The 72,089-nt window shown below is 43.5% G+C and overlaps 1 long non-coding RNA gene across 1 annotated transcript; it reads right to left on the bottom strand.

The window, feature by feature from the left end:
- Positions 1-40,564: 40,564 nt before the first annotated feature.
- On the bottom strand, positions 40,565-48,630 carry LOC121039971 (uncharacterized). The gene is made up of 3 exons (XR_005795067.1): positions 48,484-48,630; positions 41,928-41,991; positions 40,565-41,806 (listed from the first exon to the last, which is right to left on the bottom strand). It is a non-coding gene; the product is annotated as an uncharacterized LOC121039971 (long non-coding RNA).
- Between the last annotated feature and the right edge of the window lie 23,459 nt (positions 48,631-72,089).

Raw genomic sequence — 72,089 nt, 5'->3', positions numbered from 1 at the left:
GTTCTTCAAAAAGCTCGGTGCAGAATTACCATATGGCTCAGCAATTCCATTTCTGGATATATGCTCAAAAGGATTGAAAGCAGGGACTCAAACAGATATTTGTGCATCGGTGTTCATAGGAGCAATATTCCCCATAGCCAAAAATGTGGAAACAACACAAGTGTCCATGGACTGGGGAGTGAAAAAGCAAAATGTGATAGATACATATGATAGAATATTATTGAGCCTTAAAAAGTAAAGAAATTCTGAGACATGTTACAACATGGATAAACCTTGAGGACCTCGTGCTACGTTAAGCAAGGCAGTCACAAAAGGACAGTGACTGAACAATCCTGCTTATAAGAGATGCCTAGGGTAGTCGTGGAGACAGGAAGTAGGAGAGTGGTTGCCAGGGGCTGGGGGCTTGGGGCGGGAGCAGGGGGTGGGGGGGGAAGAGGAGTTAATGTTTAAAGGATACAGAGTCTCGGTTGTGCGAAATGAAGGGTTCTGCAGATGGATGGTGGTGATGGATTCACAACAATGCGAATGTACCTAATGCCACTAAACGGTACACTTCACAATTCCACCCAAATGCTGCCCTTCTTCCCCCAATCTTGGACTCATTCTAGTTTTCCCTTTTGTTTGGTGAGACACTCGCCATTCTTCTGGGATGTGGCCACTTCGTAGCTATAAGCCGATAAGTCTGACTTTGTCAGGCTACAGGTGGGTCTCTGGTGAACTTTGGCTGATGGGGCTGAGAAAGGATTCACTCCCCGCTGCCTGGCAAACCTGATCTTATTATAATGAAATTTAGGGAATACTGGCACGTGAGGACCTTGGAGGATATTTCAGGTTTATTCACTGAGACAAAGGGAAAACTTAATTCAGGCCCCAGTTGAGGACTCGTTTATTCTCCCCTCCCCATGTCCATCAGCCATGTCCATCAGCTCCAGGCAGAGGCTGGCCAGCAATGTGTTCAATATCTTTTCAAGAACAGAAGAGCCCACCCTGGTCCCTGGGCTCTCTCCATCCACCTGACTGCAGGTCCATCTGAGGGAAGCACTGTTCATCCTTGACATTCTGAAATGGTGACCCTCACTCAGTGCTGCTGGCTTCCTGACCCTGATCCCAGCTGGGCAGCAGCTTCTGACCCCCACCATTCTGAAATCGTATTCTGCTTCTGGTCCGCAGAGCGATCGATCTTGTTTTTTTCATATTGACTATGCCCATTTGGTGATCTCCCATTGCTGTTGGTTTTGATCAGGGGTTGAGAGAGAGAGAGACAGGGAGTACGGCAAATCATGAAGAGACTGTCATCTTGACGAGAAGTTCTGGTTGAAAAACTTTAACAACACTGAGCTCTAAAAAGAGTAAGGAGCCTCTCAGCAATAGAATTTAAAGTGAAAATACTGCTAAGCCATCAAATAGGTGCAAAACCATCTAACAGTGTTCTGATTTTCTTAAGTGAAGACTGCTTTGGTTTCTTTGGGAAAATATCAATCCTCAAATTCTTTCCATTCTCCTTGCTGCCTCTGGTTTGCTGATTTCCCAACCATTTATATAGGTCACCCAATATAGCGCTGCCACAACCAGGTAAGTATATACAGGTCTTGTATAATAACCTAATCCTGGCAAGTGATGGGATGATCAATTTGAGGAATAGTGACTTTGGCCTGGAGGACAGTAAATAGTGTAATTTTTGTGTTTTTTAAATGATTTTTTTAAAGTTTATTCATTTATTTTAAGAGAGAGAGAGTGAGAGCACATGAGCAGGGAGGGGCAGAGAGAGAGAGAGAGAGAATCTCAGCATTGTCAGTGCAGAACCTGACCGGGGCTCGAATTCACAAACAGCGAGATCATGACCTGAGCCAAGATCAAGAGTTGGATGCTTACCTGACTGAGCCACCCAACACTCCTAATTTTTTGGATTTGACAGTAGGGACTTTCAAGTAAAATCACCAGCAACCAATAACATGATTCACAATTGCACATGGGGTCTTAAAGAGCTCTTCCAATGCTCAGCTTCGATTCTGGTCTATCGGTCAGCTGTGCATTTGATGGAAAACAAACAAGCTCCATTGTTCTTAGAGCTTATCTAGGCAAAATGGTGACGTTAGCAGGGTGACTTCATGTTGCTTTCCCTTTTGCTTACAGGGAATACACTTTTGTAATTCATGTTTCTGACCTCGGGTATCTCTCCTACGTCTTATTCTTGTAGCCCCTTGGAAACAAACTGAGGCACAGTATAGGGGAAAGGCACTAGGTGGGGAATCAAATGCCTTGGACTTTAGTTCCAGTTCTGCCAACAGTTAGCTTTGTGACCTTGGATACTTTGGGTCTCAATTTAACTCGTCTGATAAATTTCAGGAAAGGGAGTAGTTGTACTACTAAGATCTCTTTTGTCTACATGTTTAATAGTTTTAGAATGTATCATTCCCACTAGTAGGTTAGCTGAAGAATCTTTTTCTCTCAGAGATTTAATACAGAAATCTTGGAAACATCTCCAAACATCTCCAAATCCTTAAGTTTTTAACAACGATAATTTCAGGCACCATGGCAGGTTGACGGAGAAATATTTTTCTGTGGGAATCTTTTAAGACGGACTTAAATCGCACAAAAGAGTTGACTTACTTATTGGAAAGTCTGGAGTGGGGAAAGAAAAGGAAACAGGATTCTTAATTTGCTGGCTTAATTACTTTCACCAGTTTGAATGCCGACTGGGTTTCAAGCATTGATGTGATGGCTCTGTGATCCTTTTCTCTTTGAAAGAAGCACATTCTGTGTAACTCCCCGTTTCCCCCCATTTTCCTCTTGTGTTTATTCATGACGTTCACGATATACGTTGCTTGTGGTTAAATTTATGTCGCTAAATAATACTGTTGTAAATTAGGTATCACATTCCCTGTTCTTGTTTAGATCTCATCAGTGGAGCTCTATTAACTCTGAGATATTTTCGGTCACAGATAAATTGCTCTGTTCAATATGCATTTCAATAATTTTCTCATCTAGACGTGTGGTTGGTAATGGGCATAATAATTCAGGAAGGGGTGAGTTGAGGGGAGGGAATATCCTGAAAGGCTTGTATCTTTAGCAACATCCCCAAAGACTCACTATTTTCCACTGTGCAGTATCTTCATGTATTTGAATAAATAAGAGTTAATTATCTTTATAAACCAGTGTTGGAGATGGTGTCAGCTCTTTTCCTCTCTTTGTACATTCTGCTGTCAGTTTGAATTCAAATTGGTTTGGTAAGGAGTTTTGCCCCAGGGGTCCATTTTAGTAGCAGCATTTCTGATTTGTCATAATTTACTGGAATGCATGAACTATTATATTAAAACTGTGATTTCAAAGGCCAACTCTTAGAAGGAAGACATTGATTGTTGGTTATGTGGCTCGGTTTCTGCTTGTGGCCTCTCAAGCCTTCATTCTTCTATTAAGTCTTTCCTGGCAACTTCCTTTGTGTGTGTATATTTATATTTATATTTAATTTCTACCTTTATAAAAATTAGAGTATCTTGAGGGAGAGACTTAGTTTAGTTAAAGCACCCAGTCCAGTGATGGACAATTAGTAGGTGTATGGTATATGAAATAGACTTCTCTATCTAAATCCAGAAACATAGTACTTGTCTAAAGAATAACACACACACACACACACACACACACACACACACACAGCTGAGAAGTGGTTTATTGATTGGTTGCTTTGTTTTCAAAATGCCAAACAAATGGTCTGAATGATTTTTTACCATTACTGAATTTATATATGTGTATGTGGGGATAGGGAGGTAGGCATTTAATCAACTACCCTGACAGGTTGTTTTTGCCTTCCGAAAACAGTTTTAAATAAGTAAATAAAAAAACCTGGATCCATTAACTGATATGAAATTGCTTTAACTGCATGCACTGCACTGCATAAAATATGATATGTATGTGTGTATTCACGTCCACACAATATTGAAATTATAAAAGGGAAAAGAACTTGGCCATTGCTTTTTAAGGTGCTTCTTTCTCTTTTGAAAAAGAATAAAATAGTAAGGCATGTTATGAAAAGTAAACAGTAAAGCGTAAGACAACCAAAGAACTCCCTTTCCTCAACCCCCTGGAACTACTCTCCAGAAAAAAATAAGTATTAACTCTTTCTTATATAGCCTTTCAGAGATGTTTAATGGAAACGCACATATACACACACATGCACATTCTATAGACTGTTTATTGCTTGAATGTTGACTGTAATGAACGTCTTTTCATATCGGCAAATGTACTTCTATATTTTTAATTTTGAACTATTTTTTAATAAATTTTTAAAAATTTTTGTTAATGTTTATTTGTTTTTGAGAGAGAGAGAGAGAGCGAGCAGGGGAGGGTCAGAGAGAGAGGGAGACACAGAATCCGAAGCAGGCTCCAGGCTCGGAGCTGTCAGCACAGAGCTTGACACGGAGCTCAAACCTATGAACTATGAGATCATGACCTGAGCCAAAGTCAGATGCTTAACTGACTGAGCCACCCAGGCACCCCTCATTTTAAACTATTTTTTGAAGTGTATTTATTTATTTTGAGAAAGAAAGTGTGTGAAGTGGGGTGGGGGGATGCAGAGAGAGATAGAGAATTGTAAGCTGTCAGCCCTGACACGGGACTTGAACCTGCGAGGCTCAACCTCATGAACAGAGACATCGTGACCTGAGCCGAAACCAACAGTTGGACATTTAACTGACTGAGCCACCCAGGAGCCCGTATCTTCTTTGTATTTTGGCTACAATTTCCTTGAATTAATGTATCAGATTTAAGCAGTGTCATATTAATTTATATCTAATACTTGCTATTATAAACAAAAAGCAAGTGGGGGCGCTTGGGTGGCTCTGTGGGTTAAGCGTCTGACTCTTGATTTCAGCTCAGGTCGTGTTCTCACATGTCAGCCCTGCGTCTGGCTCCATGCTGGTCTTGGAGCCTGCTTAAGATTCTCTCTCCATCTCGCCTTGTCCCTCCCCTGCTAGTGCACATGCATGCTGTCACTCTCTCTCAAAAATACATAAATAAATGAAAACCAAACAAAACTGTGAATGCACATCCTATTACATATAATCTTGGCACACTTGTGTAAGGTATATTTATCTTAAATTCTGGTAGATATTGTTAAAAGAGAATGCCAATAGGGGCGCCTGGGTGGCTCAGTTGGGTAGGCATCTGACTTCGGCTCGAGTCTGAGCCCCGCGTTGGGCTCTGTGCTGACAGCTCAGAGTTTGGAGCCTGCTTCAAATTGTGTCTCCCTTTTTCTCTGCCCCTCCCCTGCTGGCACTCCATCTCTCAGTCTCTCTTTCAAAAGTAAGTTAACATTAAAAAAGAGAGAGAATACCAGTAGACTTCCACCAATAGTATGTGAAAGTGCCTGTTTGCTTGTACCCTTACCAACACTGAATTTTATCAAGATTCAAAATTTTTGCCACTCTGATATGTGGAATTTGCTGTCTCTACTGTTTTGAGTTGTCTTTCTTATGAACAACGTTGAATGCATTTTTATATTTATTGGCCATTTGTATTTCTTTGATCTATGAGCTTTCTGTTCATACTTTTTGTCCATTTTAATTGTTCTCTCTCTTATGGATTTGTAAGAGTTTCTGTGTATAATAAGGAAATTAGTCCACCGTCATATCCATGTGTTCATTATTCTAAAAATATTTATTGAGTGGCTCTGATGTTACAGGCACTGGAGATCATGCATGAACAAAATAGATACAATCCTTGCTCTCGTCCAGCTTACATTTGTCGGAAAGAGACAAAAAATAAACAAGATAAATAAGCTAAATAGATAGTATGGAGGCTAAGTGAGGAGATGTGGTGAGAGCTTACGGTCTCCTGTGATTGTTTCTATTCTCTCAGCGAGAGTGGAAACAGCATCATTCACTGAAACGGAGGGTCAGGGGGTGATGGAGGTTTGAGGAGGGGGACAAGGACGAAATAGTTGCACGTGACGGAGAGAGAGGAATGGCCTAGGGACGTGAAGAATGATTGCCCGGAAACACCGGGACCCACCTGACATGATTTGTCTTGAGCGTCAGGACACCTGTCACCACCTTTGGGTGTTGCTGTTGCCATTGTTGTTGGAGTCAAGTTCAGTTGCACAGCCACACAAAGGGAGTTAGTGGAAAAAGGAATCTTGCCAGATCTATTTTTACTAGAGCCCTATAGCAAAATACCACAGATCGGTGGCTGAAATGACAATTATTTTCTCACAGTTCTAGGGGTTGGAAGTTCAAGACAAAGGTGCCAGCAGGTTGGTTTTTCTCGAGACCTCTGTCTTTGACTTGCAGATGGCCACCTTCTCCCAGTGTCCCTACATGGCCTTTCCTCTGTGCACGTGCATCCCTGGTATCTCGTCCACTTCTTTTAAGGACACCGATCCTATTGCTTTAGGTCCAGGCCCTTCCGACTTCTTTAACCTTAATTACCACCTCAATGACCCCATCTCCAAACATAGACACACTGGGATTAGGGCTTTAACTTGTGAATGGGGGGGGGGGCACAACTCAGTCCCCAATACCAGATGAATTTGAAGAAATCAGAGGGGACAGGTGAGTTGAAGACAGATGCAAAGGAATGATTATCATGATGGAACATGGAATTTAAGGTAAGTAAGAAGGGAATTAAAAACTCTAGGTGTAAAAGACAGTAAGTTTAATGTTCCTCCTTAGCTGTGTGGTAAAAGTCAAAAAAATGTCGGAGGTGGGACACTGGAGAGAGCCAGCTAGAAATAAAGGCACAGGTGGCAAAAGAGCAGAATGCCTGATATTGGGGTGTAGAGGGGTTGCAATTATTGGTAATGAGATGTTTGACCATGGGAGAGTCAGTGGCTGCAATAAGTTGAAGGACAAGATCATTGGAGGAAAAGAGGTGAAAGAACCCAGAAGTCAAAACCGCCAGGATGTTACAGGGATCACCTCTGCCTATGTTGAAATCACAAATAGTTATGACAAGAGTAGCATTAAAGAGAATGAAAGGAGCAAAACGGCACCTCAAAAGTCTTTGAAAATGGAGGGAGGTGGTCTGGGCCAATGGATGATTGTAACAGAGAGTGACAGTCTCAGGACATGAGTTCTCAAGTTGAGTAGAGAGAACCAATGGCCCAGTCATGGCAATCAGAAGCAGGAGGACACCCACCTGATTTCCAGGTCTAGAGATTAAGAAGGGGCAGAAAGAAAACAGATGCCCCTGGACAGGGCTGTGAGGAAGTGCTGTGCTCAGGGTCAGCCAGGTTGCAGTTGGAGCAGGAGGTTGATGGAAATATTCAGAGAAGAAGCGAAACCTATAGGAGACCTGAGTTTGACCGACAGCATGGCAGGAGAGTTTTAGGAATCAGGGGTGGATGAGGCGTAGGGCCAGAAATGGGATATATGGGCCACATGGGAGTGTGGGTCTAGATAATGAGGGACATCTGGGCTTCTTGAGGTGATCCAGATTATTAGGGATAAAGATCATAAGGAAGTCAATGCTGATGATCCCCAAGAGGTTAATGGGGCGAAGCTCTGAGAGTGGGGGCAAGGAGAAGTGGGGGGCTGAAACTGGGAGAAAAGGGAGCTTTGTTATGAGCATATAGAGTTGTAGAGCAACTCTTAACTCCTGTGGATGGAGGTGTGGAGGCCAGGAGAATGGTGGTCATGCATGTTATCAATGGTTTCTACTCAGATTGATTTTGATTTTATTAATATATATGTATATTATATATATTTACCAAAGTTTTTATATGGTCAAATTTATTGACATTTTTTTTTCTCTATTCCTCTTAATAATATTATATGCCTAGGAATGTCTTTCCTATTTCAAAATCATAACTTTTTTTTAGAAAAACATTTAAAAAATGTTTTGTGTTAGTATTTGTTCATTTTCCATTTGGAGTCTGTTTTGCATTAGTGAATATGTAGCAATCCAGAGTTTTGTTTTTTCTATATGGCCACCTCACTGTTCCAATGCCACTCATCAAAGAGTCCATCATTTTTCTCTGTTTTGAAATATCCTCGGTTGCCCTTTGAATGTTTACTTATTATATATTCACACCTTTTCCCTGTCAGCTCCTAACCAAGCCTTGAGCTAAAATGATCCTTTCACAGCCTTTTTAAAGCTTCTGTGCCCTTGGTCTTTAGCCTCTTGGCTTGAAACAAAAAGCTGAAAACAAATGTCTTCTACCTTTAAAATCCAGATGTATCCTTGATCATTAAGCATCTTGGAGAATGTGATTGCACCTGGGCCTGGGACATTCATGCTAATTCTGTGATCTGTGTTTTGGGGGAAAGGTTTGAAATAGCTCCTGAAGAAAACCCCTCTTAGTCAGTATTCTCTTTCCTAATGACTTGATTTTGACCAACAGACTTTTCCTAGAAGAATATTAGAATCAGAGCCATGGGAAAATGGAATCCGGTATTCACAGTCCATTTACAGAATGGCAACCCCAATAACTGTATTTTTTTAAATGTTTAATGTTTATTTATTTTTGAGAGAGAGAGATACAGAGTGTGAGCAGGCAAGGGAGAGAGAGGGAGACACAGAATCTGAAGCAGGATCCAGGCTCCAAGCTGCAGCCCAGAACCCGGTGTGGGGCTCAAACTCATGAACCGCAAGATCACGACCTGAGCCAAAGTTGGACGCTTAACAGACTGAGCCACCCAGGCGCCCCTCGCTGTTTGTATTTCGAAGTCATATTGGAGGTATTTTTGTAGTAAACCAGGGGGCATCGACAGCAAGGAACATTACCTTGTTGCAAGCTCACAAACTACCCTTAGCTTTTGCTTGTTTCTTATATTTAGTGCCCTCTCACTTCTTCAATCCTTCACTACTGCCTTAAACTTGTAAGGTGTTTAATTCTAAAGAAGAGGATAGAACACTAAACAGCGATCCCTGGAGAAATGAGTGACGGGCCCGCATCACTGACACCTGCTATCCATCCTGTCGGATGGAAGTCCTACTCTCATCCCCTTCCCCCACCCTTGTTCATCCTGTGTGCTCTGGGGAGTCACTGTGGTCTTCCTGCCTCCAGCTCTCTCCCTTCTAATCCGTGGTCCAGATGGCCTCCCCAGTTCTCTTTCCAATATGCAAATGAGCGCATGTGGCTCTCCTGCTGAGAGAGTTCTCGTGACTCTCCACTGCCCTAGAGTGAAGCAGTGAAGCCCAAACCCTGGAGCCTGGCGTGACAGCTTCTTCACACTCTGACTCCAACCTACAGCTGTGGCTGCATCTCCTGCTGTGCCCCTCCTCCAGCCCACAGTTGATCTCTATCTGGCTACATGTTGTCACATCTCAAGTCTTGTTTACAGAGTTGGCCATGCCAACGATACCATCTTCCCAAACTAGGGAGATATGGCAGATCCTGTAAGGCTTAGCTCAAATGCCAGCATCTCTGGAGAGTCCTCTCTACTCCCTTAGACAGAATCCATCATTTTCTCATGAGTATTCCTACGGAACTTAGTTTATATCATTATGAAAACAGCGGTCATTGTTTTTTAGAGGGTTGACTTTGACACTGGCTCTGGCCTCAGACCGGGATGCTGCGTCGGTAGAAACGTGTTGAGCCAGCAATGCTGTCCTCTGTTGAGCACATGCGTCATCTCATTTTGTCTTCCAAACAATCCTGCGAGGCAGGCATTTTTATAGTCTTCGTTTCAGATAAGAAGTGGAGCCTTAAAATGATTAAGTAATTAGCTTGCACACAGATTGTATATTCTACGCCTGGGACTCACTCCCTTTGTGGGACTCCAAAGCCTGTGAATGAATGAAAGAGCTGTGTGCCACCTGGTGACTCCTTACAGAGAAATTTCCTTGTGTGGGAGGTCCATGTGGCACCGAGAGCTTCTTACAGTGTGTGTGACCTTGGGCAAGTTACCGAATACGTCTGAGTCTTTGGGTTTACATCTGTAAAACTAAGATAATGAACTGCTTAACTACCTCACAGGGCTTTTGAGAGGATTCAGTGAAATAATGTATGCAAAAGACATAAAGGCTGGCCGAATAAGTTAGTAATAGATACTTTGTCTTTCCTTTTCCCTCATCACCTATTCCATGAAGACAACAGATTGTCCTCAGAGGCCTATCTGTCCTCCCTGACCAGAGAGGAAACCAAGCAGGAGCTGTGGAGATAAACGTCCAATGGAATGACAGGTTTAGGCAGAATTAGCTATAGCTTGTACCAGTTCCATGAGGATCTCAGATAAATAATGCTCTTAAATATACCGTAGCATTGCTTTTATCGCCTATATCCATTTTGGGGGAGGAATAGCCTCATCGAGTGCCAGAGAAGGGAAGAAGCAACCAGAAATTATCTCTTGTTTGTCCTTAAGGGACTATTATTTCTTGCCACAAGATCTCAAGGCTTGTACACTGGCTTTCAAATTCAAGAGAAAAACAACCCCTTAGAGATTCTTTTCTTTTGCTTTTTGGCCCTGCCAGCACCATTATCAAATGACTTTCACATTCTGTGCTCTGGTGATTAGACGGTGGCTCTCATGGCTGGTGAGAAGATATGAGAGAAAGGTGTCTCAGCCCTAGAACTTTGTGTCTTTATCCCATTCAACTTTCAGATATCAAGTATATGTTTAACACCTAAGACATGTGGGGAACGAGGGCATTAGGGTGAGGACGGTCCTTGGATCATGCGAGGCTTGTCCAGCGGCAGAGGCAAACAGGTATCACATGACCGCTAACTTGGGTGGTTGGTGATTTGAGATGGGTAAGCACAGAGTGTGAGGGGGGCTACAAGAAAAAGATTCCTAGCCTGTCTGGGAATCAGTGAATGGGTGGGTGATGGTCTGGAGCCACCCAGAGAAAGTATCCTGGGATCAAAGTCTTGGAAGGTGACTAGAAGTTAGCCAGACAAAGAAGGAACAAACGGTCTTTTTTAACCTGAGGCAAACCTGCTATTGGAGTCTTTCCTGAGTACTTAATCCTGTTACAAGTTCCACAGGCAAAGTTATAAGTTTGCATGCTAGCTTGGTGACACATACTACAGAAATGAAGAACTATGGAGATTTTTGGACAATTTTCCTAACATTCTACAGCTAGTCAATGGAGAGGTTGGGATTTGAATCCGGGTCAGACTTTGAAATGTTTGATCTTTCTGTTACACTAAGCTAATTCTACAGAGTTCCTAACAATATCTGCATTCACCACAGGACAGTCATGTTGCTCACCAAGACATCATAGAATCTTAAAACTGAACTGAGATATAATTTATATATAAATGTTTTGAGGACTTATTTAAAAAAAATTTTTTTTTAACATTTATTCATTTTTGAGATACATAGAGAGACAGAGCACGAACGGGGGAGGAGCAGAGAGAGAGGGAGACACAGAATCTGAAACAGGCTCCAGGCTCTGAGCTGTCAGCACAGAGCCCGGTCCAGGGCTCGAACTCACTGACGGCCAGATCATGACCTGAGCTGAAGTCGGGCGCTTAACCGACTGAACCACTCAGGTGCCCCTTGAGAACTTATTTTAGAAGAACAAGAAAGGAATCTTTCTGTGTATGATTTGAGGTTGCAGCGATATAAATGGCATCAATGAAAATACAGTTATTTTGGCAAAAAAGTGTTACAGGGTGGCTGCGTAGCTCAGTCAGTTGAATGTCGGACTCTTGATTTCAGCTCAGGTCATGATCTCACCATGCATGAGTTTGAGCCCTGAATCAGGCTCTGCATTACCTGTTGATAAGGTGATGTCACCTTCACTTTATACATGAGGAAACTGTGGTCATGTAGCTCGCTCAAAGTCTTAGCTGAGGGCAGTGGAGAAATTATCACGAGGACACAACGCTTTCAGAAGCAAAAGGCAACTTATGTGCCAGGCACTCGCTTGGAATGTTCACCCAATTTCTATTTAATTCCTATCATAGCCCTGGAATGTAGGTGTGTCCCTAACTTTTGGAAATGAGAAAACGGGCTGAGAGGCGGGTATGACCAAGTGAAGCCCACAGTGTGGCTGGGTTCGAACATGAGCCCAGTTTTCTGAAGCCATGCATCTGTCCGCACGTTTCTGCGAGCCATGTCTGTTTTCCAGCTGTATCCCGACATTTAGCATCGTGCCGGTCACATTGTGACGGCTCTTTCGTGCCCCCTTCTGTGGAACAGCTAAGCGATAATGGAACGTGTACTTGGGTGACTAAGCAAGAACGGCAACAGGGACACAGAAGATAGTCGGTGGAAGTTGCCCCACTGCTAAGGAGGAAGCCAAGGCCAGGGGAGTGAAATTCTACCAAATAAAAGCTCACTGGGGAAAAAGAAATAGCAAAAGTATTGCTGCAAATAGAACTTGAATTCTTCCCTTAGAGTCCATGAGCGTGGCATTCTGAGTGCTTCTCTGGACCTCCAGCTGCCTTGGTTATGGAAGCACTCTGACCTTTCGCTCACCCTGAACGTCCTTAAACCAAACACCCTTGCCCTTTGCCTGACTCCGTAGGAAACGCAAGATCTCTCCAAATAACATTTAGGCTAGAGCCCAAATACGAGATTACCTCTCCTTATTTATTTTTTAAGATGCCATTTGTCACAAACGACTCTCCGCTAATGAGTAACATTGGCTTTGATTGAATTGGCTTCTCAGTTTTGCAGCAACATGGATTCAGTAGCTATTCTGCACAGTAGAGGACATTATTAACTTCCCACTCGATGGCGGAGAAAACCTGATGTCACATGAAGTTCTCCTGAGTTCCAGTCGTGGGTTCCAGCGCTGCGGCTATCACCAATTACTGCACGAGCCGAGCCGCTGAGCATCTTACCCTGGACGACTATAAATTTAAGACATTCTTTGGATCTGTTTATAGCCCATCTGTGTCCTTAGGGGGTGTTTGGGAATGCGTGGGAGTGTATGGGGTCATCAAAATGATTGAGGGGTTGCCACTGGCATTTAGCACTTAGAGACCAGGGATGATAAATGCCATGCAACGTGGAGGTCCGTCTCCCACGACAACAACACATATTCTGACCAAGATTGGAACTGTCTCTCCACTGAGAAACAATGATTGAACTCCTCCCCAGTTTTCGTGTTCTCTAATTTTAAGACAGTGACCGAGAAGCAAATTACAGTTGTGTTAACTCTGACGAAGTCAATGAGCAAGAACTTGAATGTAGGCCAGCTACCGGCAAAACACCTCCTAAGAAGCAAAAACAACAAAACGATGGGAGGATTAAATACTAGCAATGCACACGGGCCAAGTTACTAAAATAACTTTCCTTATCCTAACACAGTTTCTATTAATTATCGTAGATAGTTTGTAAGGCAGTAGCTTGCATGCCACATGGGACATTAATTCTGCTAATGAACTCAGGGGCTGTGTGTTTTTCCTAGCTTCTTACCATAACCTCAGCTTCATACCACTTTGGATCCTATGAGAAAGGGCCCAAGATTTGGTAAACTTGGCATTATACCACTGAGCTGCTTTTATAACAGAAGAGCTATATGCTCCAGACTTCCTGCTGCCTAATTATTTCATTTTGCCATTACAGCTAATTGTCAGTAAGGATAATGGAAATGACTCTGAGACATTTTAGTAATTCGAATCATCGTGAGCCTCTGGGTAGAATGATGCCAGCACTATGGCTGCTCAGGATGCATCTCACTTGTAGCCCTCTGTGCCTTGTGAGATTATAGGGTTCCAAAGCTTTGTAAAACAATAAAATCCACTTTAAAATATGGGTATAGATACAAATATTGTTTTGGACCAAAGCGAAGTTTTGAAGTATTTCTTCCATTTCATTCAGTTCAGGAATAGGTAAATCAATCTGCTCTTCCCACATTTGGGAGGGGGGCTAGGAGTGCCCGTGGGGTTTTTGTTTCTCACCTACTTTTTTTTTTTAATTAAAAATGTTTTTTATTTATTTGGAGGGAGGGAGAGAGAGAGAGAGAGCAAGTGGGGGAGGGGCAGAGAGCAAGCATCCCAAACAGGCTCCATGCTGTCAGCACAGAGCCCAAGGCGGGGCTCCAACCCACAAACCATGAGATCACGACTTGAGCTAAAACCAAGAGTCAGACACTTAACCGGCTGAGCCCCCCAGGTGCCCCTCTTGCCCACTTCTTAAGGCAGCCTGGCCTCATTTCCTCATTTTCTCTGAGCTTGCATAACCATTACGTCATCACATAATGTTTGATCCACACGTGGCCAGCTCTATTACCACAACCGAGCCTCGATTTTGTTTGAAGCAGCCGTGGTCCTGCCTCAGGTAATGGACTGTGACTTATCATGATCAGTCAAGACAAGCCTGGCCCCCAATTTCCCAGCTGTTTTTGCAGAGGAGAGTCGCCATGTTAACTAGTTCTGGTGATGAGATCTTGACTTAGAGGGAACTCCTTTGTAGGGCTTTCTAGGAAAACTCATTTTCTTTTTAAAAAAAAAATTTTGTTTTCAATGTTCATTTATTTGTGAGAGACAGAAAGTGACAGAGTGTGAGTAGGGAAGGGGCAGAGAGAGAGGGAGACACAGACCAGGCTCTGAGCTGACAGCACAGAGCCTGATGTGGGCCTCGAACTCACTAACTGTGAGATCATGATCTGAGCAGAAGTTGGACACTCAACCGACTGAGCCACCCAGGCGCCCCAGAAAGCTCTTTGTCTGAGAAAACAAAACCTGATGCCTGGAAATACAGCAGCCATCTTGTGACCAGGAGATGGAGCACAATCTAAACCGCTTGATTCTCTGATGGCATCTTCAAGTGTCTGTCTAGACCTGTTTGCTCAACTTATGGCTTCTTGGAATGTTAAAAAAAAAAAAATCAACCTCTATTTGCTTAAATAATTGTAGCTATTTACCATCAAATATAAACCTGACTGATATATCATGTTTTATGCTAAACTGAAGGTATAGCTCTGGGGGGTGGGTCTTGGAAATTTTGGTATGAGAATATTGCTGGCAGCAGTAAAGTGTTGTGAACTTAATATTAATATATAGTTTTTAATTTTTTATTTTTGAGAGAGAGAGAGGGTGGGGGAGGGGCAGAGAGAGAGAGAGAGAGAGAGAAACAAAGGATCCAAAGTGGGTTCTGCATTGACAGCAGAGAGCCCAATTCGGGGCTCAAGCTCACAAACTGTGAGATCATGACCCGAGTTGAAGTCAGATGCTCAACTGGCTGAGCTTCAGGCGCCCCAACATTAATATGTTTTAATGTTTTTAATGTTTATTTATTTGGGGAGGGGGAGGGGCAGAGAGAGAGGGAGACACAGAATCCAAAGCTGGTTCCAGGCTCTGAGCTGTCCACACAGAGCCCAACATGGGGCTGAACCCACCATGAGATCATGACTTGAGCCCAAGTTGGACCCTTAACCGATTGAGCCATCCAGGTGCCCCAATATTTTAAAGCTATTATATGTGAAATATCCCTTCCTTCTCCAGCTGGTGGAGATTTGGGCGAAATGAGCATGTTTGGATAAAGCAGGTCCTGCCATTGCCCAGATGTGCTTCAAGAAGTCAAGGTGTCATATGAGAAGGGTGTAAAAATGTCAGGACTGGACATCCCCAAAGTATCACTTCCATAAGAAAATGATAGAACTGGGAGAAGAAAAGAAAACAAATGGATTAAATTGAATTGAATTGAACATATGGGACTATAGTTGTGATTTGAGTTGTATGTATGTCCTATTATTCAAGTGGTTGAAGAGGATATAATGGTGCTTCCCAAAGGAAATAATTCACATTTTTATTATTGGGTTTTAAAGTATACTGGAAAAAACAATGGGCCTCAGTCAACATTTCTGAATCCTGTTTATACTCCACAATTTTACTCAGTCTCCCTCGAGTGCCAGTTTCTCAACTATAAAATGGGGGTAATAACTCATGTCTTGTCTACACAGAATTGCCATAGAAATCAAGTAAGATGAAATGTATAAAATCCCATTTTATACTCTATTTGCTATGCAAATGGAAGAGGCCGTCAACATCATCATAACCATATCGTTCCGAGTTTTACACAACAGACATGATCATTATTGTCATCCTAGCAGTTTGGCTGTGAAGACAAATCTTGGGTTTATTTCCACTTTAGTAGCATCTTCTAGAGGGGGTGACTCCCACAGGCTAGATGTTGACACCCACACTGACACCCAGTGTTTGTGCACTGTGTTGCATTAAAAAGCAACAACCCTTTACTATTCTGAGAACTCTGAGCAGTTCTGAATAGTGAAGAACCAAAGGAATGATGAGATCCTTCTTTTGGAACTGGAACAGGAGAACAACAGAGATAGATGGCATAATGATAGGGGAGAAGAAATACACGGAGAAAAGGCCGTGGTCGGAAGCCACGGGGCAGTCAGAGCTGTGAGTAACCAGAAGCTGATTAGAGAGGAGAACAGAGAGATACCATGGCAGCAGCTGGCAGTGCAGCAGTAAAGGAGAGACAGGAACCAGGTCCTGTGAATGACACAGTAAAGCAGAGATCTCTGGGGGGATGACAAGGCAAGTCGTCCCATCACTGGCCCAAGAGTTGTCGCATTTATGCTGAGTTTGTCAGATTAGAGCAGAGAGCCACTGCAGTGTGTGGAACGTGTTGGGGTCCCTGCAGTTGGAAAGAGACTAAATGGGCAGCATGAAAAGATTCCTTTTCTTGTATTTCTTGTATTTCTTCTCGGGTATCATCTGGTGTAACTGAAACCCACCTCTTTCCAATCAGCCTGAAAAGAGTGAATATAGTCTCCATTTATACATTCGCATGTGCTCGTATTTTACTTATTAGTATTTTATTTTATTTTTTTTCTAAAGTTTATTTATTTTGAGAGAGAGAGAGACAGCGTGAGTGGGGGAGGGGCAGAGAGAGAGGGCGAGAGATAGAACCCCAAGCAGGCTCTGCACAGTCGGCACAAAGCCTGATGTGGGGCTTGAACCTATGAAACTGTGAGATCATGACCTGAGACAAAATCAAGAGTCTTAACTGACTGACCCACCCAGGTGTCCCTACTTATTAGTATTTTAAATAAGAGTAGCCACTTGTCCTGTTTGGTAATTTCCCCCTCACATATATTAGAAATATCTTCCCTTACTAATAAATATATTTCTACAATTTTTAATGGTAGATCCAATGTACACAGAAAACCTCCCCTTCTTCCCTAATACACAGAGAAATGACAGATAAAATGATAAAAGGATCTTAAGACCACACAGGGGTGCTTAAAAATAGGAAAGAAAATCATTGCCAACAGAAATCAAAGGAACCCAAGGCATTCAGGGAAAGGAGCCTAAGGACACAAAGGACACTTTGTGGTCCACTGGGAGCTGCGGATATATACCGCATAGAGAGGGAGGCTGGGATGCTGTGTGACGTTAGAGGCTGAGAGCATGCTTCATAGTAGATAGAGGCTGGAAATAGCCTGGAGTCACAGCTGGAAATGGACCCACTGTCAGGTACCAGGAGAGGAAACAGATTCTCTCAAGATGGGGATCCGATCCACGTGACTTCGGGTCTAGGGCTTGGAAATACACCATCTGTGTGGGGAGGGCCCGGAGTCCAGTCAGCTGCCTAAGCACCGCTGAGCACCACACCCTCTATAGGGCGGAAGGGAGTCAATCCTGAAACTGAGAAGTTCTAACAGCAACTGAAAATAAAGAGCAAGGAGGGCGTGCAAGGAACTTCCTATCGGAGACAAGAGGTATTACAAAACCACAGCAAATCAAACAGTGTGGTGTGAGAGTAAAAAGAGCAAATAGATCAATGATCGAGAATAAAGAACTCAGAAGCACATCTGCGCACACCGTGGAAACTAGATTTATGATAGAGACGACTTTACAAATCAGTGGGGGAAAGGATCTATTGTTTAATAAATAGCATAGGGATAATTGGTTTGCAAAACAAGCAAAAAATTATCCGAACCTCACAACAGACATATATAAACACACAATTCCAGATAGAATAAAGCTTTAAAGAAGAGAAAAATTGGAAAAAAATATATTACAAAATTATTGTAATATAATCACGTATGTTACACATAATGTATTACATATAATTACATCTATTGTAATATTATAGGCAAAAATATTTTTGTAAAAAATCGTATAGGGAATAAATAATACAGAGAGTAATATTAAAAGCATAAGCTCTGAAAAAAGGTTTTAAAACTTGACTGCATCCATATTTTAGAAATGTTTTGATATTAAAGATACCGTAACAAAGTGAAAAGGCAAGACATGGTTTAGAAGAAAATATTCACAGATGGATAAAATATTAGCGTCTGGAGAAGCCCGACCCAACAGAAAGCTAAGCCAAGCCACGCGCGCTTTTCTACTGAGGTAAAAGAACGTGTAACATGAGATCTACTCTCTTACCAAACTTTTAAATGTGTACGACAGTATTGTTAACAATGTGTACCTTTCTGTACAGCAGATCTCTAGAACTTTCTCATCTGTGTGACTGAAACTCTACACCCATTAATTGGGAATTCCTTACTTCTCCTCCTCCCAGGCCTGGGCAACCTTCATTCAACTCCCTGCTTCCATGAATTTGACTACTTTAGATACCGTGTATAATGGGATCATGTAGTATTTTTCCTCCTGTGCCTGGTTTATTTCCCTTAGCATAATGTCCTCACAGTTCATCCGTGTTGTACCATATGACAGGCTCCTTGCATGCCAGCGTTCTAAGAGGCTTAAAAATGCTTAATTGTATTTATAAACCACATTTTACTTATCCATATGTCAGTTGGTGGACATTTACTTATTTCCACTTCTTGACCATTATAAATAATGCTGCAGTGAGGACAGGAATGCAAATATCTTCCAAGATCCTGTTTTCAGTTCTTTTGGATAAATACGTAGAAGGGGAGTTGCTGGATCAAATGGTAATTCTTTTTTTTTTTTTTTTTGAGAGGAAACTCTATGTTGGTTCCTCCAAGGTGGCTGTACCAATTTATATTCCCAGCAACAATGTATGCATAAGCATTCCAATAACCCCACATCGTCTCCAACACTTGTTATTCTCTGTTTTGTTTTGTTTTGTTTTTATAATGGCCATCCTAATAGGTGTGAGGTGATAGTCTCATTGTGGTTTTGATGTATATTTCCCTGATGATGAGTGATGTTGAGCATCTTTTCATATTACCTGTTGGCCATCTGGATGTCTTCTTAGGAGAAATGTCTAATCAGTCTTTGCCCATTTTTAAATCAGGTTATCTGTTTTTTGTTGTTGTTTCCTATTTCTACCAAAAAAAAAAATGTCATTGGGGTTTGATGTAGATTGATCCTGTAGATCGCTTTAGGAAGTATGGACATTTTAGCAATATTACATCTTCTGAACAATGACACAGGATGTCTTTCCATTTCTTTCTATCTTTAATTTCTTTCAGTAATGTGCAGTTTTATAAGTCTTTCGCCTCCTTGGTTAAGTTTATCCTAGGTATTTCATTCTTTATTTGATGCTGTTGTAAATGAGATCGTTTTCTTATTTTACTTCTTGGATTGCTCACTGTTAGTAGAAACACGACAGATTTCTGTATGTTGGTTTGGTATTCTGCAACTTTGCTGAATTTGTTGACTGGTTCTACTCGCTTTTTTTGCGGAATCTTTAGGGTTTTCTATATATAAGACTATGTCATCTGCAGAGATGTCTTCCCTTCAGACTTGGATGACTTTTCTCTTTTTACCTCGTTGCTCTTGTAGGACTTGTAGTAATGAATTGAATAGAAGAGATGAGAATGGGCATCCTTGCTTTGTTTCTGATCTTAGAGGAAAATCTTTCAGTTTTCCCCACTGAACATGGTACTTATGAGGCTTACATATATTGTTTTTATTATGTTAAAGTAATTTCCTTCTGTTTCTATTTTGTTGAGTGTTTTTTTAAAATCATGACAAGGTATTGATTTTTTCCAAATACTTCTGCATCTATTGAATTGATCATGTAATTGTTTTTAATGTTTATTTTGAGAGAGAGAGCGTGAGCAGTGGAGGGGCAGAAAGAGAGAGGGGGAGAGAGAATCCCAAGCAGGCTCCACGCAGTCAGCACAGAGCCCGACGCAGGGCTCAATCTCACAAACCATGAGATCTTGACCTGAGGCAAAAACAAGAGTTGGACACTTAGCTGACTGAGCCACCCAGGTGCCTGATCATGTAATTTTTTATCCTTTGTTCTGTCAGTGTGGTATTATCTCATTAATTGGTTGGATTGCAGATGTCGACCAATCCTTGCATCCCAGGGATAAATCCCACTTGGTCATAGTATATGATGAATGCGCTATTGAATTAGACTTGCTAGTATTTTCTTGAGAATTTTTGCATCAATATTCATCAGGGATATTGGTCTGTAAATTTCTTTTTTTTTGTAATGTCTTTGTCTGGCTTTGGTATCAGAGTAATGCAGGACTTATAACATGAGTTTGAAAGTATTTCTTCATCTTTAAATTTTGGGGAGTATTTGAGAAGGATTGACATTATTAAAAAAAAATGTTTGGTAGAATTCTCCAGAGAAGCCATCTCAGCACTGGTGTTTCTTTGTCAGGAAGTTATTGATTACTAATTCAATCTTCTTACTCATTATAGGTCTGTTCAGACTTCATATTTCTTCATAATTCGGTTTTGGTGGGTTGTATGTTCTAGAAATTTACCCATTTCTTCTAGGTTCTCCAGTTCACTGGTGCATAATGGTTTTAATAGTCTCTTATAATCATTTTTATTTCTGAGGCATCAATTGTAATATCTTCTCTTTCATTTCTGATTTTATTTATTTGAGACTTTTGTTTTTTTTCTTAGTCTACCTAAAGATTTGTCAATTTTGTTGATTTTTTTTAAAAAAAAACAACTTTTAGTTTTATTTTTTTCTGTTGTTTCCTAGTCCCTATTTTGTTTATATCTGTTCTAACACTAATTATTTCTTTTCTTCAACTAATTTGGGCCTAGTTTGTTCTTATTGTTCTAGTTTCTTGAGGTATAAAGTTAGGTTGTTTATTTGAGAAACTTCTTTTTTAATTCAGACATTTACCACTATAAACTTCCCTTTTAGTATGGCTTTTTGCTACATCCAACAAGTTTTGGTATTTTCATTTTCATTGGTCTCAAAATACTTTGAAATTTGCATTTTCCTTCTTCTTTCACTCAAAAGTACTTTTAAATTTGCATTTTCCTTTCTTCTTTCACTCATTGGTGTTCAAGAATGTGTTGTTTAATTTCCATACTTTTGTGAATTTTCTGATTTTTCTTCTGTTTTTGATTTCTAGTGTTATTCAGTTGTGATCAGAGAAGATAACTTAGTATGATTTCAATCTTCTTAAATTTGTTCAGACTTGCTTATGATCTAGTATGTAATCTATCTTGAGGAATGTTCCTCGCATGCTTAAGAATGTGTATTGTGTTACTGTTGTGTGGACGTTCTGCGTGTTAAATCCATTGAGTCTATAGTGTTATTCAAGTTCTGTTTCCTCATTGATCTTCTGAATGGAGAGTCTATCCATTATTGTAGGTGGGGGTGTTGAAATCTTCTACTTTGTTACTGTCTATTTCTCCCTTCAGTTCTGTCACTGTTTGCTTCTTATATTTGGGTGTTCTGATGTTGGGTGCATATACATTTATAAGTATCTTTCTGGTGAATTGACTCTTTTATTTTATATATATATTTTATATATATATATATTATTTTATGTATATATTATATATATATATTTTATATATAAAATTATACACACACACATACACACACACACATATATATATATATATATATATATATATATATAATGTTCTTTGTCTCTTGTGACAATTTTTAATGTAGAGTCTATTTTGCGTGGTGTAAGTATAGTCACCCCTGCTCTCTTTTGGTTAACATTTGTATAGAATACCTGTTTTCATCTTTTACTTTTAGCCTATGTGTGTCCTTAGATCTAAAGTGAATCTCTTATAGAGAGTATACAGTTAGATCTTTTTGTATGTTTGGATGTTTTCTTATCCACTCAGTTACTTGTATATATACATACATATATATTTTTTGACTGAGGAATTTAACCCATGTATGTTTAAAGTAATTACTGATAGGGAAGGCATTAATACGGCTATTTTGTTAATTTTCTATCTACTTGTAGCTTTTTTTTTGTCCCTCTTTTGGTCTCTTGCTGTCCTCCTTTGCATTCTGTTAATTTTTTTTCATAGTGATGTGCTTTGACTTATTTCTCAGTTTCTTTTATGTTACATATTCCCCATACTTTTTTCTTTGTGGTTACCCTGGGGCTAACATAAAGCATCTCATAATTATAAGGATCTATTTAAAGCTGATAAGAAATAAACTTCAATTGTTGCAAAAACTACTCTTTTACCATCCCTTTTTGTTACTGATGTTACAAATTACTTCTTATATATTGTGATACATTAATATGTTTTTATAGTTATGGTTATTTTTGTATTTAAAAATTTTTTTTACTTTATTTATTTTAGAGATAGAGGGTGTGTGAATGGGAGAGATGGGCTGAGGGAAAGAGAGAGAGAATCTTTAATCAGGTTCCATGCTCAGTGTGGAGCCCTACCTAAGGCTTGATCCCATGACCCTGGGATCATGACCTGAGCCAAATCAAGAGTCGGACCGTCAACTGACTGAGCCACCCAGGCACTTCTATGTGTTTTTTTTTAAGTAGGTTTCATGCCCAGTGTGGAGCCCAACATAGGGCTTAAACTCACCACCTTGAAATCAAGACCTGAGGTGAGATCAGAGTTGGACATTTAACTGACTGTACCACCCAGATGCCCCTATTCTTGTATTTTAACTGCATACATCAATTAAAAGTGATTTATGTTACCACCATTATAGTATTATAGTATTCTGTATTTGTGGATATATTTACCTTAACCTGTGAGCTTTGTGCTTTCATATACTTTCATGTTGATATTTAGCATCCTTTCATTTCAACATGATGAACCCTTATTAAACATTTCTTATAAGGCATGTCTAGTGGTGATGAATTCCTTCTGGTTTTGTATGCCTGGTAAAGTCTTTATTTCTCCTTCATTTTTGAGGGACTGTTTTGCTGGGTATAGTATTCTTTGTTGGCAGGATTTTTTTCTTTTATCACTTTGAATATATCATCCTATTCCCTTCTGGCCTATATAGTTTCTGCTGAGAAACTAGCTGATAGTCTTATGTAGTTTCCCTTGTATGTGGCAAGTTGGTTTTCTCTTGCTGCTTTAAAATTTTTCTCTTTGTTTTTTTTTTCATGTTTGAGAATTTGATTATGATGTGATTCAATGTGAACATTTTGGGGTAAATTATTTTGGAGTTCTTTGGGCTTCTTGAATCTGAATGTCCATTTCTTTCACGAAAGTTGGAATGTTTTCAGCCACTATTTCTTCAAATAAGTTTTCCACTCCTTTCCTCTCTCTTCCACTTCTGGGGATTGCATAATGTGTGTGTTTGTCCACTTGATGGTGTCCCACAAGTCCCATAGGTTTTCTTCACTTTTCATCTTTTTTTTTCTTTCTACCCCTTCTCTGACCAGTTAATTGCGAATGACCTATTTTTGAGTTTACTGATTCATTCTTTTGTTTGATCAAGTCTCTTGAACCCCTCTAGTGAATTTTTCAACTCAGCTGCTGTATTTTTCAGCTCTAGAATTTGTTTCATTCTTTTTTTTAAAATATATTTTCTATATCTTTGTTGATATTCTCATTTTTGTTCCTGAATCATTTTCCTGAGCTCATCAAACTCCTTTACGACAGTTATTTCAAATTCTTTTTCAGGTAATTTAAATACCTTCCTTTCTTTAGGGCTGGCTTTCAGAAATTTATTTCCTTTGACTGGATCACAGTTTCCTGTTTCCTCTGTGTTTGTATTTGAAAAAACAGCCACCTCTCCCAGTCTTTACGGATTTGCTTCATACAGGGAAAGACGTTCGCCAATCAGCTCACCTAGAGATTCTGGGGGCCTCACAATCCTTTTCCGTGGCTGCATCCCTTCTGGACTTGTGTCCAATTCCAATTAGTTTCCAATTAGAAGGATTTGCCAGTTTCTTTTTGCAGGAGCTCATAATCTCTTACTCCCTCTATGTCTGTCTGCAGTATTGCAGGTTGTCTGGAGCTCCCACATACCGCCCAGCTCTCTTTTGTTCTCTGCAGCCCTCAGGTTTCTGGAGCATTCCAGATCTGTCATTACTCTGGGTCAGGTGACACAGAAATCAGTCCCTCAGGCAGCCTGGGAGAAGCCAGAATATTGGACACAGGGTCCATTCTAGTCTCCCTTCCTTCTACTCCAGGGAGAGCCCACTGAGCTGTGTCAGTCTCCGTCTGCTGTACTATGCCTCCTTTGGAGCTGCAGCAGACTCCCCAGATCTCTTTTGTTTCCAGCAGCCCCCAGGCATCTAGAGAATGTAGGGCTCCAATAGTGCTCTGACACAGGTGAACCAGGAAGCAGTCTCTTGGGAAGCCCTCTGAAAAGGTGAGAAATTAAATGCGTGCTCCAAATCTTCCTCTCTTCCGGGACAAGTTACAACAATGGGGAGGTTCCTCCAGCTGCTCTGTGCTGAGCAGAGGGGAAGGGCAGGATGGGGGGGGGGGGTGAGTGAGTGAGTGAGTGATAGCCCAAACCTTTACCTTTGTTTGCAGCTGCCTCCAGCTTAGCACCCTTTCATGTTAAGTGCTTAGAATCAGGCAAGGCAGAAACCAGTCCCTCAAGCAGCCCCTGGAAAGTCTGAATGTTAGATACATGTTCCAGTCTTCTATTTCCCTTCCCCTGGAGAGTTTCTCCAGATTGCACCAGGCTGATCTGGGCAGAGGGGAGGGAATATGGTGAGTGAGTGCTGAGAATTTTCCTCCTGGCTGTGATGTAGCTGGTTTCATACTTCCCTGAGGTGCAGGGGCCTCTTAACTATTTTCTAGACTATTCACAAAGGGAGTTGATCCATGTATGGTTGTTGAATTAGTGTCTTCTTGGGGGAAGGAGAGTGTGGGGGTTCCTCTTCCCCCAATTTTCTCACCATGTGTGTACTTTAAAATTATCTAGTAATCAAGAGATGCCTGGGTGGCTCAGTAGGTTAAGCGTCTGACTTCAGCTCAGGTCATGATCTCATAGTTAGTGGGTTTGAGCCCCGTGTTGGGCTCTGTGCTAACAGCTCAGAACCTGGAGCCTACTTCAGAGTCTGTGTCTCCCTCTCTCTCTCTGCCCCTCCCCCACTCATGCCTCTGTCTCTCTCAAAAACAAATACACATTAAAAATTTTTTTTTTAATTTTCTAGTAATCACATTAATAAGTAGCTTTAAAAAACTATCCCAGCAGGGCGCCTGGGTGGCTCAGTCGGTTGAGCGTCCGACTTGGGCTCAGGTCATGATCTCACAGCTTGTGAGTTCGAGCCCCGCATCGGGCTCTGTGCTGACAGCTCAGAGCCTGGAGCCTGCTTCGGATTCAGTGTCTCCCTCTCTCTCTGCTCCTAACCCACTTGTATTCTGTCTCTGTCTCTCTCAAAAATAAATAAACATTAAATATATATGTGTATATATATATATATATACATATATATATTTAAAAAAATTATCCTAGCAGTCCCAGTAGAAGAAACAAGTGAAATTAATTTTGATAATGTGTTTTAGTTAAACCTATGTATCCTAAATATTATTATTTCAACATGTCATCAATAGAAAATTATTAATGAGATATTTTACATCCCATATTTTGTACTAAGTTTTTGAAACCCAGTGTCTATTTCAGCACATTTCAATTTAGACTAACCACCTTTTAAGTATTCAAGAACCACAGGTGATTAGTAGCTACTATATTGGACAGCATAGATTTTTAATATAAAAATTATTCTCATAAACAAATTTAAAAGACAACCAAAATAATAATTTGAAGACCACTCAGAGAGGAGAACATCTGAATGATCATAAACATATGGAAAGATATTTTCCTTTTATGAATAGGGAAATACAAATTAGAGCAATAAGATACTAGTTTTCATTTACTGGATTATCAAGGAGTTTAAGGGAGAAAAAGCATTGTGGAACTTTTGCATGGCTCTGTCTGCCTTTTTTCCAACAGAAAGGAGCATTCTTTCCCCCTTCCACCTGAAAATGAGCTAATTTGCACTTATGTCTTTTTTGGAAAGTAATGATAAGATGGTCATATTAATTTGTTTCTTATAATTGTGATGAGCCTCTGATATAATCATTTGATTGATCAAATTTCATCAGAATCTAGGGTTTTTTTTTTAAGTGTATTTATTTATTTTGAGAGAGAGAATGCGAGCAGGGGAGGGACAGGAGAGGGAGAGAGAGAATTCCAAGTGGGCCCTCACAGTCAGCGTGGAGCCCAGTGTGGGGCTGGAACCCATGAAACAAACCATGAGGTCATGACCTGAGCTGAAACCAAGAATCTGACATTCAACAGACTGAGGCTCCCAGGCGCCCCATCAGAATCTAGTTTTAAAAACAATTTTTTTTAACCTTTTATTTATTTTTGAGACAGGGAGAGACAGAGCATGAACAGGGGAGGGTCAGAGAGAGGGAGACACAGAATCTGAAACAGGCTCCAGACTCTGAGCTGTCAGCACAGAGCCCGACGCGGGGCTCGAACTCACGGACCGTGAGATGATGACCTGAGCCGAAGTCGGACGCTTAACCGACTGAGCCACCCAGGCGCCCCCAGAATCTAGTTTTTAAAAAACAAAAATAGGGTCTAAATTTGACCTCGAATTTCTCACAAAATTAAGTATTTGTCTTCGGTAGAATTTCCACCTGTCTGTACTTGTAGTGAATGATCTGTAAACAATTACATACAGGACTCGATCTTGGGAAGATTCCTTTTATAAGCAATCCCTTTAAATACTATCATAATCCTTTTGAAAATTCAGGCGTCCACAGAGTGAGTATTTTTATACAGGGGCTCACCTACAATGGGAAAATGTTTCAGGCTACCAGTTTAAAGATCTGTCCATACATCTGCCTGTGGTTGGTCTTAGTCCAGCCGAGCCATTGATGAGAACAAGAATTCCTTTTGGTGGTTGAATAAAAGGAGGAAGGGAATTGCCCTTAAAATAAAGACAAAAAGAAAAAAGAAGGGAAATGTTTTATCCCCTGGGTATTGTCAGGCGAGAAGAGACCGGAACACAACCACGCTGAAGAAGGGATGTCATTGAAACAAGAAATCTGGGCCAGAACTGGGGCGCAAGGAATTGTGGGAATCCAATGCTTCTGAATATCACTTAAAAGGGCTCTACCAGGCGCACACACCTTAAAATGATGTTCCTAATTGTTCTGCCTTTTCTTTTTTTCTTTCGCAAATCACAAAGACGGAGGGGGAAAAAGGCCCAGCAGGAAGAGTCAGCTGCTGAGCCTGTTAGGAGAAGAAAGAGTATGGATATGATATTAATTTTGCTTCATTATCTCTCCCTCTACCAACGGCAGCCTGGCAGGCGGATGCTCTGCCCAGAAAATCTGAGGAGTTTTGACCAGCAATAGCAGTTTGTCCGGTGAGGCCGTATGATCTAAAAATCTCCATGAACAAGGAGAGGACAAAGAAACAAAAGCCTGTATTATTCCCATCAATTCTCCAAGGCAATGGCTCGCCAGTAGATTGCGGAAAGATAACAGCTTTGCTCTCCACAACCGCATTCAGCTTCCAGAGTACAGGTACATTAAAGAGAAGCCGAAACATGTGCCGTGATTACTTCTGGGGAAGAAAACAGGCTTCAAGCTGTACTTACATCAATATCTGTAGCAAGGGAGGTTATGCACAAGCTATTGTACTTCCCTCTCTCTGCCTGTCTCTCCATCACACATACACACACTCACACACGTGGGCCCAGAGGACCATGATTCATTGTTCACAGCACGGAGATTCTGATCTGCCTCTCGTGCACTGCAAATGCTAGGGAACGCGAATTCCCCATTTAGAGAAAGAGGCGCAGAGTTCATTTTTCTGAGAACATCACGTCTTCCCGGGAAGACAGAAAGAGTGGTCCATATTTTTCTGTTGTTACTAAGTGGGAGTACACATACCTGCCTAACCAGCTGGCTTTGGGGCTGCTTCTGTGTTTGACTGAAAATCATGGTAAGCATGCCAGCATTTCCCTATTTTACTTATATGTATTTATTTTTTTAAGATTTTTAAAAACGTTTATTTCCTTTTGAGAGAGAGCGCAAGCAGGGGAAGGGCAGAGAGGGAAAGGGAGAAAGGATCTGAAGCGGGCTCTGCTGACAGCAGAGAGCACGACGCGGGGCTTGAACCAACGAACCGTGAGATCATGAGCCGAAGTCAGGTGCTTAACCAACTGAGTCCACCCAGGCGCCCCCCCAGCATTTCCCTATTTTAGACAGTTCACACATGCCGTCACCACTTTTCAGCTCAGACAACCACCTCATCTCCAAGGGTCAAAAGTCATGGCCCTGGGTCCCTTCAGGCAGTTTAGTAGCTCATGCCTAGCAGTGCACCTTAGCGGTCTGGTCTTGTGGTTTCTTCTCACCGAGCAAAGTCACTGGCCTGCTAAAGGAAGGTGTCAGCTCCTGCCTCTGCTGACCTCTTTAAGATCATTCACTCTCTGGGGCGCCTGGGTGGCGCAGTCGGTTAAGCGTCCGACTTCAGCCAGGTCACGATCTCGCGGTCCATGAGTTCGAGCCCCGCGTCAGGCTCTGGGCTGATGGCTCAGAGCCTGCAGCCTGCTTCCAATTCTGTGTCTCCCTCTCTCTCTGCCCCTCCCCCGTTCATGCTCTGTCTCTCTCTGTCCCCAAAATAAATAAACGTTGAAAAAGATCATTCACTCTCAGTCCTACCTCCCTTACTAGTCAGCCATGATGGGTGTACAGGAGACCATGACTAGAGTGGGCACATTGGTCGGTGGGGTCCGGGATGAGCACAGCTGCTATAAACCCACTCAGTGTCCAGAATCTGTGTTCTGAGCCCCGCGCATTGGCGTGCCTGTGGGGTTGAAGACACCCCTTGGTCCCTGAGATACTGCCTCTCCCTGCATCAGAATCATTTAGGCTGTTGTTTCGAATGCAGGTCCCCGGATGTCACCTCAGCTTTGTTACCCAGGCAACTTACCCAGAAGTAATTTCTTATCCCATAAGGATGGGCCTGGAAGTCTGTGTTCTATCAGAAAGGGGATAGCCAATGAGAAGCAGTCTAATGCAATGATTCAGAACTCAAGCTCTGATAATTATCCATTCCTTCCATTGATATTTGTATGATCTCTGGGGAAATTACTTAAGCTTCCTCTGCCTCATCTGTCAAGTGGTGATAACGGCCTTCATATCCACCTCATAGAAGGATTTACTTAGTAAGTCCATTTAACGTGCCTAGAACAGTGCCAGGGACATGATAAGGCTTACTACATGCTAGCTATTACTATTACTGTATAACAAGCACCCCTATAATTCTTTAAAATCAAGTTTGAGATCCACAGGTCCAGTTTGGTCATCGTGCACTCTACATCTGCTTTTCCGCTCAGCCCTACAGAGGCTTCCTAGGCTTGGAGCTCTGTGTTGTTTTCCCAACCTGTTTTCCTCAAACATAGACCCTCTCAACTCTTGTCTTTCCAATCCTTCACTGGGTACCAGGGATAAGTATCTTACACGGTTACTGCTTGTCCTTCAGTCAGAATGGTCTGGCCACAGAGAACAGGGATGCTGCTGGTTGCCTGAGGCGTACCCACTCTCCATGTGGGGAGAAAGGAATTTTCTGTAATTGGGGCCCAACTATAAAAATGGAAGTCCCTAATTGTCCCTGAATTATTCAATTCAGTGTTGATAACCATACAATCCTAGCAGAAGCTACTTTGGACACAGCACGTTAGAAAAAGGCCCCTTCTCTTAGAGCCTTGCTGTTGGGGTGACAAACTGTCCCACTATCCCCTAGACTGTTCTGGTTCTAGCACTGAAATTCCTGGATCTCAGGAAACCCCACAGTCCTGAAGAAACCAGTAAGGTTGGTCCCCTGTGTCCCATAGATACTAGTTTGGGTCTCCAGGAGAGACTACGTAGAAATGCTCAGTTGAGGTATTCTGGGATGGCTGAGTCGATTAAGCGTTGGACTCTGGATTTCGGCTCAGGTCATGATCTCACCATTCGTGAGTTCAAACCCACATGGGGCTCTGCGTGCTCAGGGCGCAACCTGCTTGGGATTCTCTATCTCTGCGCCACCCTCCCCCTCAAAATAAATAAATAAACTTAGAAAAAAAAATGCTCAGTTGGACTCCCAGCTGTAAGGCAGGGGCTTAACTGGGGTCTTGCCCGGCCATACTAACCCTCACAAGTGCAAAGCTCAGAAGAGCCTCCTGATTGTGCTGGTTTAGATCACCAAGGTATGGAAAACACACTAGCACTTTTTGTTTGCGAGGCTGACCTAGAGCAAAATTAGACTGAATGCCTCATGTTTTCTGTAACACAATAGGGATCTGAGGAACTCCACAATATGGTGCTTTGTGTAAGGCACTCGGAACTTGTATCCTCCAGTCTGTCATGTTTTCTGATGTGAATAACAGCAAGAGCTATAAATATCAATTCTTCCCCGCGTCTGGAGATTTATATGCTGACTGCATTTCAGTTGGAAGACGGCAGGAGGGTTTGCTTTCCTATTTTCCCAGAAGAAGAGATTTGGGAGGGGAAGAAACAAGGATCTAGGTTTTATAGAGTTGTAGAAATTACAAATGTTGCCAAGGTAGTTAATCAACAACCAAAGCCAACATAAAACCTCATCCTGTGCCTGCGCTTGTATCCCTCTAACCCCAGTGGGCGTGAGTAATAATATCGACATGAAGCAAATTACCTGAAGGAAATTGCCTGAATGGGACCGCTATAGCAGGGGGGTAGGGCTTACTTAATTAAAGCACAGTTTAATTATTGCTATAACTTAAGGAAATGGAGTACCATGCAATAATATGGGGGTATGAGAGGTTTGAGCCTTGTCAGATAACAATTAATTTCAAATAGTTTGGGGAAGAGGGAGGCATGATTAAATACAGGAGCAGCTGACAAGTGAATCATCAGGGAAGTGAGTTTCTAACTAAATGGAAATGAGTCTAAGAGGAATGGGGGCGGAGAATCATTATGGTCAAGCTGGGGAGAAGAGGGAGGATGGTCTCTGCGTCAGAATAGCAGCCCAAAGGCTGAGTTCTGGGTTCTGTCTCTTTAATGGGATGCTCGGTGTGCTCCCAGGTGCGGTGCAGGACGAGTGCTCCCAGGTTGGGTCCAGGAAGCGGTAAGCTTGTTGCATCAGCAGGGCTGCTCACAAAGGCAGCCCCGGGGGTGTCCTCTGTCCTTGGGCTCACACTTTGCTTCAAGCCACCACCTAAGGCCCTGCAGCATCCAGGGAGCCACAGAGCCCTTGGTCCAAAATGCAAATCGGGCCCGCCCTCTCCCCTGCCCAGTTCCGGGCAATCGTGTTCTCCACCTGGCACTTCCAGTTTTTCCTTGTTTTGATTCATCAACTTGGGAAAGAACATTCTCTTTTCTTACCTACCTCAAAAGAAAGCTGGAAGCTAAAACAACATATAAAGCTACCAGCGAGGGAAGAGATGTATCCAGCTAAGGATGAAGATGAGAGTAAGACTATAAGGTATTGTCTTTCGTTTGAGAGAATTATCCCAAGTGGACAAGAACCAGAAGAAATCGGGGGGAAAGCCCTTAATCCACTCAAGAATATATATATATATATATATATATGTGTATATATATACACCTATTCCTAAAATAAAACTACGCGGATATACTTTTTCAATGTAATTTATTATTTTGGAAGAATTCAAAGCTGCCAGAAAGCTCGAGAGTAATTCAGAGAATTCTCGTATATGCTTTACCCCAATTCACCAATTTGTTAGCGTTTGCCTCGTTCGTTCTCTCTCTCCCTCTCTCTCTCCACACACACACCACACACGCATTATTATTTGGAGCAGGTTAACAGCATCAATGTGCTTCAGAACATCTATGTGTATTTCCCGGAAACACAGTCATTCTTTTACGTGGAAAAGAATGGAAATTTAACATCGACTAATACTCTATCAGATACATATTCCAATGTGGTCAATTGTTCCAATAATGAGTTTTATGCAGATTTTGCCTCCAATTTAATAGACACAGTCCAGGATCAGGTATAATGTTAAGTTGTCGTGTCTCTTTATTCTCCTTAATGTGGAATTGTTTCTCAAGACTTTCTTTATCTTTCATAACACTGGCATTTTTGAAGAGAAAAGGCCAGTTATTTAATAGGATGTTTTTCACTATGGGTTTGTCTGAAGTTTCTTCATGAGTAGATTCGGTTTATGCACCGAAGGCTAGGATACCACAAGACCGAGGCTGTGTCCTCCTCGGGGGTTGGTTCCGGAGGCACACAGGCCCGTTGGCCCATTGCCAATGTCACCAATCCAGTTTCTCTGCTGTATAATTATTGTATTTCCTCTTACAACGAATAAATATTCAGTGGAGAGACACATCAACACCAAATAAATATCCTGCTTCTCATCGCACTCCCTTTCGGCCCCATCAGATTTAGCATCTGTTGATGATTCTGGTCTGAAATAATCTTTATTGTGATCTTGGCAAAACAGTGCTTTGCAACCTCTTAACTCCCTACACATTTATCAGTTGGCAGGGGTGATACAGGTAAAAATCACTATTCTTTTAAGTTTATTTATTTATTTTGAGGTGGGGGGGACAGACAGACAGACAGGGAGGGGCAGAGAGTGAGGGAGAGAGAGAGCATCTGAAGCAGGCTCCACAGGGTCAGCCCAGAGCTCGATGTCAGGCTCGAACTCATGAGCAGTGAGATCTGAACCGTGAGACCATGACCTGAGCTGAAAAAGCATATTTCAGTGGATGGAATATAGTGGAAATAAGGTAATGTTTGAAGTCCTACAGACTTCAGCTCAAATTCCTTCCACAAGTTAAAAGCTATGAAGCCTTGAACCACTCCCCCATCCTCTCTGATACTGAGTAAAGTAAAATAATAAAACCCAATTTGTAATCTTATAGTGATTAGAGAATGTATGTAAAAGAACCTGACATATAGTAGGTACTCATTCTAAGTAGGATGTCATTGTTTCTGCTCTTAACTTTATGATTTCCCTCCTTGGGATGACTTTTTCTCTCTCTCAGAAATCTTAACAGCTTAATATGTTTTTTCTTCTTTAATTGAACAATTAAAGTTTATGAATTTATTTCTAAATCATGCTTGGCCTCATTTCATCCTTTGATATGTATTCATTATTTACATTATTTTCAAAATGATATGTTATTATATTATCAATTTCTTCCTTGGTCCAATGGTTATCAGAAGATTTTTTTTTGTTTAAGTTCCAAATGCTTCTGTTGTTTTTTGTTTTGTTTTGTTTTTGTTTTTGTTTTGTTTTGGGTTTTTTTTGGTTATAATTTAAACAAATTGCTTTTAGTTTTATTGAACTGTGATTAGAGAATGTGGCCTGCCCAATTTCTAGTCTTTTGAATTTATTGATATTTTCTTTATTTTCAACCATATGATTAGTACTTGGTCAATGTTCTATGATCTCTCAAAAAGATCTATTTTCTGTAGAAGAGAAGAGTATCAGGGGTCTGAGCTAGATTAAGTTCAGGTTCAATAATGCCAGAGCACGAATCTGAGCAATACCAGCCATGTGCCATATATATATGGCAAGAAGCCTGTGGCAACCTGAAATCTGTCCACAATGGCAGTTAGTCAAATAGAGGCACATCTAGTGGGGATGAGGTCAATCCAGATTGCTGGGTAGAATTAGTTAAATAAAAGTACCATAGAAGAGAACAGCATTAGGCATGTGGGTTGGACTCGGCATCAGACTCTGACCAGGGAGCTGCTCTTCGGGACAAGACTGTGCCACCAGGTGCGGGCACCCAGGAACACTGTTGTGCCCAAGAATTTAGATAATGTTCCTGAGAGCTCCCTCTGTGGCTCCATGGTCTGGAAAGTGGAAGTTAAAGCACTGTTACCTGAGTCAAAGAAATGCTATGTTTTCTTCTCTCCTCCACGGAAAGAACATCTAAAGAGTGGGTCACTACTACAACAGGGCAGACTCATAACTTAGGGTGATCGGTGAAGCTATATAACAAGGGCGTGAACTGTACTCGAGGCAACCCCCTTCCTCTGGCAGAGGAGAGGCCTGAACGCTGGCCATCCGCAGAGGAAGGCTAACAGTCAAGGTGGTCAGAGCTGATGTGCACTGAACACCCATTTTGGAGTCAGCACTTTGTATGTGTTACCACAGAGTTATCATTATTATCCCATTTTACAGATTAGGAAACCGAGGCTCAGATAAATGAAGTATGTCTTTTCTTAAGAGAACTAAAGAGCTAAGGATTGAAGTTCAACTCCAGAACCTTACCTTTCATACTGTGCTGCTTCCTTCCTAAAGACACAGGGACTAGTTTTTACAGGACCACACCGACCAGCCCATCCTTGGAAAGATTATAAATATATATGTTTACATATACGGTTATGTAAATATATACAATATTATTTTGAAAGTTATATTATGCAAATACATTCTTAAATTTCAGGGGCATCAGTTCTGTCATCAAGTGATGTGGCTTGTAAAAATTGTGTTTTTGCAATATCTCCTTTCATTTAATGGTTTTCTCTAGGTCTTTTGTTGCTGCTTTTTTGGATGACAGTTTACTATTGTTAAGTCTTTTGTATTTTTCTCGTATTTTTTAAATAGAAGTGTTATTTTACACACCGCACCGATTATACGATACATATCAAAAGTACACACACACACATGCACACATATTCAGAGGTTTTTCCACATCCCGTCACCCCTGTACTTATGCACTATCACAGTTGTGTGTACTCTTGACTAGGTGTGAGAAGATCATATGCCATCTTATATTCTATATTATAAACAAGAGAAGTAGTATTTCTCTATATAAGCTCTACTTTCTTTTAAATGTAAACACGGGGGCACCTGGGTGGTTCAGTCAGTTAAATGTCCCACTTCGGCTCAGGTCATGATCTTGCGGTTCGTGGGTTCGAGCCCCGTGTCGGGCTCTGTGCTGACAGCTCGGAGCCTCGAGCCTGCTTTGGATTCTCTGTCTCCCTCTCTCTCTGCCCCTCTCACACTCTGTCTCTGTTTCTCTCTCAAAAATAAATAAACATTAAAAAAAAATTTAAACCGTAAACACTTATTCATTGTCTCTAAAATCTGACTTGTCATTCCATAAATATTCATTTTAATACATTTTTATCATACTTTTCAATGGTTCCTAGCTAACTGAGTTGTTACTGTTTTGCAGTAAAGGGACTTGGATAATTTTGGGTGTGTGGATGTGCCAGGGTGGTTTCAGAGCCTGATGTAATTTCATATTGCCCCATAACGTTTGTATTAAAACATATTTGTTACCTTCAAACATACAATGGCATGGAACTTTTGAATTTTTCCTACAATGCTCAGAAATGTCAGAATCAATCCAGGTAAGTTACTGAGCAAAGATGTCCAAAACACCACACCAAGTTCCAAAGAAACCATTGGGTGATGATTCACAAAGTGCCTCTATTCTTGCATGATTACCTTCATTTTCCAATAGGCTTTCAAGTTCCTTCCATGCTATCAATGAATAAGCGTATGGAATAGGGATAGGATCTGGGCTTGGGAAGTGTTATTGTAATCCTAAACACTCTGCAGCCCCTTGTTAAATAGTTGATGGGCTGCCTGTAGGAAGGAGCTTCTGTCTTCCAGGATCTTCCTTATCCAATGGGTCATAAGTACTAACACTCATAGCCATTGGAAATATTGGGCACTTTGACACAGCTGTTGTTGACCTGTCAGCAGGGATCTGAATAGTTCGGCACATAAATGTTCCTGAAGTTCAGAAGTGCTGTTTAGATCAAAATTCTCTCATGTGTCAAGACCAGAGGCCGATGTTCGGATGCAAGGTTGCCTTGTCCGACCTTCCTTTTCTGTAGATGGACCTGACTTCAAAAAGTATCTTCCAGGATAGCTTGGATTTCTTATCTAAATATTCAACACAGATAGGAAGAGATTTCCCCCAAAATAGGCATGTTGTACTGAGATGTGAATCATCTGCTCTCCATCACCCACCCTGACTTCCTCATCATAGACACATAGTTTTGCACCTAGAGCGGTGTGAGAAACTCCATTGTGTAGTTCTGGAAGATATTTGTATTATTTGTGTTGTGTAAAGATGCCACTCTTGATATATCAAGTAAGGCAAACTTTGATAGGGATCCTTCTAAGGAAGCAGAACCTGCCAGGCTTGTTGGGCTGAGACCAATTCCCTCAGTCCCTCAGGTGGCACTGATCTCTTGGGAAAAGACCACTCCCCTCCTAACTCGTGACAGACATCTTTATCTGCTAAGAAGTTTGATTCAACAGGCTGGGCTCCCAGTGAGGTACACATGGTGAATCTTGGCAACTAGTGGTTTGCTTTCTCTGTAGCTCCTTTTCCGGCAGTGAGAATACTGTGTCTTAGAACACCTAGGTTCAGTACTAGGAATGTATCTAAAGTAAGTAAAGGTGATGAGTGGGTTCATGTATCTTGAGATTTCTCCCTAAATGAAGACACAGATAGGAAGAGATGAGAAGCCTGGGGAAGCCCAGAATCTGTCCCTTGGTCTGTGCTTTTTGGATAGCTTTCAGGTTTGGCAAGTCTCACTGGCCTAGGAAAATTGGGAGAAGGCTAGAACTTCCCCCTGCCTTGACCCAATGCTGGACTTTTTTTTCCTGGTTAGTTTATGAGCCAATGTCTGATGTAAATCAGTGCTCTACATATGACTCGTCAAAGGACTGCTGATGTTACTGTTCATATTCCTCACAATTTCTTCAGCTGAATCACACCTGGTGGATGGACGTGAAATGCTTTTGCTGTCATCTTCCTCCCCCTCCTCCTCCTCCTTCTCCTCTTCTTTTTGCTGTTTTTCAGTCTCAGCGATCAAGAGAGAGAAGGGATCAAATCCTCGTGGCAGTATCTGTTTTGTCAGAAGGTTTTACTGAAAAGCTGCTGGTTGTACGCAGCAAAATCCCATGCATGGAATTATCAAGCTTATAGAATAAAATTCCTTTGACATTTTGCTCACATCTTTCCTCTTACCTAGAACACCTTCTGCAGTTTACCCGGTCAACTCCTACTTGGAAGGGCCACTTCCTGTCATCTCCAGCAAGCCTTCTAAGGAAACTCCCTTTTGTGTACTGAGCTCCTGTTTGCTGCTGCCTAACCTCTGCATTAGGAAACACCTTAGGCAAACAAGCAAACAAACAAACAAATAAGGGGTGCCTGGGGGCTCAGTCGGTTAAGCCTGCGACTTCGGCTCAGGTCATGATCTCGCGGTTCGTGGGTTTGAGCCCCGCATCAGGCTCTGTGCTGACAACTCAGAGCCTGGAGCCTGCTTTGGATTTTGTCTCCCTCTTTCTCTGTCCCTCCCCTTCTCGCACTCTGTCTCTCTCTCTCTTAAATAAATAAACATACAAAAAAATTAAAAATAAATAACTAAAGGAAGGAAGGAAGGGTCTTTTCTTCCATGCTTTAGCATGTTTTCTACATACCGTTATTATAATACTTGCAATAATGTGCCATGGTTCATTTTAGGGTTCTGTTGGCCTCACTTTCCAGATTTTGAACTTCTAAATACTGTGTCTCATTTTCGTCTCTATGATCACAAGCTCACTCAGAAGCTGGCATACTTAACATCTGCTCACAGATGCTTGTTGAGTGGGCATGTGGGATTTTCCTCCTTGATCCTGAACGGACGTTTTTGACCCTGAGACCCAGCGATGCACGCATCTCTGCCTGAATGAATGGTACAACCTTAGAGAAGATTTCGGAGCATGCCCCAGATCAGAGGCAGGCACAGAAGGTGGGCAGGACAGTGAGGTGTCTGTTCTCCTAGTTCTTTTTTTTTTTTCAAGTTTATTTATTTATTTATTATGTTTTTGAGAGAGAGCAGGCAAAAGAGGGACAGAGAGAGAATCCCAAGCAGGCTCCGTGCCGTCAGAGCAGAGCCCAACCTGGAGCTTGATCCCATGAACTGCGAGATCACGACCTGAGCTGAAACCAAGAGTCAGATGCTTAGCCGACTGAGTCACTCAGGCACCCCTCCCCTAGTTCTAAGCTTGGTCACTGTTCAAGAGAGGAGCTACAGGTTGAAAAGGAAAGAACTGCCAACTGAGGACATGTGAGGTTCTGGGCATGGTCGTGTGACCCTGGGACCTAGCGAGCATTGTGCAGCACGGGCCAGGGAAGAAGGGTGCCACCCATTTCTACACTACAAGTGTGTGGCTCTAGGGGCACAGAGATGACAAGAGGGAACATCATGTCATTTGTCCCCTTAAGATGCTGCTTGCCAGAGACAGTACTCTTAGGAGAAGAAATCTCATGGATTTCTTCAACACCAAAAGCAGTGGTGTGGCAAGGGCCAGGCTCTCAAAAAAGAGGTCGGAGGAGAGGACTGTGGGCACAGGTGAGATTCCCTCAGAGGGCTTCCAGGCCAGACGGGGGACTTGGGAACAGAGGCTGTGGGCCTGCCTGTCTGCGGATGGGGCTGCCCAGCCAGCACCACTGGGTTTAATGATAACATAACCTAATTTGTATTGTCTGATGGGCTTAGGAAAACTTGGGTTATAGAGAAATAATAACTAAACAGTTTTGAATAGAGGGCATGTATAAAATGTGAAAAATCACATGCTCACCAGAATTATGGTGTGATTCGGTGCTTTGTAGGTATGTCAAAACACTGGGCAGCTCAGGGTAGGGGCAAACTTCCCATTTCCCATGTTTGTCACCATGGAATCAATCATCTGAGCGGGCATTGAACATGGACCGTTCACCTTGAAAGATTAAAGTCCAGGAGAAAAATGTGTTTGAGAGGACGTAGGGAAGTGACATCCTGGCTGTCCCCCCGCCAGATACTTCAAAGAGGAATTTACCCTGGTGATTTAACCACCGTCCAGGGTCTGGCCTTTAGTTTTTCAGGTTCAAAAGCTGAGAAAATTGGTTTTGTCAGCACACTGAGGTAAGATCAGTTTATCGGGCCCTCAGTCATACTAACCAAGTTCACCAGAGACAGATGTGTAAATCAAAACGCCATTTTATTAATTTACAATGACAAGTAAAATCGGCCAGGAGATCAGACACACATTCTGTTTCAAGCACATTCTCTCCCTGTGGTGAAATCTACGTGGGAAGTCAAATTATCATCGGAAGACAGCCAGGCGAGGCTGGAATCCGAGCGAGAAGAGGGAGCTGGCTGTCTGCTTGGAATGTTAAATGAAGCCGGATGCTCCCTCTCCACCAAAGGGATGTATCTAGACGAAATCAGACAGACCGCATTCTCGGGGACAGGTCACCCGCTCTGAGCACAGAGCTGAGTGTGCACAACCCCTTCCTATTGGACACTGCCTTGTCCTGTGCTGACCGCGCCTCTGGGCTGACCTGCTTTCTCCAGCTGTATCACTTCCATTGACTAGGTTACAGCCCCGTTCTTTCTCTCCTTTGCCTTTGCTTCTACCCCTGCCTACCAGCGAGTCCGGGAAATGGACTGTTGTCCCAGAGTGACCCCGACCGAGGGTCAGCCAGCCGGCCTGCTCTGCTGAGGTTAGAAAGCCTCAGATGGTCACAGTGATAGCGATCAGTGTGTAAACCAAACACTACGCCCCCAGGCTCTGCCCGGCAACCTTCAGGCCAGATCCAGTGGGGCAGAGGATGCTAATGAATTGTTAATGAAGGGTGATCAATGCCTTTATCTCAGAACAGGGGCCGCCTCTCCTCTGCAAACCCTCTGCTGCCTTAATTGAACCCAGAGTAAGCCGCAGGTAGGAGCTGAGTGGATGAGAGTCTCAGTCCTGGAATTCAGGCTCGTTCTCGGCATCCGCACTCACACGTGATGTCTGAAATGCTCAGGAGGTTAGCTGACGTCTTGGTGAAAGGAAAGAAGTAGCCTGAAGGTAACAGCTCTGGTTTGCTTTGTGGTATAAGAGACATTCACTGCCTCACTGCTTGGAGTGCCGCCATTGGGTCCAATGTGTGTGTGCCCCCATCATCCCTTCTGCAGATACCTCTCCTACAAGCAGAATGACCCGAGAGAGAGTTCTCTTTACTTAAGTCCCATTTTATAGATACCAGTTGCTGTGAGCCTGTCATGTGCCGGACCCTGTCCTAAGCCCTTTACGTATTAATTCATTTCAGTCCTCACAACAACCCTATGGAGTTGGGTACTTTATTATCTTCATGTTACAGAGGAGGAAATGAGACATAGACATGTATGTAACTTGCCCGAGGTCACTAGCTAATGAGTGGCAGACCCAGAATCCAACCCGGTCAGTCTGATTCCGGAGCTTGACCCTTTACCTGCAGTGTTAACCAGAGCTGAGAAGTTTCTCTAAATGTCTCCAACCTTCCCCGTAGAATTGTTTAAATTGCAGCTGACTGTACCAGCTCTTACTCTCTGAGTTTTGAGGAATCTGCTTAAAAGTTGGAATATCTTAACAACCAATATTTAGTTCTACTAGTTGTACATACATCCTGGCAAAAGTTGCTCATCTCTGTGGCATTCGGTTAATTAAAAATGAGAGGGTTATGGGGCGCCTGGGCGGCTCAGTCGGTTAAGCATCTGACTTCGGCTCAGGTCATGATCTTACATTTCGTGATTTCGAGCCCCTTGTTGGGCTCTGTGCTGACAGCTCAGAGCCTGGAGCCTGCTTTGGATTCTGTGTCTCCCTCTCTCTCTCTGCCTCTCCCCTGCTCGCACTTTCATTTACCTCTCTCAAAAATAAATAAACATTAGAAAAAGTTTTAAAAAATGAAAGGATTAGGCTGCAGAATCTTTCTGTTCCCTCCGAATGTTGACTCTCTGAGTTTACTCCCATTACTACTGCCTCTGTTTTATATTTGTAAGGATTTTAACAAGTTATCTAAGTTATTTTATTTTTCCATTAAATGACCATTGAATCAAGAAGTAACACTAGTGTACCATCATATTTCCAGAGATAACTGTTACAGCGTTGGGCTTAGTACGTACTGCTTACACATTTATTAACTTGAACACATTTTCATAATCATCCTGAAAGATGGGCAGGCAACACTATCATCTTCACTTTACAGATGAAGAAATGGAAGTTTAGAGAGCTTTAATTAATGATCTTAAATCATAGAGTTCACTCGATGCCCTTCTTTGTTTCCATCCATCCCTCAGTGGTGTTCTAAATGCACCTGTCCTCCTACAGGAGCCGACTCTCAAGTATCAAACGACAGTCCAGAGTGCCTTTCCTGGGCAGCTGTCTGCCAGGGCAACAATTACATTGTGCTTGGCATAATGGAACTTTTCTAGCTACTCATTTAAGAGAACAAATTGTTCTAAGGTGCGTTTTGTAGAGGTCCGGATCCAGTGAATACTGCGGGTACATGTCATTTCAAAACTGAGTAATTGGTAGCAAAAGATGAATACTTGAGTGCTTTTTGTTGACTGAATTAGAAATCCTCATGTGGAACAATGACTCACGCAAAATCACCCGGGAACTCGAAGCTCGAGTGACTCAGACTTCAACAGGGTGGAGTGTGACTGCTTTTTGTTATGGGGCAAAGTGGTCCCAGGTTCTGCAAACCACAAATCTAATGGAGATGAAATCAGCTTGTCAAGAACTGGATTCCCATTTGGATTAATTAGGGTTTTATATGTGATCATTAATGACTTTGGCCACCAAAGGTTTTCCAGAGACATATCTGTGCGTGAAGGAAAACGAGCACTAATGATCTTAAGGCCTGTCTAAAGTTTTATTCCCTGAGGCTCTGCTCTCTGGGAACTGTTCAGTTCCTCCAAGGTTCCAATTCTCCCAACTTCAAAAGGAATACTGGCCTCAGACCGGATGGTCCACGCAAAAATAGAGCCCCATAAATATGTCGATTCTAATTATCAGTGTGAAAAATCTTCCTGGGCGAAGCTTGAGTGTAGTCGGGACTGGGAAATGTCTGACAAGAGGAAGGGGCTGAATGAGACGAGGAAGTCAGAGCATAACATGTAGCTTGAACTCCCACGACCCAACGAAATGAATAGCCTGGCCATGTGCCTGGCTTCTAGGAGCCTCCATACTTGCTTTTCTTCCTGGTAAAGTGTCTAGGCTCCTCTGCAGCTGCTGCTTTTTTCTAGAAGTGCCCTTGAGGAACAAGAAACAAATATCTAGACATCATTATAACAGGCTACAGTTCACCCCGTTCACCCACAGAAGCATTCACACTCACCCAACAGATCTCAAGGAAGTGCAAGGCAGGGCTATTTTGTTTTACATCTTTAGCTCTTTTCCTGTCCTCCTCAGTCCTCCTTACTATCTATGGATGGGCTCACCTTGTTTCTTCAATGGAGCTCCAGTGGGGTCCAAATAATTTTTTTAAATTAGAAAATAGTCTGTTTTCCATAAATAACAGAAAGTTTAAGTTCACGGAGCCAAGACCTGCTGAGGGGTAATATATCTAGGAATAGTATGGTTTTTTTCTGTTCTTAAGATTGGGTTTTCCCAATTGTAGCTTTTAATTAGGTATTTCTAATGGGTAGGAAATCAATTGCATGATTAAGTTTTACTGCAAAAACGATGCATAATAAACCACCTCAAAACACCATGGATTGCAACAATCATGTTTTCTCATGGTCTGTGGGTCAGGTGGGGGTGGCTCCCATAGGCTGGACTTGGCCCACTGGCCAAGATCAGGCTGAGGGCCCATCTGGCTGGGCTGGGGCAGCTCCACAGCTGTTCATTCTTGGGCCTGGGATGAAGGGCAGCAGCGATCTGGGGGAGGTCATTCCCTGGTGATGGAGCCAAGCAGGAAAACCAAATGCTTTCTAAGGCCTGTTGTGGGTTGAATTATGTGCCCCCCAAAGAAAGTTGAAATCCTGATGCTCCCCCTCTCTTATCTATATGAATGTGACCTTATTTTGGACATCAGGTCTTTGCAGATGTAATCAAATTAAGATGAGGTTATACTGGATTGAGGTAGATCCTAGTCCAATGACTGGTGTCCTTAAGACAAGAGAAATTTGGACACAGACACGTAGGGAGAAGACCATATGATCACGGAGACAGAGACTGGAGTTTTGCTGATACAACCAAAGTCCAAGGATGCTGGCAACTGCCCAAAGCTAGGGGAAAGACACAGAACACATTCTCCCTTTGAGTTGGCAAGAAGGAACTATCCTGTGCACACCCTGATTTGGGACTTCTGGTCTCCAGAACAGTGAGAGAATAAATTTCTGTGGCTGTGAGCTGCCAAGTTTGTAGTGATTTGTTACGGCAGCCCCAGGAGACTACTACAAGGACCAAGCCTGTCATTTCTATCCACATTTTATTGGCCAAAGCCAGTCACATGGTCAAGCCAAAAGTCAAGGGCAGAGAGAACATGCTGAAGCATTGAGAGGCCATGACAAGGGTGTGGATATAGGAAGAGGTGGGAAATTCGGGGTAATTATTTAATGTATCCCACATGAGAGTCAGAAAACTTTGTATTCTAAAGTATCTTGAGGCAAGACCGTAGAATCTAATGATCATCAGTATGGGTCTGGTATGGAGAAAGTTTTACATTTGAATCCTTGTTCTGACACTTCCTACTGGTGCGAACTTTGCCAAATTACTTTACCTCCAAGCATCGTTCCCTTTTTTTAGAAAAAAAATATTTATTTTTGAAAGAAACAAGTACTCATGCACGTGGGGGTGCAGCGAGAGGGGACAGAGGATCCGAGGCAGGCTCTGCACTGACAGCACAGAGGCCGATGTGGGGCTCGAACCCACGACCCACAAGATTATGACCTGAGCTGAGGTCGAATACTTAACCGACTGAGCCACCACGTGCCCCTCATTTCCTTTATTTGTAAAATGAGCAAATTAATAGTGCCTATCTCACAGCACTCTTATGAACGTTACATGAACTGATGTTTGTGAAGTATCTCCGTTGACATATATTAGGGGCCAAGAAGCATTATCTGTTGGCATTATTATCACTATAATGATGTTACAGTAGAAGACTTGGAGATACAGGTGGCAGTTTTCTTCAGAGACTTCAGAAGTGAGATGAAGATTGGCTTTGCAAAGGCTGTGAGATTTCAAGTTTGATTCATGAAGCACAGTTTAAGATATGGTAATGACTCTTCGGGTAGGCGTGAGTTGTATTTCACCAGGAAAGGGAAGAGTCTACTTGCCTAGAGAATCGCCAGTTTAGGAAACTTTACACTGAGTATAAAGGAGGGAGAGATCAAGTTCCCGAGTACGGAGGAATAAGGGGCTTTGTCAGGGAACTCACATGGAACAACACTGAAGGAGGGGAGAGGGAGAACCAGAAACAGTATGAGGAGCATTTGACATCTACACGCCAACATGCAGAGCCTTGGGATGCAATGGACATTAACATAAAAATACAATCTCAGGGGTTGGTTGCTTTAACCTATGGGATGAAACTCGGAATTTTAGTCGGGGGAGGGATAAATATGCCTTTTTCAAAGGGAACCAGCTTATGGGGAGAGACATGCAGTGTGGCCCTGCGGATCCAGAAATATTTACCTACTGGGGTTGCCACAGCCCCAGGGGAAGCTCATGGAAAACCTCTGGGAAGAGGTCAAGGAAGAGAGACTCAGGTGGCATTATTACATGAGTTTTATTTACATCATATGATTAGATGAAAAAAGGGAATTAGGTTGTTTTTAGCAAATGTCAGATATGATAAAGGTAATGGTGGGAGGAAGTGGAGAAACGGGAAGCACTTTAACTGCCAGAATGTGGAGGTTCCTTATCAGGCTGAAAGCAGCAGAAACAACAAGCTTTTGACCTTCCTTACAGAAAACGAAGCGAATAGGGGAACTGTTATTAGGATTTTATTTGTGCAGACTAATGAGGCATTTGTTGGGGGAAGCATATTATTTGAATAAACAATAAGTAAAACTCACTGAGTGCTTACTATGGGCCAATCACTTATCTAAATCATTACATACTTTGGGGCGCCTGGGTGGCTCAGTTGGTTAAGTGTTCGACTTCAGTTCAGGTCATGATCTCACAGTTTGTGGGTTCAAGCCCTGCATCGGGCTCTGTGCTGACAGCTCAGGGCCTGGAGTCTGCTTCCGATTCTGTGTCTCCCTCTCCTTCTGCTCCTACCCTACTCTCACTCTGTCTCTCTCTCAAAAATAAATAAACATTAAAAAAATGTAAATCATTAGATATTTCATGATGCTTAGTCTTTGCAACGATTTTATGAGGTTAGTCCCTTTTAATCTTCATTTTATGCATGAAGAAATTGAGGCAAAAGAGGTTAAGTCAATTGCTGAAGGTCACTGAGGAGGGGGCAGAAGTGATTTCAGAATGTATGTCCTTCACCCTCGAGTTATCCCGCACACCTTGCCTACAGAGTGGCTACGTCACCACCATCTTTATGAGCACGGGAGGCTTTTGGAAGAAGGTGACCCCCAAGGGTCTAGTGGATGGTGACAGGAGCTGGCCATCTGGTGCTGAAGGACCAGGAAACCTGAGCTCAAGTGGCCTATGATGTATGATTAGGAAATGGGCCAAAATGTGCATTAGCCATCCACGCTAATCCACCCACTGAACACCTTTGTTTAAGGGCCATCAACTGTCCTCTGGTTATGTGTACTGACGTCATCACTTCCCGAACCTATTGTGCAAGTTGGTGCTTCCGGACCTTTGAAAAGGCTGTTCTGCTGCTTGGAATATCAGTTCATCTCTCCTCTACCTGGCAAACTTCTTTTTTTTTTTTTTTTTAATTTTTTTTTTCAACGTTTATTTATTTTTGGGACAGAGAGAGACAGAGCATGAACGGGGGAGGGGCAGAGAGAGAGGGAGACACAGAATCGGAAACAGGCTCCAGGCTCCGAGCCATCAGCCCAGAGCCTGACGCGGGGCTCGAACTCACAGACCGCGAGATCGTGACCTGGCTGAAGTCGGACGCTTATCCGACTGCGCCACCCAGGCGCCCCTACCTGGCAAACTTCTAATCTTCCTCCAAGGCTCAGCTCAAGCGGCATCCCCTCTTTTGAAGCCTCCTCTGTCTCTCTGACTAGCTGTGAGCCCTTGGGGACAGAGACAGTGTCTTCCTAACCTTCTGTGGGCTCTCTAGCACTAGCCCAGAGCCCAGCACAGGTAGGTTTCAGTGCATATCGGATGGATATACACATCAATGTAAGTCCATATGTTAGTCACCGTAAACCGATCGAAATGACATATAAGCGGCACACTGGGCTATTTGTCTAGCATTTGGGAAGCGTGCTCTTGCCTATTCTAATTGAAAGGCAATAGTTAAAGAAGCATGCAACCTATTTTCTTTTGGAAGAAAATCTGTCTTGCTGTTTTATGTGAGTGGGTAAAATATGCTTATAAAACAATCTGTTCCGAGAATGGCAAATGTCTCAGGAAAATTGCAATGGAATAAGTTCTTTGTGATTTCATTACCTAACCCTCCGTAAAAATGCCTTTGGAAAGACAAAAGATATAGATGAGGGAAATGGTTCCAAATATTATAGAGAGAAGCAGAATAGCTGAACAGAAATTTGTCATTAAGAAAGATTTATGCAAATCTCAAGAGTGCCTTAAAAGTTAATCTTAAAAAAAATCCCTCTAGTCTGAGCAGATTATGCTTAAGAAAATCTTTTTGGGTAAATCCATGGAAAAATTTATTTCATAATTTAAAGGAAAATAGTATACACTTATAATAGCAACTTAGGATTTCTTGTTCTAGGTAAAGTCACACCCAAAGTGTTGGTCATTGATATATCCTGCCTCTGTGTTTTCTAGGTTTTTTGTGAAGGTTCTTATTTCAGCTAAAATATGTTAGTTACGATGAATCACCCAAATTCAGTTTTCAAGCAAATTAATATATTAGAAAATAAAACTGGTCTCTTTGGAGATGAGCCAATGAAATGTTGGACTGTCAGAGTTCATAGAATAGGAAATGATGAGGTCCAAATGTATATTTGCTCAGGGATGGATAGGACAAAAGCAGTTACAACAAACAAATCTCATTACTTGTTGATTCATACCCTTGCTCTAATCAGCCAAGAAGAGAATGAGCCAGCAACATGTAGACATGTGAATTTCAAGCATTTATGTATCTCATGGTTCCTGAACAAGATTTGAAAGAAGTGAACAAAAATTTTCAAGTCCACACCAGACACATGTACTAAACAGGGCCTCTTCAGGCCCCACGTGGCTCTGTGCTGTTGTCTCTTCTCTTTGTACGGTATTTCTATTTACCCTCAGAGACTAAAATAGGCCAGCTGTAGAAATTTCAGAATTGAAAGTATTTTTAAAGATCATTACGAAAGCTACCATTTACCGAGTGCTTACTCTGTTCCAATCACTGCGAAAAGCACTTCACATGCATTATCTCATTTAATTCTCAGACCAGCCGTACAAAGTCAGTATTATTAGCTCCAGGCTTACAGATAAGAAACATATGGCTTAGAGAAGTAAATGCTCCAAGTCTTATAGCTTGTAAGTGGTGGACCTGGAATTAGGAGGCAGGTCAGACTCTGGGGTCTCCCTTGGACATGAATTCTGTATTATTAGATGCCACTACATATCTTACTAGGTGATCTAGCCCATGTTTAAGCACTCTCATGATAATGTGAGCCCTGTAAGATTAGAGACCGTATGTGCTTTTTTCTTGCAATTGTACACAACGTATACAGCAACATAGCCTTGACCACTATTCATATTTGTTGAAAGAACAAATCCCCTTACTTGCATATGAAACTTCCATGTGTTTAGAAGTTGAGGCAATCTATACAATTATATAATTCTTCTGCTCCACTGAAAAACATAGCTTGCAGCAGATGGGAAAACATAAGCCTAAAAGGATCGAGTGAGTTGACCAGTATCCCACAGCAAGCAATCCGTGGCTTACCCTATGCCACCTCTCTGCCAGCTCTGTGTGTGGTGCTGAAAGATGTCTGTCTACTCTGTCTCTGATCTTTGGCAGCCCGGACCTCTCTGTCTCTCCCTGGCTTTCCGTCTTCCTCTCCATGTTTCTCTCCTGTTAAGCCAGAGAGCAGAGATTGTACCTTTTCACATGGTTTTAACCATCTCTGTATCCCAGAATGTAGAAGGCTCTTCAAAATATCGATTGATTAGATGGATGAATCACGAAGACATATAATTTTTATCTCAAACACCATCATTCTCTTTTTAGACTCGAGACTCCTCTCTGCATTATAAACGTTTCTGTAAGTGACACTTTTATGACACAGGGGAAAGCTACAGAAAAGAATACTCGCCTGATGTAATTTAACAACTTCTTAAGTCTGTGGTGGTTTCTACGTTTTTTTTTCTTTAAAAAAAATTTTTTTAATGTTTATTTATTTTTGAGAGAGACAGAGACAGAATGTGAGTGGGTTAGGGGCAGAGAGAGAGAGGGAGACACAGAAACAGAAGCAGGCTCCAGGCTCTGAGCTGTCAGCACAGAGCCTGACATGGGGTTCGAACTCACGAGCTGTGAGATCATGACCTGAGCCGAAGTCAGACGCTCAACCGACTGAGCCACCCAGGCGCCCCAAGGTTTCTACGTTTTATTCACTGAGAAATGGTGTCTGTTTTAGCTAATGTTCTTCCTTTCCCGTTGAATAGTATAGGCAAGTGTATTGTTCAGGACTCTGCCCTTACCTTAGTCTTCCAGAGAACCTCTAAAACATTCAGGAGCAATGCACACACGGAGAGAGAATGTGTAGAACTCCATCCTTCCCGAAAGCAGCTGACAGTCTTCCACATGGAGCTCTTCCTGTTCTGTGGCAAAATGAAAGGAATCCACCCCCCACCGGGCAAATCCCAAGGCCTCCATTACGTAAAACAAAATGCAGGCCGTGTTCAATAGCAGGTGCAGAATTGCTGATGGAATCCTAGCTCTCAGGGCCACACTGCAGGTTTTCATGCCTACAAATGCGCTGCTTTGCTCTTTAGGAAGATTTCAAGGATAAATTTGGGACACACTAGAAGGCTAACACCTTGTGCCCAACTAAATGGGCCAATTTGTGGGCTCCATCGGCACAGTCCTCTCCCTGTGTTGGCAACAAGGTGGTTAAAGCTACCTCTAATGGTTCCTGCCACCTTTTCTCCAAAAGTACGTCTGATTGCAAGCAACATCAGACACCTGTGGGGAGACAGCAATGCCAACATTAGCTATAGGCGTGGAGAAAGAGTCTCAACACTAAACACCTTCGAGAAAGCCTTAGAGCCACCCTCCCCTGCGGGAAATCACCAGGAAGAGACATCTCAGGGTTCTGTGCCCATCAGCATCTTCCCATCTACCTGCCTACGGACACCTGTGCCGGTGGGCCACACACATGGCACAAGTCAGCGCTGCTCGGGGTGTTTCATTCTTTCATGTGAAGAGCTTCCGAAGAGGAGATGCGTGGAGTCTGCTCTTGGTCTCCAATAGTTTCATGTTGCACAAAAAAAAAAAAAAAAAAAAAAAAAAAAAAAGGATAACCGCCCCTCCTACCCCGGAAGTGTAGCAGAAAGAAGTTCAGGAAAAGCAAAAAGCATGGGTCACCCAGAACTATTGGAGAAAGTAGGAAAGGTGAGGAAAGGTGAGGTGAGGTACTTAAATGGTCACATCAAGCCAGTGGGGGCTCTGATACCTTCATGTCTTAGTTCTCTCAGCCCTCGTGATGTTCATGCCTCATTCGGCCGGGGAAGAGGTAGTGTCCCAGCTCTCCACAACTTTTCCAGGTAACTCTGACCCTGGAGAAAATTTTCTAGGTCATGGGAAGAATGGGCCATTTCTCTTCATAATCCAGAGGGCTGCTCTCTCTTTCTCCAGTCAACGTGCGGGGAGGCGGTCGAGGTCCAGTTGCCAAAGCGGGGGGAATGGGGACCCGTGGTTGATCAGCACTTGACAGTTTCAAAGCGCTTTCCCCCTTGACGATTTCACTCTCTAGGAGGCCCTGTGAGGGAGGCACCCCGTGAAGTCAGCCTGTTCCATGGAAGAGGGAAGAGAGGGACTTTGCGGGGTCTCAGGGCTCATGAGGGGCAGAGGGGGCTTGAACACGGGTTTCCCAACCCGACCATCCTGCTGAGCGGGGTTTTCCTAACAAGCTTCCTGTGCTTCTTGCTAGGGCGGTGTGATGGTGTGATGTTGGCTAGGACTTCAGTGAAAAGGCAAGCCCATGCATCTCCGAGAGACCATGGTCAAGAGATGGCTGCTTTGTACACGTGCTCCCCACAACCCGCAGCCGGGGAGCTGCCCCTCTGCCCGGGTGCCCCCAGGCTCACTCCCCTGGGCTTGGGAGCTGGTATGGCTCAGCTCTCCAGTGAATCTTCTCTTTTTGTCATGATTATCACTTCCTGCAGCCCACACCTTCACCAACATCTCCCAGGGTCTGAGATACAGAGTGAGTCCTTCTTTCTCTAAATAAAATTTTTACTTTTATTAAATTACTATGTACGTTAGTTTCTAAAACATACATCTCTAAGACGACCACCTTTGAGGGGGAGTCCTACACCCTCCAACTCCAGTTTCTTTTTTTCTAGAAACAAGCCCCCTCCTACTTTTTAAATGTTTATTTATTTTGAGAGAGAGAGAGAGCCAGGGAGGGCCAGAGAAAGAGGAAGAGAGAGAATCCCAAGCAGACTCCACAGCTGTCAGCCCAGAGCCTAACACGGGGTTCGAACCCACACACTGTGAGACCGTGACTTGAGCCGACACAAAGCGTCAGACCCTCGACTGACTGAGCCACCCAGACGCTCCTAGAAAACAAGCCCTTTTACCCCTTGTAGGTAAAGTCATCTGATATTTATCTCCATATTTTCTATGTAATATGCATTTTCTGCTACTTCTTAGTGTATCAATTTTAGATGGCGTCTATGACTCTGTTAAGGTAGTAAGTATTTCGCTCTCTTATATCTCTGGCTGCTTACCCTGCCCCTTTCTCTAATGTAGTTCTATTATCATTTTAAACATTACTATGAAATGTAATATATAAATAAATTTTACTGCTGAGTCAAATACTGTGATTCATTTTGTATTAGTTATTGATTGCTGCAAAAACAAATTACATAAAAGCCTAACAATAAAACAACAGTTAACATTTACTATCTCACACAGTCTGTAAGTCTCAAATTTGAGAACGGCTTAGTTGGGCGTCTGTGGCTTGGGGCCTCTGGCAAGATTTCAGTCAAGATGTCAACCCCAATGACTCGTGTCTGTCCCACATGCAAAATTCACTAGCTGCTCTCGCAGGGTCTCCCAAAGTCTGATACCATCGGTTAGAAGTCCAGGATCTCATTGATGAAATCAGGTCCGGGGAAGATGAATTCTCTCAAGGGTGGTTCCTTGAGAATAGTTCTTCAAATACAGCTCCTCTCGATCTGAACAGCTGTGAACTAAAGAGACAAATTACATGCAGCCCACACACTCAACATACATTGGTGGGACAGGTATATAGTAACGGCTAGAAACTCTCCTGTCAACAAGAAAGGAAAGAGGAGACAAGAATCGATCGTCCATAGCAATTCTTAAATTTAGCAACACACAGTTGACAGTTCCTTGATGAAGACTCACAGCCTGGTTAACAGGCACCTGGAAGAATGCTCGACATCACTCATCATCAGGGAAATTCAAATCAAAACCACACCAAGATACCACCTCACACCCATCAGAATGGCTAACATGAACACCCCAGGCAACAGCAGATGTTGGCGAGGATGCAGAGAAAGAGGGTCTCTTTTGCACTGCTGGTGGGAATGCAAGCTGGCACAGCCACTCTGGAAAACAGTGCGGAGGTTCTTCAAAAAGTTAGAAATAGAACTACCCTATGACCCAGCAATTTCACTACTAGGTATTTATCCAAGGGATACAGGTGTGCTGTTTCGAAGGGACACATGCACCCCCATGTTTATAGCAGCACTGTCGACAATAGCCAAAGTATGGAAAGAGCCCAAATGTCCATCGATGGATGAATGGATAAAGAAGATGTGGTATGGTGTGTGTGTGTGTGTGTGTGTGTGTGTGTGTGTACAATGGAGTATTACTCAGCAATCAAAAAGAATGAAATTTTGCCATTTGCAACAATGTGGATGGAACGAGAGGGTATTATGCTAAGTGAAATAAGTCAGTCCGAGAAAAGCAAATACCATGTGACTTCACTCATATGTGGAATTTAAGATACAAAACAGATGAACATGAGGAAAGGGAAGCAAAAATAATATAAAAACAGGGAGGGGACAAAACATAAGAGACTCTTAAATACACAGAACAAACTGAGGGTTGCTGGAGAGGTTATGGGTGGGGGGATGGGATAAATGGGTGAGGGGCATTAAGGAGGACACTTGTAAGGATGAACACTGAGTGTTATACACAGGGGATGAATTACTGGAATCTACTTCTGAAATCATTATCGTACTATATGCTAACTTGGATGTAAATTTAAAAAAAGAAAAAAAAAAAAAAAAAGACTCAGAGCCTGAGAAGAATTTTCCATGGCTCTTGGCCTGAGCATTTGTTTCTAGCTTCTGAGTCAATCTTCCATTTTCACGAAATGTAGATTTTGTTTGCAAGTGAGAAGTTTTCTCAGCCTGCTTTCTGACTGTAGAAGTTTGAAGGTCCAAAGTCTTTTTTATAAATTTGTTCTGTTTCTTTACTTTTCAATTCAAGCTGGCGGTATTTTTGCCCATACAATTCTCATAAAAACTTTATAGGTCTCCTGTGAACCTTACTGGGGATTCGTGCCATTAGACAAAAGTCACATTCAGAAATCTCTTTGGGATTAGCTCTTTTTCTGCCTTGGGATTTTGCCTAGATAACTGAGGGACAGAAGCCGTGAGTTGCTTGGAGGCCTTGTTTTATTGAACAGTTCTCTGAGGCATTGCCTTAGATATTCCCGAAGTTTTACGCCTCGTTTGTTCATTTGTTTGTTTGTTTTTACAACCACATAGTCGGCTTCATGTTTATACCATGTTTTCCTGACTTTGCCTGGACTTGACCTTTGCCTGGGAGCCATTTCTTAATTTTAAAATCATTAGCCATCTGGGGATGCTGGGACTTTCTGAACTATCAAGAGCCACCTCTTTTTGGTAAAATAAAACAAAACGAAACAAAGCCAATGTCTCTACTCTCCTGAGCTGAACTGCACACTTCATTAGGTCGATTTTCCATGTTGCCCCAGGCGACAGCATTGTTCAACTTTCTGCTCCTCTGTAACAGGAGTTGCCTTTCTTCCAACTTCCCCCAATTTCTTTTAGGTTTTCCCTGGGATCCTCCTCAAAGGCAAATCATGCTTCTCTACTAATAATATCTTTAATGTCCTTTAGGCTTTCACTAACACTCCCCTGAAAACCCTCCTGGCTTCAGCCAAAGTTTAGATCTACACGCATGTTTTGAGGTTTCTGTTATAGCTGCACCCCATTTCCAGGTCCCCAAACCTTCATATGCCAAATTCATCCTAAAACTTAGTGCCTTAAAGCAGCGATAGGCATTTATTATCTTACACAGTTTCTGTGGGTCAGGAATTCAGGAATAGGTTTGGCTGGAAGTTTCCACTCACGGTCTTTCATGAACTTGTGGTCAAGGTGTTGACTGGGGACTGAAGTCATCTGAAGGCTTGGCTGGAGGAACCATTTCAGTGATGGTTCACTCAAGTGACTGGCAAGTTGTGCTGGCTGTTGGCTGTCTCTTTGTTCTAAGGCCGCTTGAGGATCATGGAAGCTGGCTTCCTGCAGAGCAACTGATTTCAGAGAGCAGACTCAACGTTTCAATGCCTTTTATAACTTAGCCTCAAACTCGTTTGCCATTATTTCCACAAAACCATCGTTGTTACATGGTTATTCCTATTGAATGTTGGAGGAGATTATACAAGGAGCATTTGAAAACCAAGAAGTGGGGATCACTGAGCACCTCTTGGAAGCTTACCTGTCTGTATTCCATGATTATATTTTCCTGTAATTAATAATTGCCTAATTTTTAAAAAAAAATTTAAATATTTATTTATTTTTGAGAAAGAGAGAGAGAGAGAGAGAGAGAGAATGAGAGGCCGAGGGGCAGAGAAAGAAGGAGACACAGAATCTGAAGCAGGCTCCAGGCTCTGAGCCATCAGCACAGAGCCCGATGTGGGGCTCGAACTCACAGAGTCCAAGATCATGACCTGAGCCGAAGTCAGAGGCTTAACTGACTGAGCCACGCGGGTGCCCCGATAATTACCTAATTTTATTCTTTTAGCTGTATAAGTATTAATCTCTCTTTCCCCCCAAATGTTTCAACATCTTTCAAACATCTAGGAATTTTTTCCCCCAATGTCAAAATATATCAGGTTATTGACCACTCATATATATATTCTTTTCCCATATGGACACGTCTCTTCCACATCCCTTCATCTTTTGACTCCATCTGGACTAGTTCCTTTCCAGGCTTCATGCACGGTTGTCATCCGAGGAACCTCCCCCTTCACCATTATTCTGTTATAAGTCTTGTTTCCTGGATCCCGGGCTTTGTCTTTGTTGAGTTTCTCTTTCATTTTGCCAGAGCACGGGCTTCCGGAGTTTGGGAAACACATGTGAGAAATCAAGTTTGCAAGTTCTGTGCGTTTGACACTGTCTGTATTCTACCTTCACTTGCCTGTCCATTGGTACTTACCGTGGAAGAGCTCAGTTGGTGACTATAAGCTGGGTGCATGTAGGTGGAGCTTGCCAAATTGTAGGCTCCTCTGACAGGTGTCAGGGAGCAAGCAGGTTTTATGGTTTTCCGTTGCTAGACTCTCCTTTTGTATCATGCAGTCACCACTCCCCTGGGGCCACTCAGGTTCTCCAAAGAAGAGTCCTCCAGTGTTCTCCCTGGGGTGGGAGGAAAGATAGAACCCCCCCCCCCGACGGCTGTGTCCTGGGAGCAGGGCCAAGGTGAAGGACTGAGGGCTTCCCGTGTACCATATAGACCCATAATCATTCCACTTGTAGCACCAAGCTTCCCCTGCCCTTAATTGTGCCTCGGGCCCCCAGTCTCCAGCTCGGTTTCTCCCGAAAACAAAACAGAATCCCCTTTTTCTCACTGGAGAGTGTGCAGAGGGGTGGTTACCTGGCTCTTCAGAGTGAGGGAGTCCTGTTGGTTCAACACCTCAACGCTGACCCTTTCAAAGCACTCACCTGTTCACCGGGCACCAACACCGTCCTGTCACCAGCCTGCTACATCCATGTTCCTCTTCTAGGCGAACTCAACCCCTCATGGATTGGTCTTCTCATGCCGCCATGACAGAATACTATAGCCTGGGTGGCTTACACAGTAGTCATTTATTTCTCCTGGTTCTGGAGGCTGGAAATCCCATGAAGGTACCAGTATAATCAGGTTCTAGTGAAAGCTTTCTTCCTGGCTTGTCGGTGGCTGCCATCACCCCTTGTGCTCATGCGACCTCTTATTTATGTGCACACACTGAGAAGAAGAGAGACAACTCTGGTCTCCCTTTCTCTTCTTATGATAAGGACACTGTCTGATCAACGTACATTCATATGACCTCATTGAACCTTAATTACCCCCCAGAGACCCCCATCTCCAAATGCCATCTCACTGGGAAGTATGCATTAGCAGATGCACTTTGGGCGGGGGGGACACAATTCAATCCATAGCACCCCGTCTGCTTTCTGTTTCCCCTCAATTTATAGAAATCCTTTAGCTTTTGTCTCATCCTTTCATTTCTATTCTCTTTGCCTATGGGTTAATGTCTAGTTTCAATTTCTTTACTATTGTTTTTATTGGGGTTTTGGAAAGGAAACAAAGGTAAACGTGTTTGGTCATTTCTCCATGCATAAGTATAAGTCCACGTAGAGGATTTCATCTTGTAAAACAAAAAACTGGGACACAAAAACTCAAAACAAAAGGAAGTCAACCTATAAACACTCAGATGTCGGGAAGGGGGGAACCGGCCGATGTTGCCCCAAATGAGCATGCCCTTTTACAGCGCCAGTCTTGCAGACGATGAATCTTTCTTTGTACCTTCACCGAACGGGAAACCAGGTCCCTTCCCCAGCACCCGGCTCACTTTCAAGCATCTGTAGCTTGTGCTGCCGGCATGGACTCCCCAGCCAAGGAGAGCAGATGGCTTTCAAGCACTGATTAATCACTGCTCTTTCTTCACTTCGGTTTCCAGCTGTGCTTCACTTTCTCCTTCCTGGCACAGAACCATCGCTGCTGGTTTCTTTGCTTCCTGGTCTAATGGAAGAAGCACTCCTGTCTTTCACTAAATCTCCTCTGATCATCAGCCTCCATATTGCTGGTGGTTAGCACCGCTTTTTGTCTTATCTCAAAGCCATCCTTAGGCTATCATCTTGCCTTCCATGGCAGGAGGAAAATCTATTCTTGTCCAGTTCCTTGACCTCTGCTTGCACCGTGTGGCCAATAGGAAGCAGAAAGTCAAACTAAAGGAAGCCTCCATGGGTGGGAGAAGTCTTTCTGCATGTCTTCTAGAGTTGGACGCGGGAGAGAAGTCACCTCCAAGCTTTCAAGATCCCTTTTCAGCCTTGTTTCAAAGTCACATCAAATGGCACATTCAAAAACCCAGTGGGGTCATCGATGAAGAAGCATTAGAGCCTGGCAAATGGTTGGCCAAATTTGTTAGTGCTGAAATAGTACGTCTTGGCACGTGGCTTTGGTGGTGGAGCTACCACTTAACCATCTCTTTTCTCTACGCAGTGGTCCTGAACCAGAGATGTGCATCAAGATCGCCTTGGGAATTTTGTCATTACGCAATATGTCCACATCTCACCCTGAAAATTTGTCAGAGTCAAGGCATTTGTGTTTTGGAGTAGCTTTCCAGGTGATTTTGGTTCAGAAACATTGTTCTAAAGAAATAACTTTAGGGGTGACTGGGTGGCTCAGTTGGTTAAGCATCTGACTCTTGCTTTCAGCTCGGGTCATGATCTCACGGTTCGTGGGTTCGAGCCCCGCTTCGGGCTTTGTGCTGACAGCACGTGGAGCCTGCTTGGGATTCTGTCTCCTTCTCTCTCTCTGCCCCTTCCACCGCTGTCTCTCAAAATAAATAAACATAAAAAAAGAAAGGAAAAGAAAGAAAGAAAGAAAGAAAGAAAGAAAGAAAGAAAGAAAGAAAGACTTTAAAGTGAAAGAGGCAGCACAGTAGAATAATTATTAAAAAATAAAAACCCTGGATACTTGAGTGCGGGTTCTGGCCCCAGCTAAGTTGCTTCTCTCATTAGTAGGGAGACCATATAATTTATCGTCCACATTAGGATCCATTTGAGAGTAAAAGAGGGAGCTATTAATAACTATATCAGAACAAGAGGCATAAATTGAAACTGTCCGGACGAACGGGTCACCCCACTCATTAGCCCAATGAGACACTGGAGTAGACAACTCCGAGGTCCCTTTATGATTTATGATTCTATAATTCATGACCACTGGGACAAGTGCAAAATAAGTTTCCATCCCAAATGCATGTGGGATAGAGTTGTTTAGGTCCTCTTTGCTCAGGGAAACGGAAATGGCAAACACACGCGTCTTAGAAGCTGGAGACCTGGCGGCACTCCGATATGTTACACAAAGAATTTACACAACTATTTCCTTGGTGCCTCGCATGTGATACAGTTAAGAAAAGGGGCGTTTAGGTCAATCACATGTTCTGGTTAATTATAAGTTAGCATATAATAAATTAGACGGCACACAAATCACCAATTTTCCAGAAATCAAAATGTAATAAAATAACACCACCCCCGCAGCTCCCCAAACGCTGATCATTTTATCCTTTATATTTCTTGAGAGCCCTTCAGGGCTCTGTATTGTCGTAACAAAGAGCATGTCACACCGTAGCTGTGAATGGTGAGCCTAATCGAATCTGGGATGTCAACAAGCTTTCACGAACACAGGAGAGTTAAGCTCAGTGCGGTTTGGTTTTTATGACATTATTCTGCTGTAGTTCTTACGCTGGTGCTTGTCAAGAACGGATCAGGAGAATCTTTAGGGCAAGCCACCGGGACGCAGTGAGCAGGAGTGGGTGGAAAACACTACCGGAATCCAGCGAGCACTCTGTCGTTTCAGAGAAGCGGGCTGAACTTGCTTGTTTACACGGAGCTGGCAGAGATGTGGGCACAGGGCACACACAGATAAGAGGGAAGCTAAAGAGGGGGAGGTGGGGGAAGACAGAGAGAGAGGGAGGAAAGCAGTGAGGAAAGGAGAGGGGGGAGGGAGGTGAGCAAGACAGAGAGAAAAGAGGGGGGGAAGGGAGGAAAGGAAGGAGAGACTCAAACATATACACCGAGAAACAAACAAGAAGATGGAGAGAGAAACCAGAGAGGGGAGGAAAAAGCCGGGTCCGGGACGCACACGCATTCGTGTGTCTCTGGGGGAATAAAAAGGTAAAGCCTAGGTCTGAAGTTTTTAGTCAAACCCTCAACAGTCTTGTATCAGAACACAGGAAATGGCCTGGCTCACGTAGCTGCGGAAGCTATTTTGATGAACGCAATCAGTTCATTTCACGTCGATCGAGGCTCATGCTGCCTGGAAGGAAATTGCCCACCGCGGCTGTGCTTCAGGGGTTGTAATCAGAGGCACTGGCATTGATGGAAAGCTTCTTGCTCTAGGAGGAAGCCAGCAGATTGCGAACGGCCCTGTTTCCACGACCGTGGCTGTGTGGTTCGTTTGTCAGAATGCGTGCCCCGCATGCATTTGGGGTGTGAGCACGCCTAGCCGAGGATTAGACTTCTCCTGGCTGCCAAGGGGTTTTTGCTTCTTACTGACTCTTACCCATGGCAGAGAAGAGCAGCACAGCAAGGAGACATTGCAACGGGCTGGCTAGGAGTCATTTTTGGAGAGCCTTGGGGCAGTGTCTGTCCCTGAGAGAACGGCAGAGGAGAAGGAAGCCAAGAGGTCATCGTTTGGCTCATCAGCTGACAAGAGGTTGATGTGACCGGAGTGGCCAGCGTGAGGCTGGGGGCTCCAGGAGGAGCTTTGAAAGCAAATAACAAACACTTAGCTTTCACCTGAGGAAATGCACACTTCTCAACCCCTCGCTTCCGGAAAGGCATAATGCAAGTGGAGGGGGGCCAGGGATGGATGGGCCAGGGAAATGACCAGGGGATTGGAGGACTGGGCAGATGGGAAATACGGGGACCGCATCAGCCCTGAGCAGCAGAGGCAAAGAAGGAACAGGACAGATCTCTGAAACGAAGAAAGGCGTAGGGATGCAGAACATGGGCTGGTTCACAGGATTCTTGGATGTCAAACCCTTGAAGGTTTAGAAAGGCCATGGTAGGAAAAAAGAAATCAAAGCGTGAATTTTTAGAGTGGATGGTGACTTTAGGAAACTTGTAGATGGTTGCTAAACACCACTAATCACCACCCCATAGACGCTCATTGGCTTTGGGCATGAACTCTCCTCATTCAGTCCAAGCAGGTGGTTATGAATTTGTCTCTCTGTCAGCGCTGAGTCTATAGCCTGGTATTTGCCCTGGGATATAGGGAATTTGCCCAACAAAGTTTGGACACCCGGTGAAAGATGTCACGTTGCCAAGTGGCAGGTATGGAACAAGAGAAAGCAAGGGCAGTGCCCTGAAAGTGAGCTCGAGAAATGGCAGGCAGAAATAGCCAGCATGGGCCAGGACAGAGAATCATGGGTAAGAGCAGAGGAAAAAGTCCCCAGGTAGTCCATGAATCATCAGAGAGGGTGAGGAGGATCCCCCTCTAGGGTGTCTCAGAACTGGGAGGGTTGGACATGTTTGATATACTTAGGGTCATTGTAATGTTCCTAAAAACAGAAGAGCAAATCCTCTCGCCTGGTGAATTTCTTCGGGAAGTAGAATGAGAAAGCATTGCAGGGAGCACAAAATAGACATGATGGAAATCACCTTTCTGGTGTCGATGTTCCTCATCTGTCTCCCACTGCTCCCAGCCCTACTGCACCCTGACACTTGCCATGCTTCAGAGTCTGTTTATTCCTCTGACTTTGCCACCAGATTGTGAGCTCTGCGATGTCAGGAGCTCGGTGTCAGCCATCAACAAACTCACTTGGCACGTCCCGGGTGTCTGTCTGTTGGATGAATAGACCACTGTCAGCCTGGCTCCAGATGGGACTTCCGGTTGTCAGTGTGCCCTCCATATGCTTTGTCTGTCCCTCCGAGGGCGCCGAGTGCCCTCCCTGAAGCTCCTCCATCCCTCTGTCCTCAGGGACACAAACATCTCTAGAGAGGATCCGACAAGTGTTTAGAGAACACGGAAGTCCCCATTTCACAGAAGAGAAAACTGAGGTTCAGAGAGGGAAAGGCAGGGCAAGCCAAAGTCAGCCCCGCAGTGACTCTGTGCTACCTCAAAGATGAGAAGTCAGACTACCACTCCATCCCCACTCTTGTTGCTAGGCAACGCTGGCTTCCGAGGGATGTTCAGTGGTTGCCCAAATTCTAAAATTGATTCAGTCATTGTTACCCTTGTGGGAGGGGGGAGGTGGAGCTGAAACGCGGTGGGTTAACACTGCATCAGTGCTCTCAGAGACCAGCTTTCCCCACCACGTTGGTGGTGTTAGCGTTGTTAGTGACGTTTGTGGAGGGTGTGGGGGGTGGCAGGGAGAGACAGGGAGGGAATTCTGGAGACAGCCTGCAGGGAGGGAGGAGCCGAGCCGGCCCGCCCAGGGCTCTTCAATGCCCTTTGCTTACAAGTTCAGGTTCACCTAGCATGGCTCCTCAGCCAGACGAGGAAGGTCCTTTCTGATCTGTGCCCAACCTGCTTTTCTAGCCAAGTGTTTCCTAACGAGCACATCGAAGTTCGGAATTTTCAGATAACCGGCACGCCCTCCGTTTAATCTGATCCTTCCCGGGTCTCTAAGAGGGAGAAAGGGTTGCCGAGAAAGGAAATCCCAGGGTCCCGGTAGCCTGTTGACTCTGCCCGAGAACCGTGCACAGCCCCGTTGGCCTTGTGCAAGGTCAGTGCCAGCACTGCCTCTTCCAGCTCTTTGCTGCTCTCCCTGACGTGTGCCTCCCCACTGCCTCATTCACTCACCCCATGTCACTGGCTCCACTCAGAATTCCCACCCCCCTCTGCCCCGCTGAGTGACTCCCTCTCCCCCAACTCCTGCTTCAACTCCTGGTTCCCTTCCTCCGAGAAATCTTCCTCGAAGTCTCTGGCCCTCTGCTCTCCCAGTCCTGGCACCTCTAGCGTGCTCAGGCGGCCCTTAAAATGGGCTGTCTTGGGGGCGCCTGGGAGGCTCGGTCAGTGAAGCGTCTGAGTCTTGATGGCTCAGGTCATGATTTCCTGGTTCGAGCCTCCCGTCGGGCTCTGTGCCTGCAGTGCAGAGTCTGTTTGAGATTCTCTCTCCCCCTCTCTCTCTCTCCCCCTCCCTGCTTTCTCATTCTGTCTCTCTCAAAATAAATAAATAAACTTAAGAACAATTTCAAATGGGCTGCGTTGGAATGACAGATAACTCCTCTGTGTTCCCGTCTGTCTCTCTGGAGGATGTGGGTCCAACACACCTCCATTGATTCACAGAGCCTCACACGGGGCCCGGCTCATCGTCAGAACTGGTTGGCGGCCAATGCCTCCCCTAGGGATGTGACAGGAAGCATGGGCCAGCTGGAGGGTCTCGAATGCAAAGACCCAGGCGGCCCCTGCTGCCCACCTTCCAGGGAAACCACACGTGAGGCCGGGACCTCCAATTTCATTAATATTTTCCACTAAGAGCACCGTTTCCCACTAACGTTTGGAAGGCAATCGATTTCTGGACGTGCCGCCCAGAGGAGGCCTGGTGGGATTCTGGCAAAGGGGTAGCGATTTCATAAAAGCTCCCACTGAGTTGTCACAAATGAAACCTCTAGTTACCTGGGCGCCAGTAAGGAGATTAGAGCTCTGGTGAATGATATTTGATGAGTCACCAGTCTTTTGAGGAAAAGGCATGCTTGTATTGGCCCTGGCTTGCCACAGATAACACAGAATTAAAAAAAAAAAAACTGGATCATTCAAAAAGCTCCAAATCAAAAGTGGAGATATTTCTAGACTTTGGACCATGCCAAAAGAAGTACCCTGGAGTTTGTTTCTTAATTTTTTAAAAATACCTTCATTTATTTTTGAGAGAGAGAGAGAGAGAGAGTGCAAGTCGGGGAGGGGCTGAGAGAGAGGCTCCAGGCTCTGAGCTGTCAGCACAGAGCCCCACGCGGTGTTCGAACCCACGAACCATGACATCATGACCTGAGCTGAAATTGGACGCTTAACCTTCTGAGCCACCCAAGCGCCCTGAGTTTGGTTCTTTTGGAGAAAAGCATGCTTACAAATAGTGTAGAGAACTTCACGAGTTTTTCATATTCTATAACTGTCAATCCACAGATGCACCATATTTACTCATTCACTCCCCAATGATTTTTTTCTGCACTTTCTCTGTGCCAGACGCTGCTCAAAAACTTGAGGGAAAACTTTAGGGAACATTCTCCTTGTGCACAGGCACCTCTTGTGCTGGTAGATTGTTCTCGTGGGGTAAGTGGAAGAAATGATTTCTGTTTTCCAAAAGAGGAGACAAGACTTCAGAGAAACTTGGAGAATTTCTCTTGTCTCATCTCTCATATATCATGACGCCTGTAAAAAGTCGATGTGAGGCTCGTCTCCCTTCCTCTCAAACCTTCACAACAGTCCCAGAGACTCAGAATGTGTCATGTAAACGAGTAGTTCTGAGCTTGACACCTGTATTCTCCCTCCCTGAATCACAGTTGATCTTGAAGCCCAGAATAAAGTGAGGGCTTAAATGCAGGGCTGCACAGCTTCACAGAGTTCAGAGGGATATGGCCAAACCCTATTGCCTCCCATGGTGCTGTGGGGGACAAGACTTTTAGCCTGAGAACCAGCACATCCCAGATCTGGGTATGCAAGTCATTTTTTAAAAAATTATTTATTTATTTATTTTGAGGTGGGAGCAGCATGCACACGCACGCGAGCCAGGAAGGGGCAGAGAGAGAGAGAGAGAGAGAGAGAATCTGCAGCAGGCTCTGCACTGCCAGTGCCAAGCCCCAAGCGGGGCTCGAACCCGCAGACCGCAAGATCATGACCTGAGCCGAAACCGAAAGTCAGATGCTCAACCTGCTGGGCCATCCAGGCGCCCACAAATCATTTTCTATAAAGAAAAGGAACACTTTCTTGGCTATAAGAGAGCTAATCTTAAAGTCAGGAATATTCCCGAAGATCCTACCCAACACAACTCGGGAATGTTGGGTAGTTCGTTTTAAGGTTGCTTGAGACTAAATGTATTCCTTCCTCAAGTTTAATTGGTTCATTTGTTCTCACCCCAACTCCTTGATCTGAAAGGAACATCTAGGACGGACGTAGAAGAATAAAAAGGTATCTCCTCCAGTTTGATGTTCTGTTCTGTTCTGTTCTGTGAATGACAACAGAAGAATTAACCCTTCAAAAGGGAAAAATCAGCCCAGCCTTCTCTGAGGGGTGCTGCACCCATATATGGTAAGAGACGGGGCTGTCTTTTTAGAGGATGCATATGCTGAGTTAAAAGTGGGCGTTGTCCATTTTGTTGCCTTGCACAGCACAACGATTCGAAGGGGCACACGAGTAGCCCCCTTGATTTGCCTGGTTCCCAGCCCTGTTTTCACACTTGCAGGTAGAAGATGAGAAAGCCAGGTGGAGGGAAGTGAGACTCCGTGTTCATGGATGAGGACTTTTACTGCAGACTGGGTAATGTGATAGTTTCAGAGGCTGTGTGCCTGATTGATTTGTCCTTTTCTTGTCTTCAAGAATTTGTGTATAAATGTTTTCGAGGACTGTTAATGTCATGCCGATGAATCTGTTCGAATGCTCTTCTTCGGGGAAATAAATAGCTATCGTCACTTCTTGCCATGATATGGCTCTTTTCTGATGGCATTTTGTGGAATAAATGGGCAACGTTTCTCTTCGACTTCCCTTCTGCAGACACACACACACACACACACACACACACACTGGTTTAGAGTTTTTGCCTTCTAGTCTACTTTTAAAGGAGTCTCTTTTTAAAGGGTGGACTTTTAATTTTTTACAACCTGATCTGTCAATTAACTCTCCTCAAATACATTCTTTTTGGAGAATGACAAGGCCGGAAGTTCAGAGGCTTTTTATCTTAGTACAACGTTAGGCGTAAAGCAGGCAATCAACCTGTTGGCTAATTGAGGCACCCACTCCGGGGAAAATGCTCCGTCAGCCATGGGCAGGGGGATGTCTTTTTCCTGGAAAAGAGGAGACAGCACAGTAATTTGGGGAGGACTGTCAAGGAGGAGAGACCACTCAGTCAACAGACTGTTCGGACCATGAGCTTTGGACGAATGAATAGAAGGCAATTCTAATCCTATCTCTGCTATTTACCATCACTGTCACCTTGAGCGAGCTGCTTACATTTTCTAAGCCTCCATGTCTTCATCTGTAAAATGGGAATAGTTTCACCACTCACCTCATAAAGCTTTTGTGAGGAAGTAATGATCTAAGTGTGTAAAGTGTTTAACACGGTGCCTTGATGTCTAGAAAACACTCCGTTGAGCTTTTGTTGTCATTCTCGTAATTATTAGAGTAACACAGGGACCTTCTGGCTGGGTGAAAACATTGTTCACTTAGAAACCTGGGAACCTGCATTTCTAGTCTCACTTAGAAGGTGGCCGTGCCGGTCACTGCTGTCACACACAGTCTCTCATTCTCTTGTGCTGTTCAAACAGCAGTAGACTTGCATAAAAATCCAAGAAGCCAAAAGTCAAAGTCTGATGGAGAGTGTTTCCGTTTAATTTATGGAGTAGGTTACCTTTCTGGGCTCTTCTTAAAAGGCTTGAGGCTGAGTAGGAGAAAAACCGTTAGGGATATTTTCTGAGGAGAGATGTGCAGCACCTTCACTAGAAGAGATTGGACCATCTTTCTCTTTTGAAAAGCTTTTTGTAAGGAGCTCCAGATGAGCCACAAAACAAGTAGATCCATCACTTCGGCAGAACGGTTTTCCAAGGGCCCTCGAGCACCAACTGTAGCCCTAAATGGCAATCTCTACTTATCTGGGACAATTTCATAGAAAAAGAAGAGAAGCAAAAACCACTTTTCACAGAGTTTCACTTCTTATTAGGTCTGTATTAAACTGTCAAACAACTTCAGAGAAAAGGATAATAGATCATGTCAACTGTTTCAACGATGATTTCCTTCCGTTGGTTACCAATATACCCCTTATTTTTACCCTGCACATGTGCACAAAGGATAACTATTTCCAACTTCCTTCTACTTAATATCATGCTGTATGTATGTTTTCACGAACTGACACGGCTTACAGACTCATCGGTCGCAATATTGCTCAACTGCGAGTTTTCTATCTTTATGTCATAAAACTAGACTCATGGAACAATAGAGTTGGAGAGATCTTAGAACAATATTATTCGTATCACATCCTTACTGTGAGCCAGACACTATGTGCTAAGTGCTTTATACATTTGTTTAAACATTCCAGTGATCCTATGAGGTAGGTTCTGTTTATCCACGTCACAGATGGGGACACTGGGGATAAAGATGTAAATGTCTTGCTCAGAGTCATGCAGCTAGTAGGCTGGAAACTCAAACACAGGCTTGACCGAGTCTACACCCTTATTTAACCACTATGCTATGAGCCAGGTACCATGCAGTCCTTAGTTTTCAGATGAGGATCCTGGACACCCAGAGGAGAAACACGAGTTCACTCAGGTCCTACACTTATTGGCAGTCAAAGTTGGAACCCAGTTCTCTGGACTCCCAGGCCCCCATCCCTCCCTTATAGACGTCACTCTACCGCCCTCCCTTATATATGTCATTCTACCTCCCGGATAGGAGGATACAGGTACAGGATACTCCTGTATCCTTCTGGAAGTCTCCTTGCTTTCCCTGCGCTTGCCAAGTTCACGGTGAGTTCTTTTATTTAATTAAAAGGTAAACTTTTAAGTAAGCTGCTTTAAAAATGACATAGTGTCTGTTTTTCCAGCCCTCCTCTTCTGGTCTCATTCTCTTGGGGCAATCTAAATTTTCAGAATTTTTAGATTCAGAAAGTTCTCTTTGAATAAGCCATCACCCCCTAAATGCATTCCCCAAGAACTCTTCTGGATTCTTCAGATAACAGCTTCTTCAGATAACAGGTTACTTGGGATTGGAAAACACACCATTCCACTTGCTCCGTTGTTAAGCCTTTGTCTCTTCAGAAAGCAAAAGAAAACACATGCCCTCCCCATAATAGAACCTAAAAGAAGAAACAATCAGATTAAAAAAAATATATGCCCAGATTCAAACGTAATTTTATTTGACTTATTTTCAGCCAGTTCCTTGTGGTCTAGATATAGCCCTGGTAGATCCTTAAACAAATGGTCCCAATGTTTATTCCACACACCTGCCAAATATCTCATTAGGACTTACCAGATCAGGGTATCTCTGCTGGGATCCCAAGAGCAAAGTGATGGATGAAATCTGCTCCTTGTCTATGTGTGTGTCACTGTTTATTTACTTTCTGGACGAATTCATATTACAAGAAGACTCTGGAAGGGTTGTTAATTATCCCTGTAATCTAATTTATGGCTTCAGGTGCCTGATATGTTCTATACCTTAGATAATGTTAATTTTATTCTATTGTGAGCTGAGTCTGGTGTTCGCAAAAAGCTATAAGATATAATTTATTTCTCCCCACTTGCCTTCTAAATATTAACTCTATTGAAAAATGATTAAATAGATTATGTAAATCATGGTCATTGCATCCACTTTAAAGGTTAATCCTGCCATCATGTAGCCAGATAATTAATTTGAATTCGTTCCCAAGCACTAATTCTCAGGGAAGCCAAGGTGTAATGGGCTGCACTGCCCTATTATGGATGTCACTGTGTGCTTGCCTGTGATAAAATTTGCAAGAAACAAGCCTCAAAGTTTTGAGAACAAAAGTTTCTTAAGGCCATCGGAAGGCCCGGTGCATCATGGGAATGGAGCTACACTCTCTCCAGAATGTTAGGAGATAGTGTTACGGACTGTCCTCCACTTCTTTGAGTTTTCTCAAGGGTCACCTCCCTTCTTGGGAAGCCAGACCTGGATGGATTTTGAAAATTCTAGGACAGCCCTGCTGCTTAGCCATTTTCAGAAAGTTCCAAGCCCAGAGAGGTCCCATCAGATGATTTTGTAGCTTCACCTACCCGGTGCCACGCTCTCTGCTTGAGCACGCCCACTGACCAGCCACCTCCACCTGCTTGGTAGGGAATCAGCCACCAGCCACTTAACTCTCTTCCCTGGTTGATAAAACTGGCCCCGTGAATCCTCTCCATTGTTTCATGGGAAACCTATTGCTAATACCTCTTCTGGACTGCTTCCTCAGGCAGGAGCTTGAAGCTTATTCAATTTCTCATGGGCCTTCTGCGAGAAAAGGAATAGAAACATACAAACTCAAAAGCAAATACAAACACGAATATGGATTTACACTGTGAATAGAAAACACAATCATAAATTTTAAAGAGCCACCTGATACCATAAGCATCACGAAAGTCATAAAAATAACAATATGTTCATTATTTAATTGCCTGAAACACCTTTATAATACATCCCCACCAATTTTTCGGCTGCCAACTCTTTGATCACTTCATATGACCACAATTTTGCAATAATTTTTCTCTAGAGAGAAAAGCAAGATAATTTAGTCTTCCCTCTATCACAGATCATCAGGATTTGTTTCTTACTTTTGATTGTCAGATTGACTAAAAGATACCAACTGCATACACAGACATGCTTGCTGTTTATAATACCGTGTCACATTTGGGTCCTTCAAACATAAGATTTCTGGTGAATTCTGGGGCGTCTGGCTGGCTCAGTTGGTTAAGTGTCAGATTCTTGATTTTGGCTCAGGTCATGATCTCACAGTTTGTGAGTTTGAGCCCCACACTGGGCTCTGTGCTGCACGTAGAGCCTGCTTGGGATTCTCTCTCTCTCTCTCTCTCTCTCTCTCTCTCTCTCTGTCTGTCTTTCTGCCCCTCTCCTGCTCATGTTCTCTCTGTCTGTCAAAATAAATAAATGTTAAAAAAATTTCTGACAAATTCTGCTTTGTGCAATTCCCATCAAAAAAGAAAAAAAATGTAAGGTGGGTTTATAGTTGTATATGCTGCCTTCCTGAGTATATTCCTGGCAGAGAACTTCTACTTTGATTTGGCATCGATCTTGCTCTGCTCGTCTGGCGATTAGAATTTTCCTAGACTAACTCTGGCTCCACACATGTTAAAGCAGATTTCCTCTCCCACGATTCAGATCTTTCCCTGCCTGTCACTGGAGAACTCGCTCCTATCTTGGTGTGATCCCTGCCCTGCACTTTCCCGCTAAGTCAGCACCCACGTGGTAGGTATGTTCTAGAAGCCATTCCTATCTGGAATGACTGACTATTCAAGGAAATGACTGAAAGCCATGTTAATATGTCCCATCAAACACAGAATAAACGTACCCTCAAGTCAAATTCCCTTTCGCCAAATCCCCAAAAGGACCTTGGACATTTCAGGTCCACTTGATATATGGGCACTTGCCCTACTTAGGGCAAAGGGGAAGTTGGAATAAGGAGAATCATCAATCTTAAGTGGTTTCAGTTAAAGCACATTTCCCCCCAGTGTTACCAATTATACGATCATACGAATACCTTGTCAGTGCACCGTGTAGGCCCTGGGAAAGGGGCTTTGGGGAGTGAGGGGCCCTCAGCCTTCACCGACCCCATGTGTCTGCCATTATCTGCCCGTGGCATCTGCTGGTGCAGGGTCCTCTCCTCTCCTCTCCTCTCCTCTCCTCTCCTCTCCTCTCCTCCCCTCTCCTCTCCTCTCCTCTCCTCTCCTCTCTTCTCTTCTCTTCTCTTCTCTCCTGCCGACATCTTGTCTGGGACTGGAACTCATAGTACTGGACTGTAGCTCTGCCTCCTTGGGGTCATTTCTTTTTGTTTCTTCTCTGGGGTTATTTCTCCCACCCTCCCTGGGACCCTTTCATCCTCTCTAAGGATCTGGAGCATGCAGAAGCATCCCTCAAATCTCATACCTTCTCTTGAGCCAGATGTCCATGGCTTCGCGCCCACAGCATCCAAGACTGGTGAATGTCTCAGACAAAGTGACACCGCACGGACCCTGTGTGCTGGTCACTGGAATGTTCCTGCACAGCTCTGCTTCTCACAGGCCAAAAGGAGAGCCCTCTAATCTGGTCTCAGGAAACTGCCCAGCGCATGCCATTTGGGCTCCAGGAACACCACCTTAAGCCCATGTCTCCCTTCTCCGTTAGTTATAACCCATCTAAGAGGCTGGCTATTCAGCAAAAAACACTGATTTTTCCCCCGTAGTCTTTCCCAAACTCCTTCACAGGCAATGTGATCTTAAAGTTCTTAAAAGATCATTAAGTAAAATAGTTTAAACTTTACTCCTAGACCGGCTTTTTTTTTTTTTTTTTTTTTTTTTGCCTTAAGAGATTATTTCATTTCCTCTGGGTTTTTCTGTCTGCAGACTTGCTCCGGTCTTACCAACCTCTTCAAAATTGCACCCATTCTTGGTGAATGTAGAACAGAGTGCAAAAAGCATAACTTTGGAGGCAATAGTCCCAAGGAATCCAGCCTGTCATTGTTTGGCTGTGGGTCCTTGGGTAAGTTACATAGCATCTCTGAGCATCGGCTTCATGGAAATAATAGCAGCTGTGAGAATTGCACATAAGATGTACAAAACTCATAAAATACCACCTGGTGGTTAGTTGTTGATAATAAAATGCTGATGAAGGTGGTGATGATGCTCAAATCTGAGTGTTCCTTGGGGGGTGGGTGCGTAGTGCTGTCCTCACAGTGCCCACCCCTCTCCCTCCTTTCAGTTCTGTGAAGCGTATAAAGCACTTTTCTGGTCCTGTGTGTGCAAAGACAGCAACAATATCTACAGATTGAAATCTGAAAAAGTTCTGGAGTCGGGCTCCAGGCAGAGCCCTGTGAGTTCAGCCAGAGAGAACTGTAGTCTTGACTACATGGAACAAATATTCTCTTCCCTTAGGTTTAAAAATTGTTAATATTGCGAACGGGCCCACTGGTGACGGCAAAAATATCAGCGCTGTCTGCTGGGAGAGGGGGAATGTTCTTCACATCTTGTTTCACAGGAAATGTCCCCGAGACTCAAATGCAAATGAGCACGGAGCCAGCCCGTAGTTTCTGGCTTTTGCTCTCGGTAAACCCGGTTTTTCCCTCCCAAATCCACACGATGTGCAGATAGGATACTAAATTTTTTCTGTCAAAGTAATGTCTTTCCCTTTTGACTCTGTCCATATGATCTGCCTGTGCAGGAACCAAACATTCTTTCACTACGGTGCTTCCTTTCTGCCCCCGTTGCCAAAGTTCCCCTCACCTGGGCTCCAGCGCGTCCACTCTGACTTCATTCTGTGCCCTCCTCACTCGGGGGGCTTCTCTCTCTGCTGTGGCTTTTACAGTTCTCTCACTTTGTAAAAAAGTTTGTTTGTTTGGGGCGCCCGGGTGGCGCAGTCGGTTAAATCCCCAAGTTCGGCTCAGGTCGTGATCTTGCCATTCATGGGTTTGAGCCTCATGTCCGACTCTTTGCTGACAGCTCAGAACCTGGAGCCTGCTGCGGATTCTGTGTCTCCCTGTCTCTCTCTGCCCCTCCCCCACTCATGCTCTGTCTCTCAAAAACAAAAATAAACATCCAAAAAAAATTTTTTAATAAAAAATAAAAACTGGGGCGCCTGGGTGGCGCAGTCGGTTGAGCGTCCGACTTCAGCCAGGTCACGATCTCGCGCTCCGTGAGTTCGAGCCCCGCGTCGGGCTCTGGGCTGATGGCTCAGAGCCTGGAGCCTGCTTCCGATTCTGTGTCTCCCTCTCTCTCTGCCCCTCCCCCGTTCATGCTCTGTCTTTCTCTGTCCCCCAAAAAATAAATAAACGTTGAAAAAAAATTAAAAAAAAAAGTTTGTTTGTTTGTTTGTTTGTTTATAGTGATCTCTACCCACAACGTGGGGCTCGAACTCACGACCAGAAGATTGAGTCTCATGCTCTTCTGACAGAGCCGGCGGGGCACCCCGAGTTGTTCTCTTTGTGTCCCCTTGCCATCCTGACGTCTTGCCCCCTGGTCCTGCAGAAAGCACATGGGACGTGGCGGATGGTAGGCACCCGTGGAGGCACGTGAGGAGGACCCGGAAAGCTGGATGTGCCAGAAGGACATGTCAGAACTGGAGGTTTGCGAATTTCACAGAAGTCTAGTGTACGTGCAGAACAGTGCATAGACCATTGAGTCCACAGCTCAGTGAATTTTCACACCAGGAGCTCACCTGAGTAACCAGCCCTCAGACCAAGAAGTGGAACATTAGAACACGGCTAGAACCCCAGACCCCCATGAGCTTTTCCACTCCTTACCCCCTTCTCCCAAGGGTAACCACTACCTTGACTTCTAGGCCATAGTTTTGCCTCATCTTGAGATTAACGTTAGTAGAATCATAGAATATACACTCTTCTGAGTCTTGTTTTCTTCCCTTAGGTTTGTGATATTTACCCATGTTGCTCATTTTTTTAAGATTTTAATTTTTTTAACTAACCTCTATACCCAACATGGGGCTCCAACCCACAGCTCCAAGATCAAGGGTCTCATGCTCTACCGACTGAGCCAACCAGGCACCCACGTTGCTCATTTTCACTGCGATACACTCTTCTGTTGTATGCACGTGCTAACATTTGTTCATCCGTTCTGCAGTGAATGGACATTTGCACTGTTTTCTGCTTGGGGCCACGAGCATTCTTTCACATACCAGTCGGTGAACGGATGAACCCATTTCTGTTGGGTACATGCTTGTAAGTGGTGCCATAGCCTCAGAGGGTAAACGTCTTGGCTTTTAATGAGGTATTTGGATAACCAGGAATATTTGGAGGTGCTCTGAAAAGTCTTGGTAGCCTGGTGACCTGTGGATCAATTGTTTTATTTCATTTTGTGCTGTGAGCTGAATTGTTGTCCTCTGAAATGTATACACTGAAGCCCTAACCCCAATGTGATTGTATCTGGAGATGAGACTTTTAGAAGGTAATTAAGGTTAAGTGAGGTCATCTGGATTGGATCCTAATCCGATGAGACTGGTGTGTTGATAGGAAGAGGAAGAGGAAGAGGAAGAGGCCATGTGGAAAGGCCATGTGAGCACACAGGGAAGAGGGCAGCCATCTACAAGCCAGGAAGAGAGCTCTCACCAGAAATAGGCCCAGCTGCACCTCGATCTGGGACTTCTAACCCTCAAAACTGTGGGAAGATAAATTTCTATTGTTTAAGCCACTTAGCTTGTGATACTCTGTTACAGCAGCCCAAGCAGATGAGGACCTTTTACT

Source organism: Herpailurus yagouaroundi, unplaced genomic scaffold, assembly GCF_014898765.1.
Source record: "Herpailurus yagouaroundi ecotype Mexico unplaced genomic scaffold, PumYag 181, whole genome shotgun sequence".
Classification (NCBI taxonomy): domain Eukaryota; kingdom Metazoa; phylum Chordata; class Mammalia; order Carnivora; family Felidae; genus Herpailurus; species Herpailurus yagouaroundi.
Note: the sequence above shows the minus strand (reverse complement) of the source record. Positions and strands in the feature narration are given on the sequence as shown.